This window comes from Lucilia sericata, unplaced genomic scaffold (genome assembly GCF_015586225.1).
Source record: "Lucilia sericata isolate MDLA Ls3-8-SP2 unplaced genomic scaffold, ASM1558622v1 Contig000017F_arrow, whole genome shotgun sequence".
Lineage (NCBI taxonomy): Eukaryota > Metazoa > Arthropoda > Insecta > Diptera > Calliphoridae > Lucilia > Lucilia sericata.
The window spans coordinates 862354-934442 of record NW_023994056.1 but is presented as its reverse complement, the minus strand read 5'-3'; the positions used below and the strand labels follow the sequence as shown (position 1 = coordinate 934442).

At 29.0% G+C, this 72089-nt stretch overlaps 1 protein-coding gene across 1 annotated transcript; it reads left to right on the top strand.

Moving 5' to 3' along the window:
• The first annotated feature begins 11938 nt into the window (after positions 1-11938).
• Positions 11939-56341, top strand: LOC119606482 (somatostatin receptor type 1). The gene is made up of 2 exons (XM_037960014.1): positions 11939-12529; positions 53278-56341. The coding sequence occupies exon 2, from the start codon at positions 53468-53470 to the stop codon at positions 55151-55153; it is 1686 nt and encodes a 561-aa protein (XP_037815942.1). The 5' UTR covers positions 11939-12529; positions 53278-53467; the 3' UTR covers positions 55154-56341.
• Positions 56342-72089: the final 15748 nt, after the last annotated feature.

Here is a 72089-nt window from a genome sequence, read left to right as displayed (position 1 = left end):
ACTAGAACTGAACTAGAACTGAACTAGAACTGAACTAGAACTGAACTAGAACTGAACTAGAACTGAACTAGAACTGAACTAGAACTGAACTAGAAACTGAACTAGAACTGAACTAGAACTGAACTAGAACTGAACTAGAACTGAACTAGAACTGAAACCCTAGAACTGAACTAGAACTGAACTAGAACTGAACTAGAACAGAACTAGGACTGAACTAAAACTGAACAGTAGCAGAAAATGGAAATTATTTACATAAGAGACTCAATTTAACAGTACCCAAAAATTGTGTAGTAAAAACCATTTAGAAAAATTTCAAATTTACCCTCGATTTTTAATTTATGAAACTTTTATTACTTGAGTTTACATATTTACAAAGAAATTATTTTTTATTTCTTGCAAATTCTTAGAAAAGATTCAAATAAAGTTTCTACATACATACGTTTCCTCCTCTAATACTACAATAGAATTGTAAAATATATTTTGTGAAACGTGTCATGTTGCTTTTACCTCAACTGTATTTAAATGGTTTTTATTTCAGCAAAAATATAAAAATAATATATCAAAAACAAAACAGACAAAAAAAGATGTATTTAACAATAACAAAGAAACAATAATAAAAAAGAGATAAAAAAGGTTTTTATGCTTAGTGTATATTTTTTACCCCGTTTCTGCATAATTTTTCACACCAATCAATTCAATTACATTTCAGTTGATTGCATAAAAAAGTGATTAATGTTTCGCAGAATTTTTGATATTCACGAAATTTTAACTTTTATGTGAATCCCCAAACAAGCTTTTGCTTTCTCTTTATTTCCGTTGACACAACAACGACGTGCTCTTTTAATAAACATTCAAACAAAAGTTCATTCACTTTATGGTCCTTCGAGTGGGGGTCGAGTCGATTTGAGTCTGTGCAATAATAACCAGCACAATATTAAAGTGCGAGTACAACAAGTATTGTAGAGCTATTTGGTTTTGTTCCAAATGAAATGACAAAATTAATATTACCATGTCTTGTTCCCCCTACAATATTTATCCTTTCTTTCTCTATTTCTTGTTTTATTTACTGCCTGACTACAATTGGCGCTGATGGCGACGAAAAAATATTTGAAACAAGCGAGAAATATTAAATATGGCCAAATTTCGCTTTCAACAAGGCATTTTTAGTTCGCTGAAATTGTAATCAAGATGCTATAGCTAAAAGCTTTTAGTTAGGGACTGGGTTTTGGGCATTAAAAAAACTTTATCTACAGCTGCACATTATTTCTCAGTAGGGGAGCTTATTAAAAGGGTCTATGATCTGTTACACACAAACTGGTACAAAAATAAATACAATGGCAAAATAATAAAAACAATAATTTTAACATTTTTATGATTTGTTTACGTTTCAGAAGAACATTTTTTCGATTTTGTGTCTTTTTTACTAAACAGGACAAAAACTTGTTAAATATGGTGGCTGCTGAAATTGCACAACCATAAAAAACATACTTTGTTCATTTAATTTTTTTGGCAATAACCCAAAAGAGAAAAAGGTAAAATAAAGTTAGTAGCAATCAAAATAAGAATATGGGTGATAAAACCATAACGGTCAAGTATTGCTAGATTAAGGGCTCAGCTATTCCCGACTACTTCTATCACTTCTATAGAACTAGAACTGAACTAGAACTGAACTAGAACTGAACTAGAACTGAACTAGAACTGAACTAGAACTGAACTAGAACTGAACTAGAACTGAACTAGAACTGAACTAGAACTGAACTAGAACTGAACTAGAACTGAACTAGAACTGAACTAGAACTGAACTAGAACTGAACTAGAACTGAACTAGAACTAAACTAGAACTGTAGCTGTTTCTTTGTATTTGCTTTATAGCACTAAATTTACACTGAGTAGGGTGCTGTTGCCATAAAATTAAAAGTCATTATTATCAGCAACATGCCATGTAATTTGCTGCTTCTGTCTGTTTTGGAATATTAAGTGGTAACATTGTGACGTTAATAACCATTTTTTGTGCTTGGATGTCCTTTTTATTTTGCTGGCTGTTGTGTTTAATGTTCAATAATTTTTATACCGAATAAATAAATTGCTTACATTAATTTTACCTTAACTTCCCTGTTAATAAATTCACGTAAAAATGGTTAAATATTTTTATAATATTCATAAAAAATCTATAAATTTAACAGAGCAAACCACACATGTTTATAAAATAAATGAAAATTACTTTGAAACAATACGCAACAGAAGGTGGTTTTTTAAGCAAGATTGAAAAAAGAAACTTTAATTATTTTTAACTTATACGCTCAGATACCTATAAAAACACACACAAACACAGCTGTGAAGCTGTAACCATAAAAGTGACATAATGACGCCTTTGCTTTAATCCCTATAACGCTCCTTCCCTATATCTCTCATTACTTACACACATGTTGCTGTCTTTTGCCAGTTGCCTGTTTATTTTTGCTTTTAGCCAACCTTGAAAGAGTTTTATTCATTATTCACACGAAAACTTATCAAAATATAATTTAACCTTTTTATATAGATTTGCCAAGATTTAAAGCATATTTTTCTATTAAAAATGTGTCTGTCTGTAGATGAGCAAAAAATAAGGTATGTGTGTGGAAATTTTGTTTAATCTTTATTTTCATTAATAAATTTCAACGAAAATAAGTTGTGTGCTACAGAAGGGATTATTAACCATTATGAAAACATTAAAAAAGGTAAAACCGAAAGTATTAAAGCAGATTTTTAATTAAATGTAAATCTATAGAGAAACAAGTTTTAATTTAAGACAAAGTTATTTGTTGACAAATGTGCTTAAAATATTTGTATAAAAACAATAACTTACAATTAGTATATCCGAATCGACATATTTTTTTAAAATCTAATATTCACTAACTTCTATTAGTGTAAGTAGTTAATGTTTCACCTTTTTTCAATCTACTATTTAATTTGAATGGTATTTTTCTTTAAGATGCCAAAAATTAAAAGAAAAGTCTATCACATTTTATTTATAAAAAAGAAAATAACTGTCAATCAATGTAATTTAAATATTTATTGATGTATACCGCAGGTAAAAAAATACACTAAAAATTAAAAATTAGTCGAAATGTTCTTTATTTTAAATTAAATACATTTATTTGTTTTAGTTCAGTTTTAGTTAAGTTCTAGCTTAGTTCTAGTTTTGTTCTAGTTTATATCTATTTCAGTTTTAGTTCAGTTCTAGTTCAGTTCTAGTTCAGTTCTAGATCAGTTCTAGTTCAGTTCTAGTTCAGTTCTAGTTCAGTTCTAGTTCAGTTCTAGTTCAGTTCTAGTTCAGTTAGTTCTAGTTCTAGTTCGTCTAGTTCGGTTCTAGTTCAGTTCTAGTTCAGTTCTACTTCAGTTCCAGTTCAGTTCTAGTTCAGTTTTAGTTCAGTTCTAGTTCAGTTCTAGTCCTGTTCTAGTTCATTTCTAGTTCAGTTCTAGTTCAGTTCTAGTTCAGTTCTAGTTTATATCTATTTCAGTTTTGTTCAGTTCTAGTTCAGTTCTAGTTCAGTTCTAGTTCAGTTCTAGTTCAGTTCTAGTTCAGTTCTAGTTCAGTTCTAGTTCAGTAGTCAGTTCTAGTTCAGTTCTAGTTCAGTTCTAGTTCAGTTCTAGTTCAGTTCTAGTTCAGTTCTATGTCAGTTCTAGTTCAGTTCTAGTTCAGTTCTAGTTCAGTTCTAGTTCAGTTCTAGTTCAGTTCTAGTTCAGTTCTAGTTCAGTTCTAGTTCAGTTCTAGTTCAGTTCTAGTTCAGTTCTAGTTCAGTTCTAGTTCAGTTCTAGTTCAGTTCTAGTTCAGTTCTAGTTCAGTTCTAGTTCAGTTCTAGTTCAGTTCTAGTTCAGTTCTAGTTCAGTTCTAGTTCAGTTCTAGTTCAGTTCTAGTTCAGTTCTAGTTCAGTTCTAGTTCAGTTCTAGTTCAGTTTTAGGTCAGTTCTAGTCCTGCTCTAGTTCAGTTCTAGTTCAGTTCTAGTTCAGTTCTAGTTCAGTTCTAGTTCAGTTCTAGTTCAGTTCTAGTTCAGTTCTAGTTCAGTTCTAGTTCAGTTCTAGTTCAGTTCTAGTTCAGCTCTAGTTCAGTTCTAGTTCAGTTCTAGTTCAGTTCTAGTTCAGTTCTAGTTCAGTTCTAGTTCAGTTCTAGTTCAGTTCTAGTTCAGTTCTAGTTCAGTTCTAGTTCAGTTCTAGTTCAGTTCTAGTTCAGTTCTAGTTCAGTTCTAGTTCAGTTCTAGTTCAGTTCTAGTTCAGTTCTAGTTCAGTTCTAGTTCAGTTCTAGTTCAGTTCTAGTTCAGTTCTAGTTCAGTTCAGTTTCTAGTTCAGTTTCTAGTTCAGTTCTAGTTCAGTTCTAGTTCAGTTCTAGTTCAGTTCTAGTTCAGTTCTAGTTTCAGTTTCTAGTTCAGTTCTAGTTCATTTCTAGTTCAGTTCTAGTTCAGTTCTAGTTCAGTTCTAGTTCAGTTCTAGTTCAGTTCTAGTTCAGTTCTAGTTCAGTTCTAGTTCAGTGTCTAGTTTCAGTTCTAGTTCAGTTCTAGTTCAGTTCTAGTTCAGTTCTAGTCAGTTCTAGTTCAGTTCTAGTTCAGTTCTAGTTCAGTTCTAGTTCAGTTTCTAGTTCAGTTCTAGTTCAGTTCTAGTTCAGTTCTAGTTCAGTTCTAGTTCAGTTCTAGTTCAGTTCTGTTCAGTTCTAGTTCAGTTCTAGTTCAGTTCTAGTTCAGTTTTAGTTCAGTTCTAGTTCAGTTTCTAGTTCAGTTCTAGTTCAGTTCTAGTTCAGTTCTAGTTCAGTTCTAGTTCAGTTCTAGTTCAGTTCTAGTTCAGTTCTAGTTCAGTTCTAGATTCAGTTCTAGGTTCAGTTCTAGTTCAGTTCTAGTTCAGTTCTAGTTCAGTTCTAGTTCAGTTCTAGTTCAGTTCAGTTCAGTTCTAGTTCAGTTCTAGTTCAGTTCTAGTTCAGTTCTAGTTCAGTTCTAGTTCAGTTCTAGTTCATTTCTAGTTCAGTTCTAGTTCAGTTCTAGTTCAGTTCAAGTTCAGTTCAAGTTCAGTTCTAGTTCAGTTCTAGTTCAGTTCTATTTCAGTAATATAGCAATCAAAGTAAGTCAATAATTAATATCAATTATACGCTCTGTATACCTTTATAAATTAAATATAATTTTACATGAAATTTAGATCAACATTTTAAATTGTTTAAGAAGCTTTTGTTAATTTAGTAAGTGATTCATAAATTTTACTGTCATAAAGTCTCCATAATCATTCAATTAAATATGATATTTTTATAATACTTTCACAGTTAATTATCTTTAAATACGATTATAGATAGTTATACTAAATCCGTAGTTGAAATTAGATACTTATTCGTAACTAAATATAACACAATTTCTATTTTGAGTGTATTGAAGGAAAATCTTTCAAAATGTATTTAAATTTAACAAATACTTGTCTTTAATACTTAAATATGCTTGTGTTTGTATACATGTATACATACATATAGTACGGTTTAAAACTAAAGCAACTTTTATTTATAAAGTAATCATTGTGTTATACATTCGTTCCATGCTATTAATATGGAAAGTTGCTTAAGTTTTGAGCCATACTGTAACTAAGAATTGTTAGCAATTTGTATTTTTTGCATGTGTTGCTGTTGACATTGTTTGTGTTGTATTAATTTATAGGATTTTAAGTGTGTCAGTCAGTAATGTCGCACTTGTGTCGTTTGCTTTTCTCTTTTTTTGGTATAAGTAATGTAAGTATCGTTCGAATAGGCATATTGTTCATGAATTTTTCATAAAAATCTTCTACATTAAAGATTCTCTAAAACAAGTGTGTTGAAAATAAGTCATTGCTTCTGCAAATCAAACACACTTAAGGTTTGTTTTAAGGAAAAGAAACAAATTCCTAACATGTTTAATAAATTTAATATTTATGCAAAATAAACAGAAATTCAATTTTAATTAAGTCAAATGACATTAAAGATTTTTTCTATAATTTTTTTCTGATTTAAGGATAACATCTATATATTTTCTTTTTTAGAAATGAAAAAAAAGCTCATATTTTTTAAGCTTTATTACCAAAATTTGATTATCTTAATAGTATTTAAAGGATTAAAGAAATTTCATATATAATATACATATTGTATAAAACCCGTTAGATTAGTTGGTATGTATACTAATTTTTTAATATATTTACGTCAGATATATAAAGGAAGTAACTTTTTATTGAGTATATTATTTTTCCTAACATTTCAACTTTCATTTTCAGTTCAGTTCTAGTTCAGTTCTAGTTCAGTTCTTGTTCAGTTCTAGTTCAGTTCTAGTTCAGTTCTAGTTCAATTCTAGTTCAGTTCTAGTTCAGTTCTAGTTCAGTTCTAGTTCAGTTCTAGTTCAGTTCTAGTTCAGTTCTAGTTCAGTTCTAGTTCAGTTCTAGTTCAGTTCTAGTTCAGTTCTAGTTCAGTTCTAGTTCAGTTCTAGTTCAGTTCTAGTTCAGTTCTAGTTCAGTTCTAGTTCAGTTCTAGTTCAGTTCTAGTTCAGTTCTAGTTCAGTTCTAGTTCAGTTCTAGTTCAGTTCTAGTTCAGTTCTAGTTCAGTTCTAGTTCAGTTCTAGTTCAGTTCTAGTTCAGTTCTAGTTCAGTTCTAGTTCAGTTCTAGTTCAGTTCTAGTTCAGTTCTAGTTCAGTTCTAGTTCAGTTCTAGTTCAGTTCTAGTTCAGTTCTAGTTCAGTTCTAGTTCAGTTCTAGTTCAGTTCTAGTTCAGTTCTAGTTCAGTTCTAGTTCAGTTCTAGTTCAGTTCTAGTTCAGTTCTAGTTCAGTTCTAGTTCAGTTCTAGTTCAGTTCTAGTTCAGTTCTAGTTCAGTTCTAGTTCAGTTCTAGTTCAGTTCTAGTTCAGTTCTAGTTCAGTTCTAGTTCAGTTCTAGTTCAGTTCTAGTTCAGTTCTAGTTCAGTTCTAGTTCAGTTATAGTTCAGTTCTAGTTCAGTTCTAGTTCAGTTCTAGTTCAGCTCTATTTCAGTTCTAGTTCAGTTCTACTTCAGTTCTAGTTTAGTTCTAGTTCAGTTCTAGTTTAGTTCTAGTTCAGTCCTAGTTTAGTTCTAGTTCAGTTCTACTTCAGTTCTAGTTTAGTTCTAGTTCAGTTATATTTCAGTTCTAGTTCAGTTCTTGTTCAGTCCTCGAACAGTTCTAGTTCAATTGATATTCAAAATCAGTAATTAATATTAGTCATACGCCTGGTAGGGCAAAATAAAAACCTGAATTTCTAATATCAGAAGTTTTCTTTAGTACTGTACTTTGTAATATACAAAACGGTTCTGTTAGTGTGTAGCTTTAAATGTCTGCCTAAAAACTTCTTAATCCTTTGGTATATAATTTAGTTCACTGCTTGATTATACATATATGTATATCAAAATCATTTTTTTTTGTTTATTATAGCTTATACATAAATAATGAATCTATTACCAAAAAAGATTAAAATGTAAAATAATTAAAAATCAAACAAGCAAAAGTGCAATCATAAATAATTTGTATGATTAAAAAAGTGTCTGTGTGTTTAAATATGCGGAAAGTCTGCGCGTGTTACAAAGCTAAAGCTATGAATGCGTTTTTCATAATGTGTTGATTAAAAAGAAAAATAAACAAAGAAAAAAATACTACAAATGTTTCTTTTAAAACACCAACACAAACTCTTTGGTGATTCTTAATATTTTTTTTTGTGTTAATCAAAGCATTTGTTTTTAGCAAAAATCTACGTCAGTTTAAATAAGCAATTTCTCTAATCATTTCACACTTTTAATAGCATTTGAAAAAAAAAGAAAATGTATTACAGAAAATTTGAAATCTTCACAGAAATCTTGCTAAAAGATTTATTACTTTTTAAATACTTTAAAAACAAATCTTTAAATTTGTTTTTTTTTTTTTTTTTTACTTTGCGCCAAAATTAGCAAAACAAACAAATAAATAATGAAAATAGCATACCTTTAGAGAAAATATTATATTTTCAAATCTATACAAAATTTAATTACACTTTAATAGCCGCAAAATGTTAAACCAAAGTTCATTTGAAAGTAATTAAATTTTATTTAATTTCCATAATTAATTGGCCTTAATCTATTTGAAGCGTTAAAGAATTTTTCTTTTGACAACACTTTGCAAACATACTGTGTGTGTGTGTGTCTGTGATATGGGGAAAACATACACATTTTTTGCGTATTTTCTTTGGTATTTTATTATATGGCAATAATAATTAAAAAAAAATGTTGCTCTTCATTTTGTTGTTTGATGAAAGAAAAAATTTAAATTTGAAAAATCTTAAGCGCCATATGATGAATATAAATAATAAGGAAAAATTATCTATTTTTATAAACAACTCTGCGCCAACATAGCGAAAAATAATGAAATGTGTGAAAATTTGAGGGAAAATTTTTATCTTTTCACAAAAAAAGGCTTTTAAATTAAAAAAAATGTTTTTCATTACTTTTGTGGTGTAAATATATGTCATATTTATGGAGGTGTTTAAGCTGCAGGGGTTTTTAAGAAAGATATTAAAATACCAAATGCTGCTATAAAAATAAAGCTGCTGCAAGGAAGTAAAACAGAAATTTAATTTTACAATCTTTTTTAATGCAGTTTTGGTTTATAGCAAAAGGAAACTAGAGAGGGCTTATATTTAACAAAATGTATTTTCCTTAAACAACTACCAAGCAGTGATTTGTTATAGATCCTTTGAATATAAAAGGAAAACATATATTGCGGGTTTTAAAAATGATTAAAAATGCTTAAGGTTTTAATAGTAGATATTGCTTGAGTTTAGCTGGAACTGCTTAGAATTCTATGAAGTTTTTTTGGTAAAGTTTGAGCAGTTGCGACAAAAGTTATAAATAAAATTTCAAACTAAGTTGGTAATTTTTGAAAAATCACTATCTCCGCAATTATAATTATTACGAAATATACATTATTTTAATAATTTCATATAATTATTTTGGTTGTGTGTAGGCAAATAAAAAACATATTTTTACAAATATATAAATTAAAGTCAGTAATTAATATTAATCATACGTTCTGTATTACTTCTTTTCGAATAATTCTTTAATTTAGCTGTAAATATAAGCCAAAAATAAATTATAAATAAATTTGAATACAAATTTAGCAAAAAGTTGATAAATTTAAAAAAAAAAATATTAAAAAAATTAATTTAATTTATTTTTTTCAAAATTCTTTAAAAAATGTTTAAACAAAATTTTTATTAAAAAATATATACTCAGTGTTACTTAGCCTGAAATCTTTATAATTTAATGATTTAGGAAAAAAATTTATAAAGAAAATTTCCCAACAAGTCGTTAATTAATATTAATCATACGTACTGTAAGAGTTTTTTTTAATTGATGTATATTTCATGAAAATTTAGCTACAAACTTAAGTGCTATAAATTAAAACATAAAAGATTTTATAAATTTCAAAATTCAAATTGATAAATTTGTAAGAAATTATAAAATAGATTAAATTTTTTAATTTTATAATTTTTTTTCAAAATTCACTAAAAAATTCTTCAAAAGATACAAAATTAAAAAAAATACATTATTTTAATTAAGCTTGAAATCTGATGAATTTTAAAAAATTTATTTGGTTAAATTATATCTTTATATAAAAAAAATTTAAAGGAAAATTACTAAACCAGTTTGTAATTAATATTAATCATACGCTCCCTATAATTTAATTTAAAAATCTACATTTTAATCAAATTCATCTCAATATCTGTGTTTTAAGTAAAGATATTTCTCAAGAATTTTATATATATAAATGTCTCATTTTGTCATTAAATTTAAATTAATTTAATACTCATCAAAAATATTTTTTTTAGTTCCACAATTCATTAAAAATATTTAACAGACTTTCAAATATAAGCGGCATTGGCAGTATATACTACAAGGTAAATTTTGAAGGAATTTACTTGGTTATATTGTACGTTTTGGTAAAAAAGTTAATAAGAAAATTATCAAATAAGTTTATCAAAAATATTAATCATACGCTCTGTATTACCAAACAAGTCTGTCAATAATATTAATCATACGCTCTGTATGATTTCTAATAAAAATGCTGTTATTTAAATTATAACAAAATTAAATTTAAACAAGTTAGAAATTATAGTCGGGGGAGGCAGACCATATAATACCCTACACCAGTTATAAAAACAAAATGTGATTTAGTGTTCATAATAAAGCATTTGTGTTGAATTGTACTTTGCCGCAGATATTGTTGAATAAAATTGTTGACATTTAAGTAAAATTTTGAAGTGGGCTTTGTATAGGGGCTAGAGTCAAATGAGGCCCTATAACTATAATACTCATGAGGGTCATCAAGGCTAGTATAGAACTTGGTTTTGCAGTTTTTTGTTGAGATACGAGTATATTAAACATAACTATGAACTTAAAAGACCTATGCGGGGGTTCAGTTGTATGGGGGCTAAGTGAAATAATAATGGAACGATGTTAACCATTTTCAATAGGCTTCGTCTCTAGTACTAATAGAAGATCATGTTCCAAATTTCATTGAATTATCTTCAAAATTGCGACCTGTAGTTTGATTACAAGGTTTATATGGATGGACGGATGGACATACATATGTATACTTTAAGATCCAGTATTATTGTGCGTTACAAACATCAGCACAAACCCAATATACCCTCCCCACTAAAGTGGTGTAGGGTATAAAAACATAAGAATAACTTGGAAAAATTTTCAAAAATTTTAAAAATTTATTTTATAAAAAATTGTTTCAAAATTCATTGAAAAATATTTAACCAGTTTTTTAAATAAAATAAATATTTTCCGAATTAAGCTTTAAACCTATTAAATTATATAGAATTTATTTAAAAAAAAAGATAACACATCAATGGTAAAAGTTTTGGGGAAAATTATCAAACAGGTTCGTAATTAATATTAATCATACTCTATGTGTGATTTTTTTATGAAAATTTTTATTTTAAGACAAATTATTGAAGACAAATTTGAAATGTAATGTAACTATTACTTGAAATCAATCAAATTGCTTTAAATTTGACTGTTAATCTAATTTAAACTGTAAAGCAAATACAGGGCGTATGATTGATATTAATTACTGACATGTTTTGAAAAATGTCTTAATAACTTTTTTTTGTAAAACTGCTAGCAGAATGAAATAATTCTATAAAATAGAGAAGATTTTTGGTATTATTTTAGTGTTGAAAAGGTTTAAAGAAAATAATTTAAAATTAATTTTTGATAGAAAATTAAAAAAATATATTTAAAGAAATGCAAGATTTTCGTGTTATTAATGAAAAATCTTGGAAATCTTAATAAAGTTTTCTCAAAGTTGTATTTAACAAAATATTAATTCCTTTAGCACAAAGTGAATGAATGCACAAAAGCAATTTCAAACTAATTCAATAAACAAAAGTGTATGTCTTTTAAATAAGTTTTCTTTTTTAATAGCAGATATAAAACTGAATTAAAATTTAAATAAATATTTTTTTTATTTTCTGAACATTTAAAACATGTCCATTAAAAACACACATGCTATGACACATAAAACAAATTTGCAGCAAAAAGCCGAAAATTTATCTGAAAACATCAAAAACAGCAGCAGCCATAAGAAATGAAAGAAAAAGCATTGCTTTCTACCTTAAACTTGGTTATAAAAGTAAAAGTGATTTATAGCAAAAAACACACAAAAGAAATTCTTTAAAGGAAAGGGTAGGTATATTGGTCTTCAAACATTTTGTGTTGTTGGCAACAAGTTGTTAGGTTTGAGTTGCAAGTTCGATACTTAATACTTAATAACAAATATTAAACAGCTGTTTTAACAGAGACAACATTTTAACATGGGGGAGCAGTTTATAAACAAAAAACTGTTTTTTTGTTGTTTTTGGCCAGATTTTCTTAATGATACCAAAACAACCGTCTAAAAGATACAACAGTCTTAAATAGACCTTAAAACGAAACACAACAATGTTTTGTGTAAAGCGCGAAAATTCTATAAAATAATAAAGAAATATAAACGAAATCTTTTCAATATTGCAAAAAAAAAAAAAAAAAAAAAAATGTGGTTTTTATAGAAAAATAAAGAAAAAATAAATGATTGTTTGGTATTAAAAATAAATTTATATTTTATAAAAAAAACCTTTAAGGAAAAAAATAAGTTTAAAAATGTTAAAAAGTGTTTAAAACTTGCCAAATAAAACCGGCTAAGGATTAAAGTGTGGTGGAATTTCAAATAATTCAAATTTTTATGTTTTAAACAAACAGGATAGTTATATATTTAAATCCTAAAAATAACCAGAATTGTTAAATTTGTCTAAAACTAAATAACCAAAAGCAACGATTGTCTACTTTTCAAGAAAAAAAGACTTAAACAACGACTAAATATTTGATAACATTTAAAGCAAAAAAAAAAAAAAAAAAGTAAACGAAAAAAATCAAAGGATATTATTTTCATCACAATTACTTCCATAATAAGGACCACAATCTACAGGATTTGCTAAACAAAGGAAACAAAAAAATACAAAATACATAACAGAACGGTAATTGAAATTTGTTAAAACTTTTATTGAAACTTATTTTTGTTGTTTCATTGTTTCTCGTAACACTTAAGTTTATGCCCAGAATATGGCAAACAATTCTTTTTTGCACTCTTTTCATCAAGCACTTTGAAAAGTTTAAGATTTTGTCGTTAGATAAGTGTTTTTCAAGGAAGATAGACACCCTATTTAGAGATTGCGGCAGATTTAAACATTTTCTTAAATTTTAAAAAGTTTTAAAAAGGATCTGCAAAATATTATATTTTAAGAAATGTGGCTTTTGCCATATTCTTTTATGGAAATGTATTTATAAAGAAAGAATTTTCTTTACGGAAATGTCCAAAAACTATCTTAAGAATGGATAACACAACATTATTCAAAGCAGTATTATAACTACAGAAAACTGTCCAAATAGATTGCATTATTAACTGTTCTAACGATAAACTTTTTTAATAAAAACTTCTCAAAACAAAGAAACCATTCTATAAAAAACTGTAAAAATAACTCTTCCGAAATGAAAATTAAACTGTTCTATGGAATACTGCCTCTAGTAGATACTTTGTAATATAAAACTATCCCATGAAGACACCTATCTATAGAAAACTGTCGAAAAATAAAACTTTTCTATAGAAAACTACTCACTTTCTAATAAAAAACTGTTTAAAGAAGAAGAAGAAGCAGAAAACTGTCCCATGAAGAACTTGTCTATAGAAAACTGTTGAAACTTTTCTATATAAAACTGCTGCTAGATGTTAATTTCCAACAAAAAATTGTTTAGGAATACTCTTATATAGAACGCTGACACTAGAAGCAACAGTTCTATAGAAAACAGCGGCAAGACAATTAAACTGTACCTCGAAAATACTGACGATTATAAAACTATTTCCATAAGACAGTTTTATGCAGAAAACAATTTGCTATAGAAAACTGTCGAAAAAATAAACTTTTCTGTATAAAACTGCTCCTAGATGTTACTTTCCAAATTGTTCAGGAATACACTTATATAGAACGCTGACACTAGAAGCAACAGTTCCATAGAAAACTGAGCCAAGAAAATGAAACTGTTTCTCAAAGAAACTGACGATTAAAAATATTCCCATAAGATACTTCTATACAGAAAACACTTTGCTATAGGAAGCTATCACAAGATGACAATGTTATATAGAAAACTGAATCAAGACAATACTTTTTTATACGAAACTGATGACACACTTTTATAAAAAACTGTTCTATAAAAGGTTTTTGCAAGAAAATACTTTTTTATAAAATACTTTCTTGAAAAAATATAGAAAACATACAAAGAACACAGTTTTACGTTCTGTATATAGAAAACTGATCCAAGAAGATACTTTTTGATAAACTTTTTTATAAAAAACTTTTCTAACAAAATCTTTTCCTATAAAAAACTTCGAAAGAACACAATTTTCTACAGAAAGTCATTATTCTAAAAAAACAGCAAAAAGACAATGTTATATAGGAAACTACCTGTTCAACAGAAAACTGAGAAGAAAATTTTATGTATAAATTGCTATAACAGATTATGTTGTCTTGACATTCGAAAATTTTATTTTGATATAAAAATTTGTCTTTGAGAAACGTCTTCTTTCAAAACAATTGTCTTGATATAAATTGCTCTAGACTGTTTTGTTTTGACATAAAATATCTTTAGAATAAAATTAATGTTAAAATTGCTTTATAATAAAATTTGGGTCAAAATTTTCTTTAAAAAATTATCTTGACATAAAATTTCTTTAGAAAATTGTGTCTTGATATAAAATTTCTTTAGAAAATTATGTCTTGATATAAAATTTCTATGGAAAAATTAGTTTTGACATAACTTTTTTGCAGAAAATTTGTCTTGACATAAGTTTCTTACAGAAAATCTATAGAAAACTAGCTGAAGCTAGTGTTTTTTATAGCATCTCCTAGCGGAGGACCATTTTGTATAGAAAACTATCTATAAAAGTCCCATTTGAAAATTTGCCTAGAAGCTAGTTTTTGTTCAAATAAACTTTATGTAAAATGGTGATTTTTTTAAATTTGAAATATTTTCAAAATTTCCTTATAATACGCTTTATTTTATGAAATTTATTTCATCAAGCTAAGGTGTCTGTAAACAAAGTTATGAAGATAATTATAAAAAAAGTCCGTAATTAATATTAATCATACGCTCCGTAAAACAAAATATTGAAAACAAGCATTTTACACTATTCTAGCTTTATGTTTATAAACAAGTTTCCGTAACTGACAGTAAGCTTTTAATAATTTCCATAGTACCAGTCGAAAACCTCAAACCTTTTAAAATAATAAAAATTTCTTATTGTTTAGTATTTATGTCTGTTGTACTTGTAGTTGAATTGACAGAACATTTTCTGATAAAGAACAATTAGTTTTGGAAAATTTGATCTTCTTAACCCATCAATTGTCTCTTTGTTGGTATTTAGCTCATTTTAGGATTCGCTTAAACCGCCTTTCATTACATTCCACTTTTGTTTATATCACGTTTCATTCATTTGTTGTTGTTTATGTGTTGTCCATTTTTTTCTATCACTTTTTTTTGTTCATGTTATTCAATACATCACAGACATTTGCTGCTAAATTATCACAATCATTGTCATCATCAGCAGCAGCAGCATCATCATCATTATCAGCAGCATCAGTAGATATAACTTTACTTCATATAATGAGCTTACGAAGGTCATTTAATGGTCTGATCTAAAATCAATGTGATTTACAAAAATAACAACAAAAAACTTAAATGTTTCTTAATAGCTTTTTTAATTGACATTTTGAAAATTAAGCCGAATTTAAAAAAAAAATGTAATTAAATGTAATTTCTTAATGTTTTGGTGGAATAGGAATGAAAAGGGAGTTTTAGAGAAGACAATTTGCTTTATTTTGTTATAAAAAAAATAATAAAAAAGTTGTAATTTGTTTAATGAAACAGAATGAAATTGTAATTGTATGAAACAGAATGAAATTGTAAAATAATTAAGTTTTGTGACAGGAAATAAGAAAATAGAGCGACCACTAGAAACATTTTGTCTTGGTTCTATAAAATTTTACCTTGGCATAAAAATTTTGTCTTGACATAAAATTTTTATAGAAAATTTTATTTTGACATAAAATTTTATCTTGACATAAAATTTTATCTTGATATAAAATTTTATGGAAAATTTTATCTTGACATAAAATTTTTATACAAAATTTTATCTTAACAATTTTTTAGAAAATTTTATCTTGACATAATATTTTTATAGACAATAATGTCTTGACAAATAATTTCTATAGATATATTACTTGACATACAATTTATATAGAAAATTTTGTCTTGACATATTTTTTTATAGAAAATGTTGTCTTGCCATATTTTTTTATAGAAAATGTTGTCTTAACATAAAATTTCCTTTGAAAATTTTGTCTTGACATAATATTTCTATAGACATAGACTTGACATAAAATTTCTATAGAAAATTTCTGTCTTGACATAAAATTTCTATAGAAAATTTTGTCTTGACATAAATTTTTTATAGAAAATTTTGTATTAACATAAATTTTTTATAGAGAATTTTGTATTAACATAAAATTTCCGTAGAAAATTTTGTGTTGACATAATATTTTTATAGACAATTATGTCTTGACACAAAATGTTTATAGATATATTGACATAAAATTTCTATAGAAAATTTTGTCTTGACGTAAAATTTCTATATAAAATTTTGTACCCAAAATTTTGTCTTAACATAAAATTTCTTTAGAAAATTTTGTCTTGACATAATATTTTTATAGACAATTTTGTCTTGACACAAAATTTCTATAGATAGATTACATAACATAAAATTTCCATATAAAATTTAGTTTCCACATAAAATGTCTACAAAAATAGTTGTCTTGACATAAATTTTTTATAAAATCCTGTCTTGACATAAATTTCCTGTAGAAAATATATAAAAAATGTTTTCCTGACACAAATTTCTATACAAAAGTTTGTTTTGATATAAAATGTTTACAAATTTAAGTTTTTAAAACTGTAAAATCTGGTCATTTCTATCATTTGAACACTCTGGTTGTCTGTTAATAATCTAATTTCAAGGGACTACTTTCAAAAAAGTTTTTAAATAAGTATTTTAAAATAGCTTTAAGTAATTTTTGTGCAAACTTTTGTATTTTTCCTTTAATTTACAACATTTTTTTCACTCATTCCATTTTTGTCATCATAAAAAAAAAGAATTGTTACACTTCCGCTTGTCACATTCTTGTTTGCGTGTCATTAGGGTTTACAGTAATCCCCCGCTTAAATGTTAATTTAGTTTATTGAAAAAGACAGTATTATGGATTTAAACCGTTAAACATTTAAAGGAAATTATGAATATTTAATATGTGTAAACAAACACATACATACATATATAAATAAAATGACATGAAATTTTAATTTATAAATTAAAAAAAGGAAAATTTAACAAATTAAATTAAAAATTTAATAAAATTTTATTGAACTCCCAGTTTATTGTATGAATGATAAATGTAAGTTTTTGCTAAACACTTTTGTAAATAGTGCGTGTCTGAGGCATATATATTTGGTATTAAATTATCCACCATTTTTATGGTATTTTTTATTTAGTATTTTCTCCCCATTTCATTAGGTTGTATAGTTCAAGCCCATAAATTTTTTCTAAGCTGTTAAATGTAGTTTCCTTTTTAAACATAACGAATAGGGAGAGTGTATTGGGTCTAGAAGAATTTAAATTTACACTCTTTTAAGGACCAATCGAACATTATGATAAAAAGCAGTCAGACTAACTGTTGGATGGTGAACCAGAAAAAAGTTGTGCAAACATTTTTGTTGAGTGTTACAAAAGCTATGACAAACTCAATATATCCACCTACATTTTGTTAGTGGTTATAAAAATAAATAAAAACGTTGATTGTTTTTTTTACATTTTTGCACTTAAATGTTTACATGCGTATTATTAAGATTATGTTTGCATTAAAGCAAAAAATTTATATAAAAAATAAACAATTTCAAGGAGGTCCAATTTCAATAACTTAAATGAATCATATTTATCTATAAAAAAACATGAAACTTTTTTCTTTATTCGTTGCTAATGCCAACAGCATAAAGGCAAGTTAGGGCGGAATTTTAGACTACCAAAACAATTTAGATTAGAATTTTTTGGCTTAATGACAAGTCTGCATTGTAATAGTTTATAGCCTGGACTGTAGTCTGGACAGTCTACTGTCTAGAATAACGTCTAGTCTGCAGACTGAACTGTTGTCTAGCCTATAGTCTGGACTGTAGTCTATAGTATGGACTATAATATAGTCTATAACCTGGAATATAATCTAGCCCATAGTCTGGGCTTTAGTCTGGACAATAGTCCAGTTTATAGCCTAGTCTATAGTCTAGCCAATAGTCTGGTATATAGTCTAGTTTATAGCATAGTCTATAGTCTAGTCTATAGTCTAGTCTATAGTCTAGTCTATAGTCTAGTCTACAGTCTAGTCTATAGTCTAGTCTATAGTCTAGTCTATAGTCTAGTCTATAGTCTAGTCTATAGTCTAGTCTATAGTCTAGTCTATAGTCTAGTCTATAGTCTAGTCTAGTCTAGTCTATAGTCTAGTCTATAGTCTAGTCTATAGTCTAGTCTATAGTCTAGTCTATAGTCTAGTCTATAGTCTAGTCTATAGTCTAGTCTATAGTCTAGTCTATAGTCTAGTCTATAGTCTAGTCTATAGTCTAGTCTATAGTCTAGTCTATAGTCTAGTCTATAGTCTAGTCTATAGTCTAGTCTATAGTCTAGTCTATAGTCTAGTCTATAGTCTAGTCTATAGTCTAGTCTATAGTCTAGTCTATAGTCTAGTCTATAGTCTAGTCTATAGTCTAGTCTATAGTCTAGTCTATAGTCTAGTCTATAGTCTAGTCTATAGTCTAGTCTATAGTCTAGTCTATAGTCTAGTCTATAGTCTAGTCTATAGTCTAGTCTATAGTCTAGTCTATAGTCTAGTCTATAGTCTAGTCTATAGTCTAGTCTATAGTCTAGTCTATAGTCTAGTCTATAGTCTAGTCTATAGTCTAGTCTAGTCTATAGTCTAGTCTATAGTCTAGTCTATAGTCTAGTCTATAGTCTAGTCTATAGTCTAGTCTATAGTCTAGTCTATAGTCTAGTCTATAGTCTAGTCTATAGTCTAGTCTATAGTCTAGTCTATAGTCTAGTCTATAGTCTAGTCTATAGTCTAGTCTATAGTCTAGTCTATAGTCTAGTCTATAGTCTAGTCTATAGTCTAGTCTATAGTCTAGTCTATAGTCTAGTCTATAGTCTATAGTCTAGTCTATAGTCTAGTCTAAAGTCTAGTCTATAGTCTAGTCTATAGTCTAGTCTATAGTCTAGTCTATAGTCTAGTCTAGTATAGTCTAGTCTATAGTCTAGTCTATAGTCTAGTCTATAGTCTAGTCTATAGTCTAGTCTATAGTCTAGTCTATAGTCTAGTCTATATCTAGTCTATAGTAGTCTATAGTCTAGTCTATAGTCTAGTCTATAGTCTAGTCTATAGTCTAGTCTATAGTCTAGTCTATAGTCTAGTCTATAGTCTAGTCTATAGTCTAGTCTAGTCTTTCTATAGTCTAGTCTATAGTCTAGTCTATAGTCTAGTCTATAGTCTAGGTCTATAGTCTAGTCTATAGTCTAGTCTATAGTCTAGTCTATAGTCTAGTCTATAGTCTAGTCTATAGTCTAGTCTATAGTCTAGTCTATAGTCTAGTCTATAGTCTAGTCTATAGTCTAGTCTATAGTCTAGTCATAGTCTAGTCTATAGTCTAGTCTATAGTCTAGTCTATAGTCTAGTCTATAGTCTAGTCTATAGTCTAGTCTATAGTCTAGTCTATAGTCTAATATATAGTCTAGTATATAGTCTAGTCTATAGTCTAGTCTATAGTTGGGACTATAGTCTATAGTCTAGTCTATAGTTGGGACTATAGTCTATAGTCTAGTCTATAGTTGGGACTATAGTCTAAAGTCTGGACTATAGTCTAGTCTATAGTCTGGAGTATAGTTTATAGTCTAGTCTGTACCATTGTCTAGACTATAGACCAGACTATAGTCTAGTCTAGAATCTGGTCTATAGTCCAGTCATAGTCTGAGCTATAGTCTATACTATAATATTGTCTATAGTCTGAACTATAGGCTGGATTATAGTATTGTCTATAGTCTGAACTATAGGCTGGATTATAGTCTAGTAGATATGTGGTCTGGAATGTGGTCTAAAATATTGTCTGGACTATGGTTTTGGCTACAGTTTCCACTATAGTTTTAACTATTATCTTGACTATAGTCTCATTTATAGTTTCAAAAAATGTAGCGTGCTCGTTTAAGAAAGTTTCACAAAACATATTCCGTAGCGCTAAAACTCTGATGGCAGTTGAGTGATAATTATACTTAATAATGTAGATAATACACAAAATATTTGCTAAATTTTGAAAAAAAAAGTTTTATAAAAACAAAGGCAACAACACCAACAGTGACATTTAATATTCAAAGTTTTGTGTGGAAAGCAAAAAACATAAAAGGAGACCAATTCGTTTTATTTATGTAAAATAGCAAAAGAAAATAAAAATGAACGTTTAGTAAAATATGTATAATCCGCCTTTTTGGTAAATACAACAATACAAAGAGGAGAGGCTTTTAGGAAAGAGATAAAAACAGATTTAGTATAATAAAAAAATCATTAACATTTTACTAGCACTTATTTAAATACATAACTCCTTTGAGAATACTTTATTCATATTTTCATTTTATCTTTTCTAAGAAAATTAGCTTAATCTTAAGTATGTTTACGCATCAAATTAATTTTATTAAATAAATTGCCATTTTCTACTAATATTATTTACAAACTGTAATAATTTCCTATTAAGGGTGAAAAATATCATATCATTTTTATTAAATTCTTGACTTTTAACACTTTTATTCGTTATCGTCTACTGATCAATAATGTGTGAGTGTGTGCATTTGAGTAAAATTAATTTGTTTTTCATAATTGAATACATTAGATGTCAGAGTGTGTTTATTGTAAATAAAATTATTATAATAATATTATTATATTTTTGTTAGGTCTTTTCCGAATTTCAAACATTGTTGTTGCTACAAATATGTATTTAATATGATAATAATATCAACAATATATAGCAAAAGCAGCATTAACGTACACAAAAAGTAAAATAAACTAACTGTCAAATAAATACATGAATATTTGTTTAGTAGTACAATTGTATATTGTGTGCTATTTTGTATATTATATAATATTGTAGTCTTTTGACTTGGTAAGAAAAATTCAGCTCAAGTTGGAAAAAATTTAGAGAAAATATAGTAAATCTTTTATCTTTATCTTTTATCTTTTTTGTATATAGTTTTGTCAAAACTCTTGCCTATCAAACTGACTATCTAGTGTATAGTCTAGTCTATAGTCTACTCTATAGTCTATTCTATAGTCTAGTCTATAGTCTAGTCTATAGTTTAGTCTATAGTCTAGTCTATAGTCTAGTCTATAGCTTAGTCGATAGTCTAGTCTATAGTATAGTCTATAGTCTAGTCTATAGTCTAGTCTATAGCCAAGTCTATAGTCTAGTCTGTAGTCTAGTCTATAGTCTAGTCTATAGTCTAGTCTATAGTCTAGTCTATAGTCTAGTCTATAGTCTACTCTATAGTGTAGTCTATAGTCTAGTCTATAGTCTAGTCTATAGTCTAGTCTATAATCTATAGTCTAGTCTATAGTCTAATCTATAGTCTAGTCTATAGTCTAGCCTATAATCTAGTCTATAGTCTAGTCTATAGTCTAGTCTATAGTCTAGTCTATAGTCTAGTCTATAGTCTAGTCTATAGTCTAGTCTATAGTCTAGTCTATAGTCTAGTCTATAGTCTAGTCTATAGTCTAGTCTATAGTCTAGTCTATAGTCTAGTCTATAGTCTAGTCTATAGTCTAGTCTATAGTCTAGTCTATAGTCTAGTCTATAGTCTAGTCTATAGTCTATAGTCTAGTCTATAGTCTAGTCTATAGTCTAGTCTATAGTCTAGTCTATAGTCTAGTCTATAGTCTAGTCTATAGTCTAGTCTATAGTCTAGTCTATAGTCTAGTCTATAGTCTAGTCTATAGTCTAGTCTATAGTCTAGTCTATAGTCTAGTCTATAGTCTAGTCTATAGTCTAGTCTATAGTCTAGTCTATAGTCTAGTCTATAGTCTAGTCTATAGTCTAGTCTATAGTCTAGTCTATAGTCTAGTCTATAGTCTAGTCTATAGTCTAGTCTATAGTCTAGTCTATAGTCTAGTCTATAGTCTAGTCTATAGTCTAGTCTATAGTCTAGTCTATAGTCTAGTCTATAGTCTAGTCTATAGTCTAGTCTATAGTCTAGTCTATAGTCTAGTCTATAGTCTAGTCTATAGTCTAGTCTATAGTCTAGTCTATAGTCTAGTCTATAGTCTAGTCTATAGTCTAGTCTATAGTCTAGTCTATAGTCTAGTCTATAGTCTAGTCTATAGTCTAGTCTATAGTCTAGTCTATAGTCTAGTCTATAGTCTATAGTGTAGTCTCGTCTATAGTATAGTCTATAGTCTAGTCTATAGTCTAGTCTATAGATAGTCTTTAGTCTAGTCTATAGATAGTCTTTAGTCTTAAATATAGTATATTCCATGCATACAGGAATGGGGCAGATTTTCACAAACAAAATATGACGTTTGCAAAAATATGTCTGTCCGTATGTATTTATCTGTATATTAACTTACATACAGTATAGTTTAATCCCCCTAGTTGTGATATCACATGATAACAACAAAAAACACTCGTGTGTTTAGATTATTAGAGTAACAACAACCAAAAAAGTTAGAAAAACATCTTTTTTTATATAAGAGAAAAAACATAGATACATGTATGTATATATAATTTGTATATTTATGTACTACATAAGTTTATACATTACTCAAATACATATGTATGCGTACATATGAATGAACTTGGTAATATTAAACAATTTTTGTTTACCATAGATTAAATATTAGTCCATATTATATAAAAATTCTCATATACAAGACAATCCCCCAGAAAAAAACAGCTGGTTTAAGTATTTGCTTATACAGATACTGGAGTATCTAGTATAATTAAGAGTGTAGATAATTAAAATAGAATTACTACTTCTTTTTTTTACAATTTTTTGTTTTTTGCTCATTTCTTTAACAAGCAGCAGTTTTATGCCTTTGCATAAAACTGCTGCTGCTGCTTAAATAACAGCAACTCGATTTAGCAGCAGCAGTTGTAGCAAACAACAGTTTGTGGCTGCTAATAGCGATTAAAAGTGATTTATAGAGAGATTTTCATAACTAAACAATTAATTATGTAAATTTGTATAGAGTATGTATGAAGAATGTATAATTAAAGCAAATATTCTGATACACATACATACACTCAATATGATAAGTGTTGGAAAAAATTTAAGTTTTTAATAACATGTTGTTTGAATTTTTAATTAAATGCCATGATGCTGGTTGGTGGTGTTGGATTACAATTAAAGTGTTTGAAAAGATAAATAAATTTTTATAAAAAAAATTTTAGATAATTAAAATGACCTTAATAATTATAGGAAATTCTTTTTTATAATGATGGTATTTCCAGGATATATGTATATTAGACTCAGTGATGCCAAGTGTAGGGATTTTTCCCTTTTTGTAGGGATTTTTTTCAAAAATTTCACGTGTAGGGAAAAAGGGAAAGATTTCTTACTATTGTCAAATTGTAGGGATTTTTGTCATGGCAAAATTTAGTTCAAGAAATTTTAAACACGATAAGGTTTTATATAGAAATTTGTATTACGACAATCTTTTCTATAAAAGTTTCTATTATGTCAACATTTTATCTAGACATTTATGTCATAACAAAATTTTTAATAATTATTTCAGGAAATTTAAAACACGATAAAGTTTAATAAAGAAATTTGTGCCATGACAAACTTTTCTGTAGAAATTTTTGTTATTTCAACACAACTAAAAATATACTCTTTCATGTATTAAACTTTTAAATTAAAAATGAAATCAGTTTTAAGTGTATCGTTAGTAAAAATTCCGCTTGTAATTTCTACAATATATGTACCTACATATCGCTACAAGACTGGCATAATCCAAAATTCGGCTTTCTTGAACTAAGGTCTTCAAAACATGCGACATACTAAAATCTTTCATATAGATTTATGAAATTTCAAATATGTCTATTATTTTCGATGTGAAATCGATTTTTTGTAAACGTAAAAACTAAAACCCACGTTTTTGTGAATATTAGACAACTAAAAATTTAATTTCAATTTAGATGAGAAACATATTAACCTCAACTATCTGAATCTGGACTGTTATTAAAAAAATAGTTAAATGTCATTAAATATTCATATCCATTTTTCTTGAAACGACTTTTTGGATTATGCCAATCCTGTAGGGCGATATATTCTGACTCCTTATAGATAGAGTAGTCGGGGGCTTAATGCAGTAACTCAGGATTGAAAAAATGAATTTAATGTTCTGAAAATTTATAAAAGTAAACCGCAAAAAGTAAACGCAAAAGTAAACCTTATTTAAAATAATTATTTTATGAAAATTTTTTTGTTGGAGGCACATAAAATAAATTTTTATCACCATTCGATATACTGCCATAAATCTTTCAATTGTTTTTTTTAATCTTAACTGAAGAGTCAGGGTTGGAAGATTTGTATGATGTAAAATTGAAAGAAAAAAATTTAAATTTAAATTCTAGAAATTTCATTCCTAAAAATTAAAAAAAATACATACATATATGTATATTATAAAACGGAGCTAATATTTTAGTTTTTGATGTTATTTTTGTATTTTTTTAAGATAAACTTTGAAAAAAATGGAAAAAAGTAGTGTAGGGAAAAATGTAGGGAAAATAAAAAGTGGGTGTAGGGAAAAAAGGGATTTTTTCTCATAAGCGTAGGGATTTCTGAAAAAAATCTCCTGGCATCACTGATTAGACTAGTCTTTATATAAGACTATAGACTAGAATATAGACTAGACTATAGACTAGACTAGACTAGACTAGACTATAGACTAGACTAGACTATAGACTAGACTAGACTATAGACTAGACTATAGACTAGACTATAGACTAGACTATAGACTAGACTATAGACTAGACTATAGACTAGACTATAGACTAGACTATAGACTAGACTATAGACTAGATTATAGACTAGACTATAGACTAGACTATAGACTAGACTATAGACTAGACTATAGACTAGACTATAGACTAGACTATAGACTAGACTATAGACTAGACTAGACTATAGACTAGACTAGACTAGACTAGACTAGACTAGACTAGACTAGACTAGACTAGACTAGACTAGACTATAGACTATAGACTAGACTAGACTAGACTAGACTAGACTATAGACTAGACTATAGACTAGACTATAGACTAGACTATAGACTAGACTATAGACTAGACTATAGACTAGACTATAGACTAGACTATAGACTAGACTATAGACTAGACTATAGACTAGACTATAGACTAGACTAGACTATAGACTAGACTATAGACTAGACTATAGACTAGACTAGACTATAGACTAGACTATAGACTAGACTATAGACTAGACTATAGACTAGACTATAGACTAGACTATAGACTAGACTATAGAATAGACTATAGCCTAGACTATATACTAACTATAGGCTAGACTATAGACTAGACTATAGACTAGACTATAGACTAGACTAAAGACTAGACTATAGACTAGACTATAGACTAGACTATAGACTAGACTATAGACTAGACTATAGACTAGACTATAGACTAGACTATAGACTAGACTATAGACTAGACTATAGACTAGACTATAGACTAGACTATAGACTAGACTATAGACTATAGACTAGACTATAGACTATAGACTATAGACTAGACTATAGACTAGACTATAGACTAGACTATAGACTATAGACTAGACTATAGACTAGACTATAGACTAGACTATAGTCTAGACAATAGATTAGACTATAGACTAGACTATAGACTAGATTATAGACTAGACTAAAGACTAGACTATAGAATAGACTATAGACTAGACTATAGACTAGACTAGGCTATAGACTAGACTATAGACTAGACTATAGACTAGACTATAGACTAGACTATAAACTAGACTTTAGACTAGACTATAGACTAGACTATAGACTAGACTATAGACTAGACTATAGACTAGACTATGGACTAGACTATAGACTAGACTATAGACTGGACTATAGACTAGACTATAGACTAGACTATAGACTAGACTATAGACTAGACTATAGACTAGACTATAAACTAGACTATAGACTAGACTATAGACTAGACTATAGACTAGACTATAGACTAGACTATAGACTAGACTATAGACTAGACTATAGACTAGATATATTTTATTAAAAATGAAATTTATTATATTAAATTGTTTGTAAATTATGAAAATAAGTTATTAAAAAACTTTAGACGCTAAGAGCAGCTACAGCCACAAATTGACTTTTATAATTTAGCAATAAATTACACAATTTATGGAAATTTTAAAAATTCTTTTGTATATCTTTCTTATACTTAACATTATTAAAAAATGGAAATTGTTACATCTCATATTTTTCTTAAATCTACTCCTACTCTCAAATTAATTTAAATATTTTTTCACATAAGATCCTTTAAAAGCATTTTATTCCCAGGAAATCCCTAGAAAATCTTAAGCAGCGCAAAAAAAATAATAAAGAAATAAATAAATACATACTTGAATGTGGTTTAATAATGGTTGTATTATGTACAATACTTGTGCTTAATGTTTGTTTGTGTAAATGTTGGTATAAGCATGCTTGTGCAAGTCTTTACATGTCACAACAAAACATATGAATTCAATATTACGTATACGTCATGGGACATTTAATATTGCTCGTTTTATACGTCATGCGATATTAAATGTTACTCATACGCCGCATCATGTGGAGGCATTGAGTTTTTAAAAATGTTTATAAATTCTATTTAAAAATTTCCTGTTTTTGTTTTGTATGAAATTTATGCCAAAACAAAGCATGTGACAAAAACAGTAGAAAATAGAAAAGTTTAAATTGTACACTGTATACTTTTCTAAGCATTTACCTAGTTTTGAAATAAAAAAAAATAAATACATTTTTCTAGGAATTTTTATAAAACTAAACTTTTGCAAAATTAAACGAAAATAGAAAACAAAGAAATATATTTTAAACAAGCGTTTGTGGACTTTTTTCTATAGGCAGTTTCTTTGTTATAAATTATACACACGTTTATCTAAAAAAGCGGAATTAAATTTGTATTTAAATGGTGCTGGCGGTAATGTTATTTTATTTTTTTGTAGCGAAAAGTTTGTTTTTAAAAGAGTGAATTATTTATAAAGAATTGAAATAAAAAAATTCAGTTATTTATACAGCATATATTATTTGCTTGGCTGAATTTCGTACGCATTTAAAAACTCATATAAAAACGTCAAATTTTTCCAAATACATATGTATATGTTTCCATATGTATGTATATTCATGTATGTATTTCCCCCTAATATGTATACTAAAACATAAAAAAACTATTGCGGTATTATGAATTTTTTGCTCACATTTCTGCCTCTTTTTTCTCTCTATCGTTGCAACTTTAAGTGAAAACTTTATGCGAATATTAAAACCAAAATATGAGAATGTGAATTGATGGATTTTCCTTCATAAAACCATTACTTCCTCGTGCATATATGCTTATAAATTCAGAGGGTTTTGTTAACTTTAACCATGCTAAATTAATCTTGGTTAGTAAACTTTAAGAAAAATAAGTAGGAGTGTTCTATAGTCGGCTGTGGAGAATCTTGTCAAAAATGTATATAAGTATACACTTATATACATATATTATATTAATATGCCAGATAATGGACTAGACTTTATATTAGACCATACGCTAGACAACAGTTTACTAGACTAAACATACATAGACTAAACTATAGACTAGACTATAGACTGGACCATTAACTACACTATAGACTAGACAGTAGACTATAGACTAGACTAGACTACAGATTAGACTATAAAGAGACTCTGAAGCAGGCTAAGGACTAGACTATAGACTAGACTATAGACTAGACTATAGACTAGACTATAGACTAGACTATAGACTAGACTATAGACTAGACTATAGACTAGACTATAGACTAGACTATAGACTAGACTATAGACTAGACTATAGACTAGACTATAGACTAGACTATAGACTAGACTATAGACTAGACTATAGACTAGACTATAGACTAGACTATAGACTAGACTATAGACTAGACTATAGACTAGACTATAGACTAGACTATAGACTAGACTATAGACTAGACTAAGACTAGACTATAGACTAGACTATAGACTAGACTATAGACTAGACTATAGACTAGACTATAGACTAGACTATAGACTAGACTATAGACTAGACTATAGACTAGACTATAGACTAGACTAGACTAGACTAGACTATAGACTAGACTATAGACTAGACTATAGACTAGACTATAGACTAGACTATAGACTAGACTATAGACTAGACTATAGACTAGACTATAGACTAGACTATAGACTAGACTATAGACTAGACTATAGACTAGACTATAGACTAGACTATAGACTAGACTATAGACTAGACTATAGACTAGACTATAGACTAGACTATAGACTAGACTATAGACTAGACTATAGACTAGACTATAGACTAGACTATAGACTAGACTATAGACTAGACTATAGACTAGACTATAGACTAGACTATAGACTAGACTATAGACTAGACTATAGACTAGACTATGGACTAGACTATAGACTAGACTATAGACTAGACTATAGACTAGACTATAGACTAGACTATAGACTAGACTATAGACTAGACTATAGACTAGACTATAGACTAGACTATAGACTAGACTATAGACTAGACTATAGACTAGACTATAGACTAGACTATAGACTAGACTATAGACTAGACTATAGACTAGACTATAGACTAGACTATAGACTAGACTATAGACTAGACTATAGACTAGACTATAGACTAGACTATAGACTAGACTATAGACTAGACTATAGACTAGACTATAGACTAGACTATAGACTAGACTATAGACTAGACTATAGACTAGACTATAGACTAGACTATAGACTAGACTATAGACTAGACTATAGACTAGACTATAGACTAGACTATAGACTAGACTATAGACTAGACTATAGACTAGACTATAGACTAGACTATAGACTAGACTATAGACTAGACTATAGACTAGACTATAGACTAGACTATAGACTAGACTATGGACTAGACTATAGACTAGACTATAGACTAGACTATAGACTAGACTATAGACTAGACTATAGACTAGACTAGACTAGACTAGACTAGACTAGACTATAGACTAGACTATAGACTAGACTATAGACTAGACTATAGACTAGACTATGTAATGTGCAGAGTTAGAGCTAAAGCTAGAGTTTTAAAATGCTTTAAATGCCTGGAACAAGGCCATATTGCCACCCAATGCCAAGGAGAGGATAGATCTGACCTGTGCAGAAAATGCAGTAAGCCAGGCCATAAATTTAAGGAATGTACCGGAGAGCTAAATTGTACACTTTGCCAAGAAGCTGGTGCAATAAATACCCAGCATTATCTAGGCAGCAATATATGCGTAAAAAATCGAAAAGGAACAACATGCCTATAAGATTTCTCCAAATAAACTTAGGAAGAGGTAGAGAAGCTCAAGACTTGTTGATGCAAAAGGCGGCAGAATCTGATATAGACATACTATTAATAAGCGAACCATATAAGAATTTACCAACACAATCATGGTACGAAGACAAAAGCCATGGTGCTGCTATTATGATAAGGAACGGTTCCCTTAACATAAGGAACGTATGTGAAGAGTACTTTGGGTTTGTTTATGTAACAGTGAATAAACTTCGCATCTACAGCGTTTATATACCACCAAGTGTAGAATTCCCCTCGTTTGTAAACATAATCCAAAACATGGAAAATTCTATTAGTACAGCGCAACACGATGTTATAATCGGAGGAGATTTCAATAGCAAATCACCGGAATGGAACTCATCTATTCTCGACAACAGAGGAGCAACACTATGCGAGATGATAGCCAGCCAAGGTCTAACTGTTTTCAATAATGGACACAAATTTACGTTTAGAAGGGGAAATGGTGGGAGCATCATCGACATTACCTTCGGAACAACGAGTCTGTGCCACGAGTACATGAATTGGACGGTATTAGAGGATTTAACCTTAAGCGACCATCAATATATTACGTTCAGTATCTACGGAAGACGCAAAGAAACACCACAATACGCGGACTTGCCGAAATGGAACGTTAGGAAACTAGATGCAGAAAAACTTACACAGTTCTTATGTTTGTGCAAGGAAAGAAGTGTAAACACACAAATGGAAAACGAAACGCCTTCTAACGCCGTTAGAAATCTCAACGTGATATTGAGAAAGGCGTGTAACATATGTATGCCAAAATCGAAGAACTTTAACAATAAAACACCAGTGTACTGGTGGAGTGACGACATTCAAAAATTGAGAAAAAAGTGCAATGCAACTCGCAGAGCTGCAACTCGAAACTACGGAAACGAGTTCCTAAAAAATAATTTTAAGAAAGCCCGCAAAACACTCAAAAAAGCTATCAGAGATAGTAAAAAAAGGTGTTGGCAAGAATTGTGCTCTGAAATTGATGCAGACCCGTGGGGAAAACCATACAAGATTGTAATGAAAAAATTTGGAGCCATAAAACCAATCCCAGGAGTAAAAGAAGAGAACTGGGCAAAAAAAATAGTTGAAAGCCTATTCCCTATAAATGAAGAAGAAGGTGAATCTAGTGATACTAGAATAACATCAGGCGATTACATAAATCTGACTATAGATGAAGTAAAAAATGCCTGCGCAAGTCTGAAAAATAACAAAAGCCCTGGACCCGATGGTGTCCCGAACGAATTGCTCCAAGTCATAGGTAACCTTTGGCCCGAGTTAATACTAAATGCTTTTAATATATGTTTAAGATATGGTTTCTTTCCGGAAAAATGGAAGATTCAAAAACTCGTTCTATTACGAAAAGGAGACAAACCTCTTGACCAACCTAGCTCATACAGACCACTTTGTATGCTAGATACAACGGGAAAGCTCTTCGAAAGAATAATCCTTAACAGACTGGAAAAGAGAATAGTAGAATTGGGCGGCTTATCCCCAAGCCAATATGGTTTTCGAAAAGGCAGAAGTACTGTAGACGCTATTTGGGAAGTCGTAAATATAGCAGCAAATGCTAAAACAACAAAACAATATTGCGCGATCATAACGTTAGATGTTCGAAACGCGTTTAACAGTGTAAAATGGAAAGAAGTCAAGTATGCTTTTAAAAACAAAGGTTTGAGCGGCTATCTGTATAATATAATAGACAACTACCTCGAAAATAGAACACTGATTTATGAAACAACAAACGGTTTAAAGAAACATAAGATAACGGTTGGAGTACCACAGGGGTCAGTACTAGGACCATTCCTTTGGAATGTTATGTACGATGGACTCTTAAATACGGAACTGCAGAATGGAGCAAAATTAATTGGTTATGCTGATGATATTGCTCTTGTCATTACACAACCATCTACGGAATTGTTGCAAATAGTAGGAAATGACAGCCTAAGACGATGCAACTTCTGGCTGGAAAACAAAGGCTTAGAGCTGGCTGCGGCCAAAACAGAAGCTATACTCGTGACAAATAGAAGAAAATTTATCCTACCAAAACTTCGTCTGCAAAACACAGAAATTCGGTTTAAAAGAAATTTATGTTACCTAGGAGTGCAATTAGACGACAGGCTAAGTTATTCCCAACACATTAAAAATATAAGAAATAAAGCGCTAAGAACGGCTACATCGCTCAGTCGAATTATGCCAAACGTAGGAGGACCTAAACCACAAACTAGGAAGTTGATAAACAGCGTAGTACACTCGCAGCTTCTATATGCTGCGCCTACTTTTGCCCAAGCATTGAAGATTAAATGTAGAATAAAAGAACTCGAGAAGCCACAGAGAATAACTGCTCTAAGGGTAATATCGGCCTACCGAACCGTCTCTACAGCATCGGCATTAGTACTTGCTGGTATACCACCAATCGACCTATTAGTCCATGAAAGGGAGGAAATATACACACAAACGAAGCAATTAGAATATTTAAACAATACAACGTCAAACGCAACCATGCTAAAGGAGATACGGAAGAATGCAAGAACTAATCTTATAAATAAATGGCAAGAAAGATGGAATCAAGATGAAAGGGGAAGGTGGACTCAGCTGTTAATACCCAACATAAAAGTATGGCTCGAAAGAAAACATGGAAATCTGAGCTTCTACATAACACAAGCATTTACAAATCATGGAAATTTTAATCAATATTTACACAAATTTAAGATAAAAACTTCTCCACTATGTGAAACATGTGAAAACGATGAAGACACAGCAAGACATATGCTCTTTAAATGTAAAAAGTGGGATGCACAAAGAGAACAATGGAACAACTCAATGAATGAAGTTGTAACAGAGAATAACTTATTACAAGTAATGCTCAGTTCACAAGAGTTGTGGACACGCTGTGAGAAATACATCAGCACAATTTTTAAGCTGAAAAACTCCGAACCTCCTAGATAGGGGGATGTAGGAAAGTAAAAAAAATGTCGCAGATAAAAAATCTATCATATAACCAGTCAACCTGAAGAAATGCCACAGTAGTACCAGGTTGTTCTGGAGGAGATCTCGTTGGGCCACTAGATGATAGCGCGCTATCACTACGTCCATTAATAAAAAAAAAAAAAACTATAGACTAGACTATAGGCTAGACTATAGACTAGACTATAGACTAGACTATAGACTAGACTATAGACTAGACTATAGACTAGACTATAGACTAGACTAGACTAGACTATAGACTAGACTATAGACTAGACTATAGACTAGACTATAGACTAGACTATAGACTAGACTATAGACTAGACTATAGACTAGACTATAGACTAGACTAAAGACTAGACTATAGACTAGACTATAGACTAGACTATAGACTAGACTATAGACTAGACTATAGACTAGACTATAGACTAGACTATAGACTAGACTATAGACTAGACTATAGACTAGACTATAGACTAGACTATAGACTAGACTATAGACTAGACTATAGACTAGACTATAGACTAGACTATAGACTAGACTATAGACTAGACTATAGACTAGACTATAGACTAGACTATAGACTAGACTATAGACTAGACTATAGACTAGACTATAGACTAGACTATAGACTAGACTATAGACTAGACTATGGACTATAGACTAGACTATAGACTAGACTATAGACTAGACTATAGACTAGACTATAGACTAGACTATAGACTAGACTAAGACAGACTATAGACTAGACTATAGACTAGACTATAGACTAGACTATAGACTAGACTATAGACTAGACTATAGACTAGACTATAGACTAGACTATAGACTAGGGACTATAGACTAGACTATAGACTAGGACTATAGACTAGACTATAGACTAGACTATAGACTAGACTATAGACTAGACTATAGACTAGACTATAGACTAGACTATAGACTAGACTATAGGACTAGACTATAGACTAGACTATAGACTAGACTATAGACTAGACTATAGACTGGACTATAGACTAGACTATAGACTAGACTATAGACTAGGACTATAGACTAGACTATAGACTAGACTATAGACTAGACTATAGACTAGACTATAGACTAGACTATAGACTAGACTATAGACTAGACTATAGACTAGACTAGACTAGACTATAGACTAGGACTATAGGACTAGACTATAGACTAGACTATAGACTAGACTATAGACTAGACTATAGACTAGACTATAGACTAGACTATAGACTAGACTATAGACTAGACTATAGACTAGACTATAGACTAGACTATAGACTAGACTATAGACTAGACTATAGACTAGACTATAGACTAGACTATAGACTAGACTATAGACTAGACTATAGACTAGACTATAGACTAGACTATAGACTAGACTATAGACTAGACTATAGACTAGACTATAGACTAGACTATAGACTAGACTATAGACTAGACTATAGACTAGACTATAGACTAGACTATAGACTAGACTATAGACTAGACTATAGACTAGACTATAGACTAGACTATAGACTAGACTATAGACTAGACTATAGACTAGACTATAGACTAGACTATAGACTAGACTATAGACTAGACTATAGACTAGACTATAGACTAGACTATAGACTAGACTATAGACTAGACTATAGACTAGACTATAGACTAGACTATAGACTAGACTAGACTAGACTAGACTAGACTATAGACTAGACTATAGACTAGACTATAGACTAGACTATAGACTAGACTATAGACTATACCATAGACTACTCTATAGACTAGACTATAGACTAGACTATAGACTACACTATAGACCACACTATAAAATTTTAAAGAGAATCAAAAAGTTATACACCTGATGTAGGGTAAAAATAATAAAAAATTAAATTTTTAAACATTTGATAGGAATGCAGAAAATGTATATTCTGACTATGTAAAGGGTTGGGTAAATTGAGACATTATTTTGTAGTTCATATTACGCTTATGTATTTTAAGGAATATGCAGCATACTTTATTAAGCATTAAACTAAATTTAAAACAAAAGTATAACTCATGAAAGGGTTTAATATTTCAATATGTTTTTTTTTAAACTACACAATTTCTAGAGAAATTTGTTTTATTAAAGAATAAATGAAGATGGCTCGGAAATCCCAAGGTTAGTAAGCTCCTGTTTACCAAGAAAATATTTTATTATTACTTTCTTCCGTTAGTTTTTTTTTTTGTGAAAATAACTATAAACATTATACACCTTTTAGCTTCATAAAATTTATTAATTTAAATATTAAATTTTTTCCCTGAAGCATATAATTTCTTATAAAAATAAATTTTCTAATAACATTTTCTAAATATGTTATGCAATTATGATGCATATTCAATTATATATAAAACATAATTTTGCCATTACAAAAATGCTGTTTTCTCTTAAAAAAAAATATAATTTTTTTTTATTATTTTTACATTGAGTGCAAAAAAGGAAATATTAATTTTCCTCATTTAGTTTGTCTGTTACACAGTAACAAACGGAAACAAGGTTGCAATTTTACATGGAAATACATTTGGAAAAATTTATATAAATGTTATTGTATATAAAGGTGCATACCAGGCAGTTTTAAAAGGGGTTCTGTAACCACATATTAAGTTTTTTAAAGGGATACAAAATTTTAATAAAAAATCAATGAATTGATATTGATTATTTATTAAAATTTTGTATCCCTTCAAAAAACTTAATACGTGGTTACGAACTACATTAGCTAATATTAAGAAAAAAAATTTTAAGTGTCTACCTTATCTCCATGCAACCTTATTGAAGTAGGTTATAGAGTAACCAGTGTTGTTTTATTTACAGTTAACTACTTGTTACCAAAAGCCTACCGGGTACTTATGTATATGATCAAATACATTTGCTATTACTTGTGTTTGTATTTATATAAGTCAATAATAAAAAAATTCATTTAATAATATTTATACTAAAAAAGCTTATATTCTTTTCTATTCTCAACAGTTGTAGAATATAATTTTAAATGAATATTGCAACACAACTACAAATTATTATTTCATCAGCATCATCATTATATCAATAATAAGTAGCAAATGTGAGCCAAAAGACTTTGTGATATTATAAAGGCAAATAACTACAAAATATTATTTGTGAAATAATATTTGTAGCAACATCAGCTCCAGCCACTTTTGCAACACATAATGATAGAATCTCATTAGCAACTGTAAAAGAGAAATTGCATGTATGTGTTTCTTTTTTAAGGAAATTAAATAAAATTGTAAAGAAAAATTCTAGGAAATAAGAGATAATTATTAATTAATGCTTAAGAAGTTTTCCATGAAAAAGTGTGGCATTATTATTTGCGGAAAATTTATAATTGTTACGTTCTTATAGTAACTGCCAATTATTTTAAATAATTTCTTTTTTAATAACTGAACATAAGTGTAAGATATTAATTATAAGTGGATGAGTTAGTTGATGATTCAGTTCAGCTGTAATTTTCTATAACACAAACATTTTCTATGGAAAATTGTTTAGACTGTAGTCTAGAGTATAGTCCATTTTCTAGTCTATAGTGAAGTTCATAGTCTAGTCTATAGAGTAGTCTAAAGTCTAGTTTAGTCTATATTCTAGTCTATAGTCTAGCCTATAGTCTAGTCCATAGTTTAGCCATAGTCTATATCTAGTCTATAGTCTAGTTTACCGTCTAGCCTATAGATTATTCATAGTCTAGTTTATAGTCTAGTCTATAGTCTAGTCTATAGTCTAGTCTATAGTCTAGTCTATAGTCTAGTCTATAGTCTAGTCTATAGTCTAGTCTAGTCTAGTCTAGTCTATAGTCTAGTCTATAGTCTAGTCTATAGTCTAGTCTATAGTCTAGTCTATAGTCTAGTCTATAGTCTAGTCTATAGTCTAGTCTATAGTCTAGTCTATAGTCTAGTCTATAGTCTAGTCTATAGTCTAGTCTATAGTCTAGTCTATAGTCTAGTCTAGTCTAGTCTAGTCTAGTCTATAGTCTAGTCTATAGTCTAGTCTATAGTCTAGTCTATAGTCTAGTCTATAGTCTAGTCTATAGTCTAGTCTATAGTCTAGTCTATAGTCTAGTCTATAGTCTAGTCTATAGTCTAGTCTATAGTCTAGTCTATAGTCTAGTCTATAGTCTAGTCTATAGTCTAGTCTATAGTCTAGTCTATAGTCTAGTCTATAGTCTAGTCTATAGTCTAGTCTATAGTCTAGACTATAGTCTAGTCTATAGTCTAGACTATAGACTAGACTATAGACTAGACTATAGACTAGACTATAAACTAGACTATGGAATAATCTATAGGCTAGACGGTAAACTAGACTATAGACTAGAATATAGACTATACTAGACTTTAGACTACTCTATAGACTAGACTATGAACTTCACTATAGACTAGAAAATGGACTATACTCTAGACTACAGTCTAAACAATTTTCCATAGAAAATGTTTGTGTTATAGAAAATTACAGCTAAACTGAATCATCAACTAACTCATCCACTTATAATTAATATCTTTCACTTATGTTCAGTTATTAAAAAAGAAATTATTTAAAATAATTGGCAGTTACTATAAGAACGTAACAATTATAAATTTTCCGCAAATAATAATGCCACACTTTTTCATGGAAAACTTCTTAAGCATTAATTAATAATTCTCTCTCATATCCTAGAATTTTTCTTTACAATTTTATTTAATTTCCTTAAAAAAGAAACACATACATACAATTTCTCTTTTTCAGTTGCTAATGAGAATCTATCATTATGTGTTGCAAAAGTGGCTAGAGCTGATGTTGCTACAAATATTATTTCACAAATAATATTTTGTAGTTATTTAATTTTAAAGAGAATCAAAAAGTTATACACCTGATGTAGGGTAAAATAATAATAAAAAATGAAATTTTTAAACATTTGATAGGAATGCAGAAAATGTATATTCTTTCATAGTCTAGTTTATAGTCTAGTCTATAGTCTAGTCTATAGTCTAGTCTATAGTCTAGTCTATAGTCTAGTCTATAGTCTAGTCTATAGTCTAGTCTATAGTCTAGTCTATAGTCTAGTCTATAGTCTAGTCTATAGTCTAGTCTATAGTCTAGTCTATAGTCTAGTCTATAGTCTAGTCTATAGTCTAGTCTATAGTCTAGTCTATAGTCTAGTCTATAGTCTAGTCTATAGTCTAGTCTATAGTCTAGTCTATAGTCTAGTCTATAGTCTAGTCTATAGTCTAGTCTATAGTCTAGTCTATAGTCTAGTCTATAGTCTAGTCTATAGTCTAGTCTATAGTCTAGTCTTAGTCTAGTCTATAGTCTAGTCTATAGTCTAGTCTATAGTCTAGTCTATAGTCTAGTCTATAGTCTAGTCTATAGTCTAGTCTATAGTCTAGTCTTAGTCTAGTCTATAGTCTAGTCTATAGTCTAGTCTATAGTCTAGTCTATAGTCTAGTCTATAGTCTAGTCTATAGTCTAGTCTATAGTCTATCTATAGTCTAGTCTATAGTCTAGTCTATAGTCTAGTCTATAGTCTAGTCTATAGTCTAGTCTATAGTCTAGTCTATAGTCTAGTCTATAGTCTAGTCTTAGTCTAGTCTATAGTCTAGTCTATAGTCTAGTCTATAGTCTAGTCTATAGTCTAGTCTATAGTCTAGTCTATAGTCTAGTCTATAGTCTAGTCTATAGTCTAGTCTATAGTCTAGTCTATAGTCTAGTCTATAGTCTAGTCTATAGTCTAGTCTATAGTCTAGTCTATAGTCTAGTCTATAGTCTAGTCTATAGTCTAGTCTATAGTCTAGTCTATAGTCTAGTCTATAGTCTAGTCTATAGTCTAGTCTATAGTCTAGTCTATAGTCTAGTCTATAGTCTAGTCTATAGTCTAGTCTATAGTCTAGTCTATAGTCTAGTCTATAGTCTAGTCTATAGTCTAGTCTATAGTCTAGTCTATAGTCTAGTCTATAGTCTAGTCTATAGTCTAGTCTATAGTCTAGTCTATAGTCTAGTCTATAGTCTAGTCTATAGTCTAGTCTATAGTCTAGTCTATAGTCTAGTCTATAGTCTAGTCTATAGTCTAGTCTATAGTCTAGTCTATAGTTTATATATAGTCTATATTCTAGTCTAGTCTATAGTTTTAGTCTATAGTCTAGTCTATAGTCTAGCCTATAGTCTAGTCTGTAGTCTAGTCTATAGACTACAGGACTAGACTAGATCTTTATAATTAGCGAAGTCGATTAAGCCATGTCCTTCTGTCTGTCTGTCCGTCTGGGTGTCTATTGAAATCAAAAGTCTGTCGGACATGCTTTCGAGGAGTTTCCTATTAAAAAAAATACGAGACAACATTTGCAAGTTTCAACAACAACATTGCTTATTGGAAAAAAAAAACGTATGTTTGGGTGCGTGTTGGTTTTAGTGCTTTGCGTATATTGCTCTTATTCGTTTGGCGTTAATATTTGGTGTTTTTGATTTGTTATTGCTAAACTGATAGTAAAGTCGAAAAAATTAAATAAATTTAAATTTTATAAAATTTATTTCGTTTTTAAACACACTATCGTGAAGGGTATAAAAGATTCGGCAAATGCGAATATAGACTTCTTTTTCATTTTCATTTCAATTTAATTTTTAACTCAGAAAATTCCTGTGTTTAACCTTAAAACTTACACAGCTGTTCGTGCTTGACTCTAAAACATACTAAGCAACATACGTTTAATTAAATTCTTTTCATATCACTCTTTTGCCACTGATGCTAAACCAGCAAAAACAAGAAAAGATTTCGATAATCCTGCTCTATGTCCAGCAAAATACCTTCTACAAACAAATGTTTGTTTGTTTCTTGTAACATTAATATGATTTTATCAATTCTTTCTTTTGTTGATTCAACACACATTTTGTGATTTTAACAATCAACAGCAAAGGAAAACAAACAAACATATTTGATTTATTTCAATCCTTTTTTTTTTTTTTGGTTGAAACCTTTGTATTTTGGAAAAAAAATATTAAACAATAGAGCAAATGAAAAAGAATCAAAAGTGTAAAGGAAAAAAAGGTCGTTATTAAAAATGTATGTTCCCATTTTTATTTACAATCGATTAAAGCGGAAACGTTAAAATGGGGTTAAAATAAATATATTCGTTATTGTAAACGGCCAAAAGGCCAGTTTGATTTCCATTGAATACTTTCTCATATATTTGATTGTAGATTATTTAACATACATAACACTATTACCGGGAATTGAATTGAAAGATGGCATTGACTTTTTGTCATTTATTTTCTTTTTTTTTCTGGAGGCCTTTGGGCTGCAAAACATATGTACATATACATATGTATGTGTATCAAGATAAAAATATTCGATATTAAGATTTACCAGAGATTGTAAAAATCTTGTAAAAGTAAAATTTGGCAGTGTTGCAACCTATGTACCCTACAACTTGAAATATAATAAAAAAAAAAGAAATAGCTTTCATTTGATATACAAAAAGTGATTATCTTTGGTTGTTTTTGCCATAAGTATCTGGCCGAATGTTCTCCAACATAACACATTTGAGATCTTCGGATATTTGATTAATCTCAAACGGAATGATAAACTTATTATACCTTTAAACCTAAAGCGATTTGTTTAAAAAGTCAAAGGTTTTATAAATAAGAAAAACTTTTTTTTTATGGCGCAAATAAATGTTTTACTGTTGTTTTATTGAGAAGAGGTTTTTTCCCAAGTTAAGCAAAAGGCCACAATAATTGTCATAATAGGACATTTCAGTTTTAAAAAGGAAGTGCACAATATGTGGTATAATTTAAAGGACTTTTATTAAATATCGAAAGTTATAAAGTTTAAAATGTTATGGGAAGGAAATCAAAGAAAACAACAAAACTAGCGAGTCGACAACAATAAAATATGTGTGCGTCCCAATTTGGGACAACGAATTTTTACTGAAAATATTTGTGTCCCAATTTGGGACAATAAATTTCTATTGAAAATTTTTGTGTCCAAATTTAAGAGAACTATTTTGTGTAGAAAATGTATGTGTCTTAATATGGAACAACTATTTTCTATAGAAAATTTGTTAGGCCCAATTTGGGACAATTATTTTCTATAGAAAATGTGAGTGTCTCAATTTGGGACAACAAATTTCTATTGAAAATGTTTGTGTCCTAATTTGGAACAAAAATTTTCTATAGAAAATTTGTTAGGCCTAATTTGGGACAAATTTTTTCTCTCTGAAATGTGTGTGCTCCAATTTGGGACAACAATTTTCATGAAATTTTTGAGGTTAATATTTACAACATCTTTGATATAAAACCGATTACAACAAGTGGTATGAGTAATATTTTTCATGATTTTGCATTTGTTTAAGATCTTTTCTATAAGGGATTTTCTTCAGGGAATTCCTTAATTTAGTATTAAAATAATTACATGACAAAATGAGACTAAATCATTGTATTGTGGGAAAACATTTGTAAAGATATATTCTAATTATTTTTTTTAATTTATTAGGGTACTTCAAAGTTGCACTTAAGGGAATGATGGTTAAATAAAAAAAGGATCTTCAATTAAAAAAGTTACTTAAGTTTCTAACTAAAGACTAAATAAAAAGGTTTATGAAATATCTTTACTTTGTCCTTCCAGCTGACACTATGGGGAATACTTTTTCACAAAATTAAAATAAAATAAAACATCACTCAGACTTGCGAATGAATCAGTCAAGTGTGCAAAAAAATTTTATTTTATTTAAATTGAAATGTTTTTCGTTTTTTTAAGCAAACTTTTACACAATTAGGTCATAATGGAAGAATAAAAAAAATAACAACATTTACCAAAAAAGGGAATAAATGAAAAGGATACTACTTGTCAAATTTTGCAAATAACAAGGTTAAAACAAAACCGGCCGTTGACCAACCTTTTTCTTGTAGTCAAATTTTACATTTCTCCTAAAAAAGTTGTTTTTGTGATTTTTGTTATTTGAATGTCTATTTCGGACAAATTTGTGTTGTTGTATTGTGTTTTATGACATATGTCATTTAATCATTTTTAATGTTGATGATTTTCACAACTACACTCAGAGAATAATGTTTATATTGACCCATAGACTAGTCGGTTTCGATTACATCGAGCTTATTACTTTGTTTGATAAATTATTACAGCAAAAAATATATGTTTGTAACAATCATTTTTATAATTTTAAATAAGTGTAACTTAATAGTGCTTTCAGCAATCATGTGCAACCATATTTTTTCTCTATGTGTATTTGTAATTTTAGCTGTATATTTGTCAATAACAAAAAATGGTCTTGTTAATTTATAACGCCTGAAGATATTTTTGTTGCTGTTGTTACGGAAATTGTTGGGAAAATTACAAGCAATTCATTCAATAAATACAATATGTTGCTTAGATCATAACCAATGACAAACAGTGGGTCAAAAAATTAAACAAACATTTAACAAAAAACTTATTAAAGTTGTGGTCCTTGTTTCGAAAAGATTTATGATAGAAGTTTGGTTTTGAAAATTAGCAACAGCTGGATGGCCTCTTGTAAAATCAAAGAAATACAGTGTTGTACAAAATTAAACCTACGATTTTGTAAATAATGAAATAATGTATGGATACTTAATGATTAAATATGTTGTTGGTTAAATTATGTGTAAAAATTTTTTAAATTATTTGGAAAATTTGCCCCAGATAGACGGACAATTTTTGTATTAATGTAATACAGTGGGAGACAAAAATAAGCATACGATTTTTTAAACAAAGTAATAAAGGTACGATATTTATCAATTTACGAATTAATTAATTTAAATTTTTTTGTTGATTTAAAAACATTATAGTGCAACATTTTTATTTAGAAAGCTTGACACAGACAGATGGACGGACGCTTTAAAAGCTAATGAAGTACAGTGGGAACGAAATTAAACTTAAGATTTCATAAACAATAATGGACTAATATATATTAATCTTAAAAGAATATGTTTTTGTTTTTATAACAGTTAAGGATAAAACTTTGTTAAAATATTTTGAAAATTTTCTACAGACAGACGGACACTTTAAAAACCCACTAAGTACAGTGAGAGGCGAAAGTAAACTTACGATTAGTTAAATATAGAAAATGGATTCATATTTATCAATTTTTAAAAGGAATGTTCTTTGGTTCAATAACATACAGATGAGAAATTTGGTTAAGACAGATGGACGGACATGAAATGGTACAGTGGGAGACAAAATTATTTACAATTTTTTTTAAAAAAGGTATAATGCATCAGCATTTAATAATTTTTAAAGTATTTGTATTTTTCTTTGGTAAAAAATACTAATATGTGAAAATTTCCTAAATTAATTTCAGAATGTGTGACCGACGAATGGATATTAATACAGTGCAGTGGGGAACTAAATGAATCTATCCTATCTGTTTTATAAACATATTAAATAGATCTAAACATATAGAATAGATCCAATATTTATAAATTTTAAAAGGATTTGATATTTGATCAAAAATTATAAATTCTGACGAATTCCTTAGAAATTTTTAACAGACTGAAGGACACTATAAAAACCGTAATATGAAAGTGAGGACTAAAAATACAATAACAATCAAAACTATAATTAAATATCTATTAGGCAGTATATATAAAGCACCTAAATTTTGCAAACAGTTCTAATGCTGATCACTTACATGCGAGTTACATAATTTAGATTTTCCTTTTAAACAAAAAGCTAAATAATTTTGTCATACACTGTACATTTATCATATTATAAATTATCCAAAATTGAAATTAATAACCTGTAAAAGCATTTGCTTATATAGGCTGCTGTCTCTCATGTTGATGATGATGTCAATACTGATGATGGTTATATATAACAAACCTTCTATCATTCATCTATGAATATTTTAAAGGAAATATGAGATTTTATATATATAAAAATGTTAACATATGTTTTTTTTTTGTTTTTGTTATATAGTATTATTGTTATATTTTGCTTAAAAAGCTTTGAACATTCAAAAACAAAATGGCGAAAGCTATAACGTACTTACATACTTAAAGATTATTGTAAATCTAATAAAAATTTCAAAACACGCGCATTTTAAATAATGAAAATACAGCAACTTAAGCCCAATGAACTTAAAGGACTTGGTGCTTTAATCCTGTTGTAGATTTTTTTTGCAGAATTTAAAGCTAACAACAACAATAGCAAACGAGCACGTGTAGGAATTTAAGCTGAATAATATGTTTACTTTTGGGAAGAAAAAAAATCATTGTTTTGTTAAAAAAAAAATAAAAGGTTTTAAGACTTTCTATATTTGCATATAATTACAATAAAAATGCAAAATACAAGACTTTGCATTTTGATTATTATTATTATTAATTTGTTAACAAATATTGTTGAACTTTAGAATCCTCTTTTTTTGCATAACGAGTTGCAATAAAGTGCTGTTTAAAAGCAAACATTAATATTAATGAATTTCCCAGGAAATTCTTAAAAAACACAGACTCAAGTCTTATTTTGAGAACTGTTTGAAAATTCACACTATAATCAAATTTTTTTATAGTTGATTATAAAACTGCTTAAAGTTTTATTTAATTTTCATTATCTACACTTTAACTACTTGGCTTAAAAGAATTCTTAAGATAATTACTTTTTTTTTTCAACAACATTTTATCTGTCTACCAAATAAACACTACGTTTTCTCCGTAAAAGGATGCAAAGTGGAAATAATTTTGCAGAAAAAAAAAAACTCTTATAAATTTAATAAGAACATTAAAACTTTTCAATTTGTTTTGGGTTAATATACACATTTTTTAAAACATCATTTTTTTAGTTTTCCTTTTGCCTTTAAAGGAAAAGTTAAGCAAATTCTTGAGAAAAAGGATAAACAATTTTAAGCAAAGGAAATTTTTTAAACAGCATTTTAATTGTTGAAAGATTTTAATATGAAATAAAGAAAGTTAAATTTTGTATTAAGAAAATAAACCTTTTTTGTGCAAATATGTTGTTCTTAATATAAATAGTAGTCTAGACGTGAAAAAAAACATTTTCTATAAAATATTTATCAAATTTGTTTACTAATAAAACTTTCACTAAATGGCCATTAATTTAATTGAAAATAAATTTCAATTAATCAATTTTAAAATAATAAATTTTCTATTGTTAATACAACAAAATAAACACACATTCAAAGAAAAATCATCATTTCATTAAGAGCTTATAAAAACATCAACAATTCTAACTAAAATTATAAATAAAAAGCAATGATATGCCATGGAAAGAAAACAAACAGTTGAACACATGAATCCCACAAAACATTTTCATTCACTTTCACTCCAGACCCAGCAAACGCACTAAGAAAAATTTAAAGAAATTATCAAAAGCTGTCCTTGAGTTCTAGTTCAAATCTAGTTCTGTTCTAGTTCTGTTGTAGTTCTGTTCTGTTCTAGATCTGTTCTAGTTCTGTTCTAGTTCTGTTCTAGTTCTGTTCTAGTTCTGTTCTAGTTCTGTTCTAGTTCTGTTCTAGTTCTGTTCTAGTTCTGTTCTAGTTCTGTTCTAGTTCTGTTCTAGTTCTGTTCTAGTTCTGTTCTAGTTCTGTTCTAGTTCTGTTCTGGTTCTGTTCTAGTTCTGTTCTAGTTCTGTTCTAGTTCTGTTCTAGTTCTGTTCTAGTTCTGTTCTAGTTCTGTTCTAGTTCTGTTCTAGTTCTGTTCTAGTTCTGTTCTAGTTCTGTTCTAGTTCTGTTCTAGTTCTGTTCTAGTTTGTTCTAGTTCTGTTCTAGTTCTGTTCTAGTTCTGTTCTAGTTCTGTTCTAGTTCTGTTCTAGTTCTGTTCTAGTTCTGTTCTAGTTCTGTTCTAGTTCTAGTTCTGTTCTAGTTCTGTTCTAGTTCTGTTCTAGTTCTGTTCTAGTTCTGTTCTAGTTCTGTTCTAGTTCTGTTCTGGTTCTGTTCTAGTTCTGTTCTAGTTCTGTTCTAGTTCTGTTCTTGTTCTGTTCTAGTTCTGCTCTAGTTCTGTTCTAATTCTGTTCTAGTTCTCTTCTAGTTCTGTTCTAGTTCTGTTCTAGTTCTGTTCTAGTTCTGTTCTAGTTCTGTTCTAGTTCTGTTCTAGTTCTGTTCTAGTTCTGTTCTAGTTCTGTTCTAGTTCTGTTCTAGTTCTGTTCTAGTTCTGTTCTAGTTCTGTTCTAGTTCTGTTCTAGTTCTGTTCTAGTTCTGTTCTAGTTCTGTTCTAGTTCTGTTCTAGTTCACTTCTAAGTTTTCTTGTTTGCTGGGTTATTTAAAATAAAACCACAATTCCTACAACAATAACAAAAAACATATGTTTAATGCTTAATTATATTGTTTTAATTTGCTATTATATATTTTTTGTTGTTAAAACGCAACAGCTTTTTTAATGGTTTATTTTAATTTTTTCCTTTTAGTTTTTTTCGATTATGCAATTTTTTGTTCAAATTTATTGTAGGCATTTGTTGTTGTTGTGTTTTCTTTATATTTTTACATGTAGCTGTCATGGTTGTTGTAATGTTATTGGTTGAAATTTAAAATGAAAATTCAATTAGTAAAACATTATTGTACAATTTATCAAAAAAAAAAAAAAAAATGTGAGTATTTTTACCAAAAGTGTAACATGTTGTCATGTTATTTATTATTTTCTCTTGGTTTTGTTTTTTCAGAAATTTTTTTCGTTTGGTTTTTAGAGATTTTATAGATTAAGAGGGCCCTCGTTGTTGGTGGTTTTTGCTATAGAACTCAAATCCAGCCTTTTCAAGCATTTTCAAAAATGTTTATAGTGTAGTTAACCTATTTCGCAACTAAAGCCTTTATAAGGTTCTTCTTAACAGGCCTCTTGTCAAAGGCAGGATATTATAAAACACATCCTATTAAAACGAAAAAAACTGCATTTATTATTCTTAACAAATTCTTTATTAATTCCTTTTTACGTGTTTACACATCCGTTCTGTGTTCTTTTAGATTTTAACAATTGTTTTGTCATTTCAAGAAATTCTGTTTTCGATATGTTAAAGTGGTTAAGTGGTTTTTATTTCATTTCCTCTTTATGTCAGATCTTTTCTTCCACTTTTATAAGTACGTCAATAACACGTATTCATATCCATATAAAACTTTCCAGAAACAGTAATGGGCAATACACCTAAACTTTTTTGCGGCTAAAACTTTTGTACCAAGTGTTTAGCAAAACAAATTAACTTTGTTGCTTTTACACGTATACTTAGCATTTCAAATAAATACCCTTCACTGTTACTCCAACATACGTATGTAAATGTATGTAAAAACCCTACAAAAGTGACAAGTATGTGTGTACCAGTTATAAAAAATTTATCCCATAAACTTAAGACAACTCTCCAACCTTTCAATAACCACCCATTATTATGCAAATATTGTTTTAACTATTTATACTCCTCTCAAGATTATAACCTTCATTATTTGATGCCCTTTCAAACTTTGACTTTTTATATAGCAAAGCAACTGCTAACTAAGACAAACGATTACTTATGTATAAACATATGTATGTATGGGTGTATGAAATTTTTAGAAAATTTGTATTTTAAACCAATTAGTAATGTCAAAATGTCATTATGCTTATAAAAGGGTTATCAAGTTCAAGGAATTTAATTGCCATAACTATGTGTATATCTCCAATTTACAAATATGCTGGAATGGATTTATTAAGAATTTATTACAAAAATTCCAGCGACGATTAGTTTTTGTGAATTATAGCAGCATATTTGTGGTTAAACTATAATTTACTAGCTTTGATCAAAGAATTTATACTAAACATTGACCACATAAATACACACATATATAAATTATTTTTATTAGGGGGAATCGTTGTATTTTAGTTTACAAAACTTGCAAGTTCTACTATTGCAATATTATGACAACAATTTATTTAACATTGCAAAAATGCATGAGTGTAAATTACAAAATTAATTTCATGCTTTGTAGCCATTGCATTTTAACAAGGCAATTTGTTTTGGTAATTTTTAGAACCATCCTAATATACATATGTGTGTCCCTGATTATTGTCCGCTTGAGTTGCTATTTAGAATTGCCTGGCTCTTTTAGTGTTTGTAAAATACTAAGAATTATGGATGATATAAGTAGAGTATGTATGTTACGTTTTATGCTTAAATTACGATTGCTAATGATAAAAGCATCATTATTTACTACTCGAAAGAATGTTCCTTTATCTTGTTACGAAATGGATTCCAGGCAAACATACATACGTAAATATTTTATTGCCTGAAGAGTTGTTGATGCAATTGCCCAGTAGTTTATGGGAACTACAGACAAACTTAAACAAGACTCCCTCTCCGGGCTTTTTACTGGATAATCCCTGCTTTCAGCTGATGTTTTGAATCGGTTCTGGCGATTTTATTGGAGAAAGGTAATACAGAGGATATCTATAGACAATCTTGGTAAAAGTTTAGATTAGAAATGCAAATAGTAGGCTCCGAATAAAATCGGAATGTATGTTATCTTTGACGATTAAGGTTATATAGTTGTTGCAATTTTGGTAATTGCTGTTATTAAACTGCGGGGTATATCGGATGAATTGCATAAGAAAGAGACTGACTACCAAACAGGGATGTAAAATTGCTTATAAATTTCCATTTAAAAAAGTACGAATAAAACGATTTGTTACTAAAAATTTTGCCAAAGTTGCTAGCAGGAATTATACTTTTTTAGTACTTTTTGACATTTAAAATATGTACTTTAGTACCCCCACGATATATTGAATATTCTGTGTAGTCTAGTGTATTGACTACTATATATAATAGTCTATGAACTATACTTACAACTAGTCTATTGACTAGTCCAACGGTTCCCAAAAGGGGGTCCGCGGACCCCTAGTGGTCCGTAGCAAAATCCTAGGGGGTCCGCGAAGACGAACGAAAAAAATCATGAATAAAAAATATTCTCTATATGTTAGAAAATATTAAAAATATCTCCAAATTTTTCATAAGTACTAAAATACACAATTTTTATTCAATAATCCCAGATTTGTTGGTGACTTTTTGAATTTTATTGTTTCGGTCGTTTATCAGGATGAAGCTAGGCCCTACAAATTTATTGTTTCACTTTTATAAAGTAAAGTATTACGTGATTTGTAATTTTTATAAATGTATATGTATCGATAATGATTTGCCTTAGAATTAAATACTGTTACTGGTATCCCGGAATATGAAGTTAGGTCACATTTCATAATACTTTTTTAAATTGTAAGCAAAAGTGTTAATCTAGTTAATTTTAAATATAAATATTCCATTCCGACGAGATACACAGATTTTAACTTCATTTTGTTGTCCAATATTATTAAATCAACATCAGAAAATTCATAGCGTTTTGCGTAAATAGTCAAAACCACGCAGTAAAATAATTCGTAGGTATTTTAAAATTTAAATTTAAGATCCAAATTCACAGTACATTCGCAAAGAGTTCAGGTCATATTTTATGTGGGTAACGCATTCCGCAACAACATCGAAGAAGTCTAACTTTCACATATTTTTCCGAAAACTTAGCTTACATACTCAGCTCACTCCTATGCAATCGCAAAAAAATTTAGAAACATGACTCTTTAAGCACATGTCGACAATACTTGATAAAGAAACCTTTTCGCTGCCTTGACGGGAAATGAACATGAAAGCTCTCACGATCATAAAATTAAACATCATGTTAGAAGTCATTCTATATTTAAAACCATGCAATTGAAAACATCTCCGAAATACTAAATATTCTCAATGTACGGGAATATTTTATAGGGTTTATGGACCAGGACTAAGACAATTTTCAGATGAACAATTATTTATAACAATAAGATATCAAAATATGTATGTATGGGGGTCCGTGAAATTAAATAAATTCCTCAAGGGGTCCGCGAAGTAAAAAACGGTGGGAACCGCTGGACTAGTCTATGGACTGGTCTAGAATAGTCTATGGATTGTTATATTGACTGTCCTATAGATCAGTCTATGGATTGACCAGTCTATGCACTAGTCTATGAATTATTCTATCGAATAGTAGGTATTGAATAGTATATGGACCAGTTTATTAACTAGCTTATTGACTAGTCTATGGAGTGGCCTATTGACTAGTCTATGGAATGGTCTATGGACCAGTTAGTCTATGGTCTTGTCCATTCAATTAACTAATATAAGGATTAGTCTATTGACTAATCTATGGACCAGTCTATGTACTATTTATTCTGTTGAGGAATAGTCTAAGTATTGACCAGTCCATGGATTAGATTGTTGACTAGTCTATAGACTAGTTGATCAGTCTATTGATTGGTCTATTGACTAGCCTATGGACTTGTCAAGTTTGTGGACTAGTCTATTGACTAATCTTTGGACCAGTCTATGCACTAGCATATGAAATATTCTAAGTATTGAATAGTATTAGGACTAGTTTATTGACTAGGATATTGGCTAATCTATGAAATGGTTTATGAACTAACTAGTCTATGGTTGGTCTATTGACTAGTCTATGGAGTGGTCTATGAACTAGTTTAGGGGCTAACCTAAGGTTTGATCTTTTGACATATGTATGGACCAGTCCATACGTTAGTCTATGGACTTGTCTTTTGAATTGACTAATCTAAGTACTAGTCTATTGACTAATCTATGGACCAGTTTATGTACTATTCTATAGAGGAATAGTGTAAGTATTGACCAGTCCAGTATTGGATTAGATTGTTGGCTAGTCTATAGACCAGTCTATTGAATAGTATTTTAGCTGTCTGTTGACAAGACTGTGGACTAGTCTTTTCACTAATCTGTTGCACTAGTCCATGGATTAGTTTATGGACACTGTATGTTAATTATCCACTGTATGTTAATATTTGGCCAAATATCGTATTTTTTAAAATATCGTAATTTTCGTCATAAATCGTATTTTTCGTTTAATATAATAATAAAACTTTCTTTAAGTACTTTTCGACAGATATCGCAAGTAATTTTCATCAAAACAAAAATAAGGGCTTAATTATTTAAACATCGTATTTTATACTAAATATCGTAATTTACACAAAAAAATTTTTTGTTGCAAATATTGTATTTCTCGAAAATTAAGCCAAATATCATATTTTTCATGATATTATGTCATATTAAAGTAAAAACTTTTCCCTTTAGTAAAGTTTTATTACCAGTACTCTTTAGAAAGTTTTGAGAGCCACAAAAACGTACTAAACTTCCATTAAGGATAGTATTTCCTCCCTTTTAAAAATGTGTATTAAAATTTTTCAGCAATGTTTATTGATGTTTAAGTGCCTGCAGTTATATGACACCATGGTAACTAGAAATTTAAAATTTTCATACATATTTATAAGAGTAACTACGTTAAATGAAAAAAAAAATTAATGAAATTTCAACACAGATGTTTAGAATTAAGAAAAATTGCTTTAAATTGAAAACTAAAGAATAAAAAGCAGTTTTAATTTAATATTTTTATTAAAACCCATAAAATTGTTTAACAAAATGGCAAAGCATACACATAAGCATAAATAAAACCATTGCATATCTTTAAGGCTTAAGCTGTTACTGAACGCAAAGTGTTGCAGCTTAGCAGGGTGCCATAGATTTAATTTAAGCTCTAGGTATCTGCTATATGCTTTGTTTAATTCTGTTTTCTATTTATCATGCAATTGTTGGTCATTAATAATAATACTTTGGCATTCATTCTATATAGAATTTTTCAATCTGTTGTATTTTCTTGTTGCACTTCATTTGTTTTTTGTTATAATTGTATCCTGCTGGTTTTAATGTCCCAGAATCAGTTTTTTTAATTTACATTTTCATTATTTTTGCATCTTGTTTATATTAATTGCAATAGTTTTGACTTCATTTGGAACATAAAGAAACAAACAAATGAGAAAGAAAAAAAGAAACGTTGAAGGCTAAAATACTTCTGTACGTAAAGCAGAGGGTAAAGTAAATAACCATTACGTTAGGGCAAAACAAAATAAAAGGTTAATTGAAAAGTTTGTGTTAAAGTAAGAGTCTGGACATTTGAGAGGCAGCTAGGTTAGGGGTATAAAGGTATATTTTAAATTACTTTTTAAATTAAAATTGAAAGCTGTAATATTTTGCCAAAGTTATTAAATTTATAAGTGGAATAATACTTAACGTTTTCAAAAGCAATTACAAGAATTAAAGCTTAAATGCTTTGATGTGGTGGTTGTCAAATGGCAACAAGAGGAGGAACAAAAGCAAATATCCGTTAGTAAGGTGGTAGACAAACAAGGGGTGGTCATAGATTTAATATAAATCCTAGGAATTATAAGCAGTTCTTAAGTTTGTTATACAGTTTGTATATTCTAGAGAAATTTTAACCAAGCGAAAAATTTGACAGGTAAAGCACTTTCTAAACTTTTAAATTTGGTCCATGAAAATGTATTATAGTAATTTTTTTGAAAAAGTTCCGCAAATTCTGATATTCTTTCACAAAATATCGTAAATTTTTTGCAAATATCGTACATTTGCAATATTTCCATTTTCCCCTAATTTTCCCCAAATTAAATTTTTTTCTAAATATCGTATTTATCACTAAATTCTTTCACTAAATATTGAATTTTTCTCGAAATTGTTAATATTTCGAATCGTATTTTTCATTATATGTTTAGTGAAAAATACGATATTTAGCCAAATTTCCTAAATTACCATATATATCGTATTTTTTCATCAAATATCGTATTTTTCTCTAACTAATGAATATTTCGCCAAATATAGTATTTTTCACCAAATAGTCAAATTCCCAAAATATCGTATATTTCGTGAAATATAGTAAATTTCACCATTTCGAAAAATATCGATTTTTTCTTCAAATAGTTGTTATTTCTTTAAATATTTTATTTTAGTCAAAAATCGTATTTTTGACTATATTTACGATATTTAGACTTTAGACTAGACTAGACTAGACTATGACTAGACTAGACTATAGACTAGACTATAGACTAGACTATAGACTAGACTATAGACTAGACTATAGACTAGACTATAGACTAGACTATAGACTAGACTATAGACTAGACTATAGACGAGACTATAGACTAGACTATAGACTAGACTATAGACTAGACTATAGACTAGACTATAGACTAGACTATAGACTAGACTATAGACTAGACTATAGACTAGACTATAGACTAGACTATAGACTAGACTATAGACTAGACTATATACTAGACTATATACTAGACTATAGACTAGACTATGGACTAGACTATAGACTAGACTATAGACTAGACTATAGACTAGACTATAGACTAGACTAGACTATAGACTAGACTATAGACTAGACTATAGACTAGACTAGACTAGACTATAGACTAGACTATAGACTAGACTATAGACTAGACTATAGACTAGACTATAGACTAGACTATAGACTAGACTATAGACTAGACTATAGACTAGACTATAGACTAGACTATAGACTAGACTATAGACTAGACTATAGACTAGACTATAGACTAGACTAGACTAGACTATAGACTAGACTATAGACTAGACTATAGACTAGACTATAGACTAGACTATAGACTAGACTATAGACTAGACTTTAAACTAGACTATAGACTGGACTATAGGCTAGACTATATCGTATTTTTCACCTTTTATCGTATTTTTACATAAATCAGGTAATTTTCCTCAAATATCGCATATATCGACTAATATCGCAGTGTATGAAATTGAAACCTAACAAAGATTCGTTTTCCCTAAACATTTTCTTTATTTTTCAGTTTCTCTGCCAGTGGCTAGATGGTTGGTAGCTACTTTAAAACCTCTTATTAGGTCAAAAAATGTTTTTAAAAAATTTTCACTTAGTTATTAGTTGAATGATGTACTTTGTTCAAATATAAGTATATAAGTTTAACAGCAAGTATTGGATTTTCTCTGCACACTATTTAATATTTTATAAACATTTCTTTTACATAGAATTTTTTATAACAATTTTTTTTTCTCCCCTCTATTTACAGATTTGGCACATTTTAAGCGAAAATGTGGTCAATACTAAAAAACATTTCAAACAACTGGCCCACAACAAGTATACTAAATAATACTTAAAGGAAAAAAGAAAAGCAGAGATAAAGAACATCAAGCTTAATGCAAACATAGTTTTTCCCGTACCAAAACTCTGATAAACGAAAAGTAGAAGAGAGAAAAAAAATGAAATATTTTTTAAATATTTTACTAATGAGCTTAATACCCACATTGAGTTTACAACATAAGTACCAACAGCAACAAGAAGAAAAATTGCCAACAGGAGCAGCCTTAGCAGCAGACGATTTTCTAATGGAAACCAAAACTGAAGACAACTTTTTAGATATAACCTCTTCAAAAGCTAATGCTTTGTCGGCTGTACTCGAGGACCAATTAAAGCCCACCTTAAAATTGTTTGAATTTGATGCTGTCAACTTTTATCGCCAACTAAATGCCACTATGTATGGTGGTGTGGGTGGTTTTAATTTCTCCCTGTCCAATTCCAGCTATGATGGTTATGAGGATGAGGGTTATGGCTGCAATTCGGGTCAACATACCATCATTAATCTTATCACCATGATACTTTACTCGGTGGTGTGCATTATAGGTTTATTTGGCAATACATTAGTTATTTATGTAGTTTTGAGATTTTCCAAAATGCAGACGGTAACTAATATTTACATATTAAATCTGGCCATAGCGGATGAATGTTTCCTCATAGGCATTCCTTTTCTATTGTACACCATGCAGATAGGAAGTTTTCAATTTGGTGAATATGCCTGCAAGGCTTATATGGTGAGTACTTCCATAACACAATTCACTTCTTCCATATTCCTGCTCATTATGTCGGCTGACCGGTATATAGCTGTTTGTCATCCCATTTCCTCGCCGCGTTATCGCACGCCTTTGGTATCGAAAATGGTTTCGGGTATTGCTTGGTTAACCTCGGTGCTCTTAATGTTGCCGGTGATTTTATTTGCCAATACCGTGGAGAATGGCGAGCATAGATCTTGCAACATTAAGTGGCCAGAAGCTCAGAATACCCAATCGGGTACCACATTTATACTGTACTCATTGGCCTTGGGTTTCGCTACGCCTCTTATCTTCATTTTAGGCTTCTACTGCTTGGTTATACGCAAACTGCATACAGTGGGTCCCAAGCACAAGTCCAAAGAGAAGAAGAGGTCACATCGAAAAGTCACCAAACTGGTGTTAACAGTGATTACAGTATACATACTATGTTGGTTACCCTATTGGATATCCCAGGTAGCTTTAATAACATCGCCACCCGGCAATTGTGTATCACGTTTGGAGATAACCATATTTCTTTTAGTTGGTTGTTTGGGTTACTCCAACTCGGCCATGAATCCCATACTCTATGCCTTTTTAAGTGATAATTTCAAGAAATCTTTTATGAAAGCATGCACCTGTGCGGCCCGCAAAGATGTCAATGCACAATTACAATTGGAGAATAGTTTATTCCCTAAATTTAACAAATCAAGACCCTCGGATAAACTACTCTCTAATACTAAACAGAAACAGAAAAATTCGATACTAAATCGTAAAAATAATAAAGCGAAAAATATGGCCAGCTCCTCGGTGGCCACTACCATAACCTGTACCACCAATACCACTACCTTAGAGGCCGGCAATAATATAGCCATTTGTCCTTCCACACAAATGAAACATCTTTTAGAAAATCCTGCCAGTCAACCCACTACTTCCTCTCATGACTATAACAGCCAGCTTACCGCCATACAAGGGGGCATAAGTGAAAATTCTAATTTAGAAAATTCCTCAGAATGTTCAGATACTCCTTCAGCTGCCGCAGCAGCAGCTGTTAAACCTCCTGTCTTACATACCGATTTATAAGAGCGAAACTATAAGAGTCCTTTACAAGCTAAAGAGTGCATAGTTGTTTTAAAGCAACATCATACTCAGCAGCATCATTCTCTTAATCAATTATAATAGTAGAATTTAAAAATTCAACAAATTAATTTAAATTTAGATAGTACTTTAGAAATTGAGGAATTATAACCATTAAGCAAGTTTGATATTAATTTTGTGACAAAATATATTAAAATACAAATTAAATTTAATCACTTAAGTTGTAAACTAAAGTAGTTTTAAGTTTAAAAAAAATGTGCTTAAGTTTTTTTTTTAATTGTAAGAAATTTAAAATACTCTTCCCTTTATGAAAAATGAGCAGTTTATAAGGTCCAATATAAAAGAATTTACTACTTGACAAAAACTGTAAGGAAAAACTTTCGATTATTTAGTAGATAAATATCTTAATTTTGGAAATAGTTTTATTAAAAGAATAAAAGCTTTTGAAGTTCCTTTAAGGTACAGTGGTGAACAAAAGTCAAGTGCTAGTCAATTTACATGAGCAGTGTTACTATGAGTTTTTAAAGAGAGCTTTTACAAGCCAAGATTTTCTTTCCTAAACCTCAAAAAACAATAGTTAATATTCAAATGAAGAAAATTAAAAGCTTTTGCTAGAAATGCTTACTAAAGTCTGCCATTAAGTTTAAAACACTAACAGCTTTTATCTACAACTGTACTATATTCGTTGTATAGAGAAAAGCTTTCTATAAAATTAAAAGCTTTCTATTAATCTTATTAGAACACGAGCTTTTGCTAGAAACTGAAAAATAAAATGAAGTTTAACAAAACTTAGTGTGAAAAACTAAAAGCTTTTAACTACAAATAGTTATATTCATTAATTAGTGAAAAGCTTTCTGTTAAATCAATAAAATTTTCATTTTAATTAATGTTTATTTTCTAATTTAAAAGCTTGTATAAAGAACTTTTCCTAAATCCATTTATTAAAAATACTGGCATTAAAGCTTTTATCTACAAATGTTCTATATTTGTTATTTAGAGAAAAGTTTTCTATAAAATCAATACAATTTTCTTATTTCAATTCGAGCTTTTGCTAGAAACTTGATACACTAAAGGCTTTTAACTAGAAATTGTTATATTCCTTAAAGTTTTCCATTAAATCAATAAAATTTATCTTTTTCACGCATGTTTATTTTCTAATTTAAAAGCTTTTATCAAGAGCTTTTGCTAAATCTATGTATTAATAAGAAATATAAATTTAAATCTGAAATGCTTAATTTCTCTTTTTTTAAATAGGTATAAATATTAACGAAACTTTATAAAAAATAAAAGCTTTTGATTAAAACTTTTTCTTAATAGTTAAAGCAAAAACATTTGGATATTTTTAGAAACTTAATGAAACTTTTTGTTATAATTAAAAGCTTTCAGTTGAAGTTTAGTTTTTTGTCAATAAAAGCTTATATTTTATATTAAAAGCTTTTGCAAAAAAAACTTAAGAAAGCTTTTAAACATGTTATTATTCTTAACGAATTTTATAACATTCTAAACTAACATCTTTTAATGCAAGCTATCGATTTTTAGGGAAAAGTTTTGATGAAACTTTCAAAAAGCTTTTGAACTATGTTCAAAACTAAAATTATTTAATAAAACCGTTTTTAATATTCGATTCATAGGTTGTTTACTACTGAAAACTTTTTGTGATTTACAAATTAACAAAAGCTTTTAAACATTAGCTTTTTAATGTTAGCTTAGTTCAGATTAGCTGCTACATAAAGCTGGACATTTTTTATATGTTAACGATTTGAAAAGCTATAAATTTTAGACATATTTTTCGTCAGAACTTTTGCACTCTTAAAAGCTTAAGTTGAACTACGAATACTTTTGTCCATCACTGTAAATTTGTGCAATTAATTCCTATACTATATAACAACTATAAAATCCAAATTAATTTTAAAACATTTTTATACTTAAAAGTTTTCTATAGATTTTTTTCAAACAAAATCATTTTTCATTAAAACCCGGCATCTAATGCGCAGTCGTCAGTTGTATTATCCCTTTTTTAAGACAAAAACAAAACAAAATGCTTTAAAACTTTTGTCAACTAGCAACACTCTAATAATGCACCAAAATTAAGTTAAAAAACCAAAAAGAAATTAAGAATAAACGAATTTAATTAAGCATTTTAGAAAATTATAAAAAAATTGTGAATCAAAAAAATATAAAAAAAATATTTTAAAAACTTACTGAAATTAACCCTGCATGGGAGAAAAGAGTTATCTGAAAATAAAACAGATACGGGGTATTAAAAAAACAATTATAAAAAAATAACGAATAAAATAAATCTTAAAATTAGAAATAAATTTTAAAAATTTTGTACATATTAAAAATAAAAAGTAATTAATGTTAAAACTAAAAAAATAAATAAAATTTTTATTTATAAAACAATTAACTTAAATGTAGTCTACTTTATAATATAAATTTATTAAACAAAAAACTAAAGGTTAAATTTAATATAAAACGTCAAACGTTTCCTTTTTTTCTAAATATTACTTTTGTTTTTTTATAATTTCTAGTTTGTTTTTTTTTATCTAATTTTAATTAAATATATTTATATAAGTACCTAAAAAGTTAAGCTAATTTTATATAAACAAACAATTATAAATGTTAAATGTTAAAAAAAAAGAATAAACTCTTTATTATTTTCATAATAAAAACCACAAACTCATATAAATTAAATAACATTTTAAATTACAGGAAACTTTTCATCATTTTATATGTAAAAGTATGAAAACAACAAAAAACACACAATTATTAAATAAATATGTATTACAAAATCTTTGAAATAAATTAAATAAATACATTTTTGTTAAAAATTATTTAAAAAATAAACACAAACAAATAAAATGATATAAAAAAGAAAATAGTTTATTTAAAAATGTTTTATTTGTTTTTCTCTTCAAAATGGATGTGCTAAATATCAAATAGAAAAATTAAATTATTTGATTTTTTGTAAAACAAAAATTAAAATAAATAAACAAATTTATGAAATAAATAAAAATAAAAAACAACACATGATTAACAAATTAAAAACACAAAACTTCAAAGTCATAGTCATTAAACATATCTAAATGACCCATTTTCTAAAAGGACGGAGTAGAAATGTACCAATTAGTGTAAGGAAATCACTAGGGGGTTAAACATTAAATCTGATTCCATGTTGTCTGGTGCTATTTTTAGCTATTTCTACTTAATGTAAAATATGTTTACAATTTTACGAAAAACATTCCTTGAATTTATCTTATTGAGCACATTAGTATTAAAAAAAGCCAATTTTCTCTATAGTCTAGTCTATAGTCTAGTCTATAGTCTAGTCTATAGTCTAGTCTATAGTCTAGTCTATAGTCTAGTCTATAGTCTAGTATAGTCTAGTCTATAGTCTAGTCTATAGTCTAGTCTATAGTCTAGTCTATAGTCTAGTCTATAGTCTAGTCTATAGTCTAGTCTATAGTCTAGTCTATAGTCTAGTCTATAGTCTAGTCTATAGTCTAGTCTATAGTCTAGTCTATAGTCTAGTCTATAGTCTAGTCTATAGTCTAGTCTATAGTCTAGTCTATAGTCTAGTCTATAGTCTAGTCTATAGTCTAGTCTATAGTCTAGTCTATAGTCTAGTCTATAGTCTAGTCTATAGTCTAGTCTATAGTCTAGTCTATAGTCTAGTCTATAGTCTAGTCTATAGTCTAGTCTATAGTCTAGTCTATAGTCTAGTCTATAGTCTAGTCTATAGTCTAGTCTATAGTCTAGTCTATAGTCTAGTCTATAGTCTAGTCTATAGTCTAGTCTATAGTCTAGTCTGTCTATAGTCTAGTCTATAGTCTAGTCTATAGTCTAGTCTATAGTCTAGTCTATAGTCTAGTCTATAGTCTAGTCTATAGTCTAGTCTATAGTCTAGTCTATAGTCTAGTCTATAGTCTAGTCTATATAGTCTAGTCTAGTCTATAGTCTAGTCTATAGTCTAGTCTATAGTCTAGTCTATAGTCTAGTCTATAGTCTAGTCTATAGTCTAGTCTATAGTCTAGTCTATAGTCTAGTCTATAGTCTAGTCTATAGTCTAGTCTATAGTCTAGTCTATAGTCTAGTCTATAGTCTAGTCTATAGTCTAGTCTATAGTCTAGTCTATAGTCTAGTCTATAGTCTAGTCTATAGTCTAGTCTATAGTCTAGTCTATAGTCTAGTCTATAGTCTAGTCTATAGTCTAGTCTATAGTCTAGTCTATAGTCTAGTCTATAGTCTAGTCTATAGTCTAGTCTATAGTCTAGTCTATAGTCTAGTCTATAGTCTAGTCTATAGTCTAGTCTATAGTCTAGTCTATAGTCTAGTCTATAGTCTAGTCTATAGTAGTCTATAGTCTAGTCTATAGTCTAGTCTATAGTCTAGTCTATAGTCTAGTCTATAGTCTAGTCTATAGTCTAGTCTAGTCTATAGTCTAGTCTATAGTCTAGTCTATAGTCTAGTCTATAGTCTAGTCCAGTGATGCCAGGAGATTTTTTTCAGAAATCCCTACGCTTATGAGAAAAAATCCCTTTTTTCCCTACACCCACTTTTTATTTTCCCTACATTTTTCCCTACACTACTTTTTTCCATTTTTTTCAAAGTTTATCTTAAAAAAATACAAAAATAACATCAAAAACTAAAATATTAGCTCCGTTTTATAATATAAATATATGTATGTATTTTTTTTTAATTTTTAGGAATGAAATTTCTAGAATTTAAATTTTAAATTTTTTTTCTTTCAATTTTACATCATACAAATCTTCCAACCCTGACTCTTCAGTTAAGATTAAAAAAAAACAATTGAAAGATTTATGGCAGTATATCGAATCGTGATAAAAATTTATTTTATGTGCCTCCAACAAAAAAATTTTCATAAAATAATTATTTTAAATAAGGTTTACTTTTGCGTTTACTTTTTGCGGTTTACTTTTATAAATTTTCAGAACATTAAATTCATTTTTTCAATCCTGAGTTACTGCATTAAGCCCCCGACTACTCTATCTATAAGGAGTCAGAATATATCGCCCTACAGGATTGGCATAATCCAAAAAGTCGTTTCAAGAAAAATGGATATGAATATTTAATGACATTTAACTATTTTTTTAATAACTTTTAAACAAATCAAGGGGTTTTAAAAATCCAGATTCAGATAGTTGAGGTTAATATGTTTCTCATCTAAATTGAAATTAAATTTTTAGTTGTCTAATATTCACAAAAACGTGGGTTTTAGTTTTTACGTTTACAAAAAATCGATTTCACATCGAAAATAATAGACATATTTGAAATTTCATAAATCTATATGAAAGATTTTAGTATGTCGCATGTTTTGAAGACCTTAGTTCAAGAAAGCCGAATTTTGGATTATGCCAGTCTTGTAGCGATATGTAGGTACATATATTGTATAAATTACAAGCGGAATTTTTACTAACGATACAATTAAAACTGATTTCATTTTTAATTTAAAAGTTTAATACATGAAAGAGTATATTTTTAGTTGTTAAAAACTATGAATTTGAAAAATCCCTACAATTTGACAATAGTAAGAAATCTTTCCCTTTTTCCCTACACGTGAAATTTTTGATAAAAATCCCTACAAAAAGGGAAAAATCCCTACACTTGGCATCACTGGTCTAGTCTATAGTCTAGTCTATAGTCTAGTCTATAGTCTAGTCTATAGTCTAGTCTATAGTCTAGTCTATAGTCTAATCTATAGTCTAGTCTATAGTCTAGTCTATAGTCTAGTCTATAGTCTAGTCTATAGTCTAGTCTATAGTCTAGTCTATAGTCTAGTCTATAGTCTAGTCTATAGTCTAGAATAAAGTCTAGTCTATAGTCTAGTCTATAGTCTAGAATATAGTCTAGTCTATAGTCTAGTATATAGTCTAGTCTATAGTCTAGTCTATAGTCTAGTCTATAGTCTAGTCTATAGTCTAGTCTATAGTCTAGAATATAGTCTAGTCTATAGTCTAGTATATAGTCTAGTCTATAGTCTAGTCTATAGTCTAGTCTGTAGTCTATAGTAGTCATTAGTATAGTCTAGTCTGTAGTCTATAGTAGTCATTAGTATAGTCTAGTCTGTAATGTAGTCTATTGTTTAGTCCAGTCCATTGTCCAGTATAAAGTCTGGTCTATAGTCTAGCCTATACTCATTTTCAAGCATTTAGGCCCAACTTTCCAAAACCATATTATTAGGGTATTTAAATGTCTCATAAGCGTAGGGATTTTTTTCAGAAATCCCTACGCTTATGAGAAAAAATCCCTTTTTTCCCTACACCCACTTTTTATTTTCCCTACATTTTTCCCTACACTACTTTTTTCCATTTTTTTCAAAGTTTATCTTAAAAAAATACAAAAATAACATCAAAAACTAAAATATTAGCTCCGTTTTATAATATAAATATATGTATGTATTTTTTTTTAATTTTTAGGAATGAAATTTCTAGAATTTAAATTTTAAATTTTTTTTCTTTCAATTTTACATCATACAAATCTTCCAACCCTGACTCTTCAGTTAAGATTAAAAAAAAACAATTGAAAGATTTATGGCAGTATATCGAATCGTGATAAAAATTTATTTTATGTGCCTCCAACAAAAAAATTTTCATAAAATAATTATTTTAAATAAGGTTTACTTTTGCGTTTACTTTTTGCGGTTTACTTTTATAAATTTTCAGAACATTAAATTCATTTTTTCAATCCTGAGTTACTGCATTAAGCCCCCGACTACTCTATCTATAAGGAGTCAGAATATATCGCCCTACAGGATTGGCATAATCCAAAAAGTCGTTTCAAGAAAAATGGATATGAATATTTAATGACATTTAACTATTTTTTTAATAACTTTTAAACAAATCAAGGGGTTTTAAAAATCCAGATTCAGATAGTTGAGGTTAATATGTTTCTCATCTAAATTGAAATTAAATTTTTAGTTGTCTAATATTCACAAAAACGTGGGTTTTAGTTTTTACGTTTACAAAAAATCGATTTCACATCGAAAATAATAGACATATTTGAAATTTCATAAATCTATATGAAAGATTTTAGTATGTCGCATGTTTTGAAGACCTTAGTTCAAGAAAGCCGAATTTTGGATTATGCCAGTCTTGTAGCGATATGTAGGTACATATATTGTATAAATTACAAGCGGAATTTTTACTAACGATACAATTAAAACTGATTTCATTTTTAATTTAAAAGTTTAATACATGAAAGAGTATATTTTTAGTTGTTAAAAACTATGAATTTGAAAAATCCCTACAATTTGACAATAGTAAGAAATCTTTCCCTTTTTCCCTACACGTGAAATTTTTGATAAAAATCCCTACAAAAAGGGAAAAATCCCTACACTTGGCATCACTGGTCTAGTCTATAGTCTAGTCTATAGTCTAGTCTATAGTCTAGTCTATAGTCTAGTCTATAGTCTAGTCTATAGTCTAATCTATAGTCTAGTCTATAGTCTAGTCTATAGTCTAGTCTATAGTCTAGTCTATAGTCTAGTCTATAGTCTAGTCTATAGTCTAGTCTATAGTCTAGTCTATAGTCTAGAATAAAGTCTAGTCTATAGTCTAGTCTATAGTCTAGAATATAGTCTAGTCTATAGTCTAGTATATAGTCTAGTCTATAGTCTAGTCTATAGTCTAGTCTATAGTCTAGTCTATAGTCTAGTCTATAGTCTAGAATATAGTCTAGTCTATAGTCTAGTATATAGTCTAGTCTATAGTCTAGTCTATAGTCTAGTCTGTAGTCTATAGTAGTCATTAGTATAGTCTAGTCTGTAGTCTATAGTAGTCATTAGTATAGTCTAGTCTGTAATGTAGTCTATTGTTTAGTCCAGTCCATTGTCCAGTATAAAGTCTGGTCTATAGTCTAGCCTATACTCATTTTCAAGCATTTAGGCCCAACTTTCCAAAACCATATTATTAGGGTATTTAAATGTCGGCTATACCAATATACACTTTCTTACTTTTCAGTTGTGCATTTTATTGTAAATTCTATGATTTCACATCAATTATTGAACTGATTTTCTATACCCCTTCTCCAACCATTTCATAATCATTATCTCAAAATTTGCTCATCTGCCATTTATTTGTTTTCATTTGCATAAATATGACTATTAATTACTTACACTTTATAAATTGTTTTTGTGTATACAAAATTCAAAAAATTTTCCCTTTTTCCGCGGTAATTATGACGTTTGGTACAGCGGTCATATAAATACATTTGCCAGTACATTATAATTAAATTTTATTGCTACGTTATTTTCAAAACAAAGAAACAAACGAATGAAAATAAAATGTGTGTGTTTTTAATGTTTATAGATCTTTCAAATTGTGCGATTTTAAATAAAACACACAAAAATTCATTTTTAAACATATAATTTGTTGTAGTTTTTAAAAAATATTTTTTGTTTGATATTCTACAAATAAAATCGATTAAATAAAACAATGGTTAGTTGATATCTTCTGCTGCTGATGGTTAGAAATACATATATATTTGAAATGCTTTTTTGAATAGATTTTAAAATGGATTAAAATTATCGTTTGTACGTCATGGCAAAAATATTCATAGAAAATAAACATAAACGATATAGAATTTATGTTTATTTTGCTAAAATGTTTTTTTAAAATTAACATTTAAATTTAAAGAAAGGAATTGCAAATGACATCAGAGAAAAGTGCTGCACACTTTTGAGGGCAAATAAATGGAATTTTTTCTAAAATTAACAATTTTAATGTTATTTTTAGATATTAGCTTAAAGGTGTTAAATATCTATTAATAATATTTTTAGAATTGAAATGAAAAAGTATTAAATTATTACTTAGGATGATATAGGACTAATTATGGAAATTATTGCATACTTTTGGGGGCACTACACAAAATAAAGTATTGCATTACAGCTTTTAGCTGCAAATTTTAATAAAAACAATTTGCTACAATAACATCGGTTGTTCTAGATGTTGTTTAAAGTTTTTAGATAAATATTTAACATACCACTCTCTCAGAAAAACATACATATTTACATATGTACTTGAAAATTTAAATATAACAAAAATCTAAAATTTTTCTTTACTTTATATTTCCTATTGAGGCAAGTATTTTACAACAAAACATTTATTTAGGTAATCCAACAAAAATATACAATAAAATACCAAAAATTGTATTCAAATTCTTTGAAAATTTGGTAAAAGGATTTTATAAAATAAAATTGTGTTCAAAAGTTAAATTTCTACATGTTTAATATTTATATTATATTTTTTACTTATTATTATTCTTTAATTTGTAAAATGTACTCAAAAGCTGAGTAACGTTACTGGTTTTGTTAGAAATTCCTAGAATTAGAAGGAATATTGTTTTTTTTAAGTTTTAGAAAGAAAGAAAGGGTTTTTTGTTATAAACAGTTCTCCCCTCGAGTAATAGTTTATTTTTCTCTTTTTTATCTATTCAAAAATAATTTAGTTATTTTCTAGAAAAACACCAACACATATTTTTTTCTTAGCAAATATGTTTGTTATTTGTCTAAAATATATATTTTTTTATTTTCTTTACTCCTTTTGAAACTTAATTAAATAATTTTAGAACAAAAGTGGATTTGTTTTTATAAAATTTTTCCTTGGTTACAAAAGAGAAATGAGTGGGAGCTAGTTAATGATAACATTGGTTCTGGGAATGACCTTTAAAATTGCACCATAGAAAACAGATATTCGAATCTGTCTATTTGACACATATGGTAGGTGCCACGCCTTCGATTTCTAATCCATCTATTCTATCCCCAAAAATGTTTACATGAATCTTCATAAAGTTTGTTAAAATTTTAGGATTCTAGAACGAATAGTTTCTCAGATATAAACATTTTTGTATTCAATTCTCATTTGAGATGCCACGCCTCCCATTGCTAGTCCGTCTATATTTTGTTTTGAATATTCTTATTGATACTAAAATGGCTCTAAAAATATTTAAGGATTCTAGTTATATTTTTCCAGATATACCAATTTGTGTTTTGGGAGTGCCACGCCCACTATACCTAGACTGCCCATTTTCCCCAAGTGTTCAAAATTGGTGGACTCTAGTTGTTGCACTTTCTGAGATATGCCACTTTAATGCTTATAAAAGAACTAATTAAAAATGTATTTTAGTTTAAAAAGAACGAAATTTAAATCTAAAAAACCAAAAAGTACTTTTAGTTAAAAAAGTACCAACAACAAAAAGTACCTTCATTCAAAAAAGTGCAAAATTCCAGAAAAATTACCTTATTTCTGTATTATATGAGAAAACAAAAAGTACTTTTTTATTTTTACACTTCAAAATCATTTGAAATACGAGACTACAGCTAAACTTTTTGCCTACACCGTCACCCACGGAATTCATTGCAGCATTACGTAATATTTACGTAAATTGTTTTTATCAAAGAATTTACACACTCTGTAATTAACTTTTGATAAACTTATCTTACTCAGTAATTTAATATTCAATTGTGCCCCGTTATTTTACACATTTTTGAAAGAGTACACGTGTTAAGAGCTAAATGGAAAATTGTTGAGAAATTCAAATTAAAAAATGTTTTGGCACGTTTACGCGCTCTTTAAAACGCTGATACCAAGGTAATAGTTAAAGAAATTAATATTCTAAGTGAAAGTATTTTCTTTAGCCATTTGATATTAAACAAATAATAAAATTATTTATAGCAAGGTAGTTGTGACCGCTGCTATACTACTCCCACAGGGAATTAATCAATCAATTTTATTAAAATCAAAGAAATTGTTCAAGTAAAACATATTTACACAAAGTATTAAGTAAATATCAAGGTTTTTGCTTTAAAAATGAAAATTGTTTTCACGCAAATTATAATGTTAACTGCAAGGTATACATTACTTTTAACAACACACCTTATGGTGATTGTTGGACAGAATTTAAAGCATATTATTAGGCTATATTAATGTTTAAGGGGACCAGTTTTATTTAGAACCAAAATTTAAAAAGAAAGCTTTGTTACAATAAACCAAAAAAACCATTAGTCATTATTGACATTTTTCTCTATTGTAGGAGGGAGGCCTTTGTATATAAAACAGCAGGCAGAAGTAATGTAAAGGGGCTGAGCGTACGGGGAGTTGTAGGCAAGTGTTGTCTCATCATAGGCCCGCCAGTTATTTTAAAAGTAAATATTGTCAAGTAATGTTAACTCTAGTAAAAAGTTCTTTTTTTTCAGCCTGTTTTTTGCTTTTCCTACAACTGTTGTCTTGCTCTGTTAATATTTGCATTACAACATGACTTTTAATCTAAACATTTATCTTGTTAAATGTTTTTCTACTTTTTCTTCCGTTCTACCCCTATATATTGCCAACATCAGTGTTTTTATTTCAGTGAATTCTAAATATGTAGCTATTGTTTGCCACTGTATTTCATTTTTTCTTTTTGTTTCCACAATTCGCTGTTTTTTTCCCTCATGGTTTTATTTCTATGCCATTCATTATTTTGCCACATCTCTAATTTAAGGTTTGGGGTTTTTTCTTTAGCCATTTATATACACTCGAGTGGTCATTTTGTCTTGTAACAATTTTTTCTCGATATTATTTTATATGCTGCTTTCCATTAAATCTATGTTTGTGTGTTAAAAATCCTTTAATTTTTCTCTTTTGGCATGTCCTATTATACACATCTGTATGTGTAAATCTAACTTTAGTCAGCCAACATGACAAATTTTCCAGCATATGTTGGTAATTTGTTACTTATTGTCTCTGTTTATATGTCCATCTTAACCAACCCAGGCCCTCTACCAAGTTCAAGAAATAAAAAATCTGGTTCTGTTTCTTGTCAAAGCAGAAACCTTCTTGATGGGATTCTGTTCCTATGTATTGTTGTTTTTATTTTATCAATTGATCAAGAGTTGTTTGGTTTCTTTCTTTCCATATCGTTCGTTTCTTTTGTTTACAAATAATAACAATAAATTACCGAAAAGTGTAAATAAAAATCAGCATTTTTATGGGAAATTTTTTTGTTAACAAAAAGGGCAGTAAGTACTAAATTAAAATATTTCTAAGTATTTGTAAGTTAATGGAATTTTTCTTGGCAGTCATATGGATGGCATGAAATAAATTATGAAATTCCTAAATGGCCAGTAATTTGAAAAAATAAACATAGATAAATGAGATTTTTATTATACTACCTAATTTTTTATATATTTATTTTATATTGAAAAGGGATAAAAGATTTATGGTGACAAACGATATTGTTTTAACAACAAACATTAAATAAAAACTTTACGAAATTTATACACAAAGAAAAAATGAAAAAGAATTCATATAAAAATATACAACAAAATTTATTTTTTAATTAATTACTACAGAATTAACACTGAACTAGAACTGAACTAGAACTGAACTAGAACTGAACTAGAACTGAACCAGAACTGAACTAGAACTGAACTAGAACTGAACTAGAACTGAACTAGAACTGAACTAGAAGTGAAGTAGAAGTGAAGTAGAAGTGAACTAGAACTAAACTAGAAGTGAACTAGAAGTGAACTAGAACTGAACTATACCTGAACTAGAAATGAACTAGAACTGAACTAGAACTGAACTAGAACTGAACTAGAACTGAACTAGAACTGAACTAGAACTGAACTTGAACTGAACTAGAACTGAACTATGAACTAGAACTGAACTAGAACTGAACTAGAACTGAACTAGAACTGAACTAGAACTGAACTAGAACTGAACTAGAACTGAACTAGAACTGAACTAGAACTGAAGAACTGAACTAGAACTGAACTAGAACTGAACTAGAACTGAACTAGAACTGAACTAGAACTGAACTAGAACTGAACTAGAACTGAACTAGAACTGAACTAGAACTGAACTAGAACTGAACTAGAACTGAACTAGAACTGAACTAGAACTGAACTAGAACTGAACTAGAACTGAACTAGAACTGAACTAGAACTGAACTAGAACTGAACTAGAACTGAACTAGAACTGAACTAGAACTGAACTAGAACGGAACTAGAACTGAACTAGAACTGAACTAGAACTGAACTAGAACTGAACTAGAACTGAACTAGAGAACTGAACTAGAACTGAACTAGAACTGAACTAGAACTGAACTAGAACTGAACTAGAAAAAACTGAACTAGAACTGAACTAGAACTGAACTAGAACTGAACTAGACTGAACTAGAACTGAACTAGAACTGAACTAGAACTGAACTAGAACTGAACTAGAACTGAACTAGAACTGAACTAGAACTGAACTAGAACTGAACTAGAACTGAACTAGAACTGAACTAGAACTGAACTAGAACTGAACTAGAACTGAACTAGAACTGAACTAGAACTGAACTAGAACTGAACTAGAACTGAACTAGAACTGAACTAGAACTGAACTAGAACTGAACTAGAACTGAACTAGAACTGAACTAGAACTGAACTAGAACTGAACTAGAACTGAACTAGAACTGAACTAGAACTGAACTAGAACTGAACTAGAACTGAACTAGAACTGAACTAGAACGACTAGAACTGAACTAGAACTGAACTAGAACTGAACTAGAACTGAACTAGAACTGAACTGAACTAGAACTGAACTAGAACTGAACTAGAACTGAACTAGAACTGAACTAGAACTGAACTAGAACTGAACTAGAACTGAACTAGAACTGAACTAGAACTGAACTAGAACTGAACTAGAACTGAACTAGAACTGAACTAGAACTGAACTAGAACTGAACTAGAACTGAACTAGAACTGAACTAGAACTGAACTAGATCTGAACTAGAACTGAACTAGAACTGAACTAGAACTGAACTAGAACTGAAACTAGAACTGAACTAGAACTGAACTAGAACTGAACTAGAACTGAACTAGAACTGAACTAGATCTGAACTAGAACTGAACTAGAACTGAACTAGAACTGAACTAGAACTGAACTAGAACTGAACTAGAACTGAACTAGAACTAAACTAGAACTAAACTAGAACTGAACTAGAACTGAACTAGAACTGAACTAGAACTGAACTAGAACTGAACTAGAACTGAACTAGAACTAGAACTGAATTAGAACTGCACTAGAACGGAACTAGAACGGAACTAAGACCTAGTTCAGTTTTAGTAGTAACTTAGTTGATTGTTGATGAAAAATCATTTTTAAAGTTCTTCTTTTCATTCTTGCTGTTTCGAATGAGTCTAATGTTATTATTATTTAGTATTTTACTTATGACCTAAAACGATAATTATAGTTATTTGATGTTAGTATATTAATTTAGTAAAATTTTGGGTTTTCCCTCCCCAAAAACTCAAGTTAGTATGTATTTTAAGCTTTTAAATTAAGGACCCCTAAGGATTTTTATGACTGTTACGATTAATATTTGTGCAAACACGAAATAAGTAACTTAACTGAAAATATGGAATATGTTTATAAATAATTGAAATGCAAACAACAATCAGTAGTTAAAGACTTTAATTTATTTAAAAAAAATCATAAATTTTTATTATAACAACCAAAACAGGCAAGTTTTTTGATTTCAATTTTGCGTGACTTAAGCAACATAAACTGCAACAGCAAACGTTTAAAATTTATAAACCATTTCACAAAACAAATTGATTTACCGCCAAAAGTAGTTAAGCATATTAAACGGAAACGTTTTTCGTTTTCAATGTGAAACTGTTTGTTAGATTTTTATATTTAATTCATGTCAACTGATTGAAATAAAAATATTTGGTAACAAAAAATTCTTTATGAAAAATACCACATCAAAAACATCAAATGGAAATTGTAGTTATATTTTCAGTTACAGGCATTTTATTTAATTAAAATGGCATAAATGTTATTATTGGAACTTGTACTGACATACAGTCATTGAATTATTGAATATGGAGGGGGAAAGTGCAAAAGCCAGCTTTGAAATTAGTTCTATAACCATAATCTAAGTACTTGTGTTAAGCTCTTAATTAAAAAAAATGCCAAACATTAGTTACTTTTAACCAATCAACACTTCAAATTTGTTTGGCTGCTCTTAATGTGTTCGATTCGTCTATCAATACATCACTCCAAATGTTGAACTCATACAATTCAATTTTGAAAATATAAAAACCACATATTCCAACTCGCATGTTGTAGCACTCAAAATCAGCAAAAATGTTTGATTGGTGGACTTAACAAATATCATGAAAAACACAAAAACACTGAAACAAAAATTGTAGGTAATATGTAAGCATCCCATTTGTTTGTAAGCAGCAAAACTCAAAAACTCTTAGATAGAATATTTTCCATAAATATTTTTTCAGTGTACTCCCATACTAATATTTCGAAAACCATTTCTTTTATATTTTGAACAATTATAACGGTAGAATGAATTAAACGGAAACACCTGAATTAAATGGTGTTTGTGTTGCAAATGTACATGAATGACAAAATCGACAAAATATAAAATGTTTTAAATGTTACTGTGACACAAATGTTAAGCTTGCGGTGTGAACACAAAATTCAATGTCCTGCATTGATAAATAAATCCTAAGCAACAACAAAAAAGGAAAACACCAATAACGACAACATCGGAGTACAACAGATACATGAAGTGAAATGTATATAAATACGAAAATGGTTTGATGTCAAACATAAAGTGATAAATGATATAAAAACTGGTATCTGTAGGTAGCTATTTACGTAAGTATGTCGAAATTTTATTTTACTCAATACAAATAACGATTTAAGGAAAATTGTAGAAGATAAAGAGAAAATAAATAAAGTTGGATTAAAATTTAAGTTTATTTGAATGGAGTTAAAAGGTACTTTAGGTTGACAATTTAGATTGTTCTGTTCTAGTTCCGTTTTGGTTTAGTTCTAGCTCAGTTCTAGTTCAGTTCTAGTTCAGTTCTAGTTCTAGTTCAGTTCTAGTTCAGTTCTAGTTCAGTTCTAGTTCAGTTCTAGTTCAGTTCTAGTTCAGTTCTAGTTCAGTTCTAGTTCAGTTCTAGTTCAGTTCTAGTTCAGTTCTAGTTAAGTTCTAGTTCAGTTCTAGTTCAGTTCTAGTTCAGTTCTAGTTCAGTTCTAGTTCAGTTCTAGTTCAGTTCTAGTTCAGTTCTATTTCAGTTCTAGTTCAGTTCTAGTTCAGTTCTAGTTCAGTTCTAGTTCAGTTCTAGTTCAGTTCTAGTTCAGTTCTAGTTCAGTTCTAGTTCAGTTCTAGTTCAGTTCTAGTTCAGTTCTAGTTCAGTTCTAGTTCAGTTCTAGTTCAGTTCTAGTTCAGTTCTAGTTCAGTTCTAGTTCAGTTCTAGTTCAGTTCTAGTTCAGTTCTAGTTCAGTTCTAGTTCAGTTCTAGTTCAGTTCTAGTTCAGTTCTAGTTCAGTTCTAGTTCAGTTCTAGTTCAGTTCTAGTTCAGTTCTAGTTCAGTTCTAGTACAGTTCTAGTTCAGTTCTAGTTCTAGTTCAGTTCTAGTTCAGTTCTAGTTCAGTTCTAGTTCAGTTCTAGTTCAGTTCTAGTTCAGTTCTAGTTCAGTTCTAGTTCAGTTCTAGTTCAGTTCTAGTTCAGTTCTAGTTCAGTTCTAGTTCAGTTCTAGTTCAGTTCTAGTTCTGTTCTAGTTCTGTTCTAGGTCTGTTCTAGTTCTGTTCTAGTTCTGTTCTAGTTCTGTTCTAGTTCTGTTCTAGTTCTGTTCTAGTTCTATTCTAGTTCAGTTCTAGTTCTGTTCTAGTTCAGTACTAGTTCAGTTCTATTTCTTTTCTAGTTTTGTTTTAGTTCTGTTTTAGTTTTGTTCTTGTTCTGTTCTAGTTCTGTTTTAGTTCTGTTGTAGCTCTGTTATAGTTCTGCTCTTTTTGGAAATTGAAAAGCACTTCATTTAAAAGTATTCGCAGATAAATTTGCTGGCCTTAAATTATTTTCATTCATAATTTTTGTATTTAAATGAAAAATATTTCATTTAGCACATATTTTAT

Bases quoted from the DNA above. Each gene is read 5' to 3' on its own strand.
- LOC119606482 (XM_037960014.1), top strand. From the start codon at position 53,468: ATGAAATATTTTTTAAATATTTTACTAATGAGCTTAATACCCACATTG.